General features: G+C 50.8%; 1 protein-coding gene across 1 annotated transcript; it reads right to left on the minus strand.

Annotated features, from left to right (window-relative positions):
• Window positions 22,199-44,915, minus strand: GPR157 (G protein-coupled receptor 157). Its single transcript, XM_021095284.1, has 4 exons — window positions 44,424-44,915; window positions 28,233-28,445; window positions 23,226-23,420; window positions 22,199-22,819 (listed from the first exon to the last, which is right to left on the minus strand). Exons 1-4 carry the CDS (start codon window positions 44,808-44,810, stop codon window positions 22,604-22,606), a joined length of 1,011 nt encoding a protein of 336 aa, XP_020950943.1. The 5' UTR covers window positions 44,811-44,915; the 3' UTR covers window positions 22,199-22,603.

Below are 71,342 nucleotides of genomic sequence, written 5' to 3' on the forward strand. Positions count from 1 at the left end.
AACGCCTCAATGGCCCCGGAGCGCAGCGCGGGGGTTGGGGGTTGAGAACGCGGGGAGGCTGCCACCCGCGCGGGGCCGCGGAGCCTGGGCGCCCGGCTGCTGGATGCTCGGCCGCCGCGGGGCCGCCCAGGCGTCCGTGCCAGGTCCCCCTCCCCTCTGCCCTGCACCTCCTCAGCCCAGGACCGTCGAGCCCTGCGGCGGGCGGAGCGGCACCGGTCCCTGCCTCGGCGGCCTGGCTGGGCAGCTAGGGCTCCGGTGGGCCTGGAACAGTCGGGAATGGGCCCAGAGGCTCGGGGACTAACCCCTACCCAGGTCCTCTGCGTCCCCTGCCAGGTCCTTCGCAGCCCGGGGCCCGGGGCCCCGGGCACAGCAGCCTCTGGGTCTCAAGCTGCCATCAGTCCCGATGGGGTTGGGGGGAGGGAGTCCTTTGAGCGCCCATAGATCTCTGGACTCAGAATGGAGAATGGCCGCTGGTGGGAGGCAGGGACTGTCCCTGCTGGGGGTCCTTCAGGAACCTAGCCTGGGCTTGCCCACTGCAGGGGTCTTTTCCTGATCTTTCCATGTGTATATATCACCCATGGGAGCTGAAAACCCGGGGCAGGGGTGGGGTCTCATTGCAGGGGTGGAGTCTCATTGCAGGGGTGGGGTCTCATTGCAGGGGTGGAGTCTCATTGCAGGGGTGGGGTCTCATTGCTGTCCCGGGGCCCTCGCCCTCCTTCCCGCCCTGCCCGCGTCTTTGTCTCCTCTGGACTGAGGGAACCTGCCATTTGAAACCTGTTTTCACCATGGGGTTTAAAGGGACAATAATAAACAACACTGATTAACCCAAGGACATTTTGGCTAATTACACTCAGCAGGCCAAGGCGTGTCCCAGGACCGCGTACCACTGTTTCCAAGAAACTGACCTGTGTTTGAAACTACCTCTGATGCAAGCCAAAGAATCACTTTTAAAGGGAAAGGACAGCGGCCAGACCCAGGTTCTCCCAGCACTCCCCTGATTCCATTTCCCCTCCTCGCATACAGTTTGATTCGTGACAGGGAAATTATATTAGAATTTTGTCATTGAGGGAGAAGAGGCCCTGAAGCCAGTTTGCCTCATTTGCGGAGGGCTGTGCATTAGGCCCCTCTAACCTCTCCAATGGGAAAAGCTCTTGCTAAGAACCCGTGCTTGCCCAGGATTCTGACAGGAGGATTTGGGTCCCAGAACTCGACTCCCAAACTGTTAATGTTGGCATAAAATGTAAGTGCATTAGCCCACAATTTTTTTAATTAAAAAATTTTATTAAAGTATAGTTGAGTTACAACATCGCACCAATCTCTGCTGTACAACACACTAACTCAGTCCTACATGTGTGTGTCCCCTTTCTATGTTATCTTCTATCAGGTTCTATCCCAAGAGACTGGATAGAGTTCCCTGTGCTACACAGCACGACCTCATTGCTTATCCATGCTAAATGTCATTGCCTGCATCTATTAACCCCAAACTCCCAGTGTATCCAGCTCCCTCCCGCTTCTTCCTTGGCAACCACAAGTCTGTTCTCCATGTCTGTGAGTCTGAAGTTTCTGTTCTGTAGATAGGTTCATTTGTGTCATATTGTAGATTCCACATATAAGTGATATCATAGGGTATTTGTCTTTCTCTTTCTGACTTATTTCACTCAGTATGAGAAACTCTGGTTGCATCCATGTTGCTGCAAATGGCATTATTTTGTTTTTTTATGGCTGAATAGTATTCCATTTGTTAGCACACAATTTTTGAAGATTTATCAGAATCTGAAAACAGTGGGTTTTTTTTCCTAGGGTGTGAGATTATGAATGATTTTAATCCTAGCATATATTTACCCTTCCATTTACTGAGTCTACTACTGTACTAGAGGGGGAATACAACAGGGTGCAAAAATAAAAGTTGTCTGGTCCTCATGCGGCTTAGGCTCTAGTTGAGAAAGCAGACTTTAGTCAGATAAATGCATTGAAGGATATATAACTATTAAAGGGATTCTAAAGAAGGGGGGCTGGGGACTGGTCAGGGAAGTTTTCCTTAAAAAAAAGTGAACTTGAGCTGAGATGGGAAGGATGACTAGAGCTTACCTTAAAAGGGGGGGTGGGTAGGTGGGCGGGTAGTGGAGAAAGTCTTCCACAGGGAACAGTATGTGCCAGGGCCCTGTGGTAGAAGAAAAAGTGCCAGTCGGGGCAGCTGAAGAACACAAAGCAGAGAGGAACAGCGGATGGAGAAGCTGGGGTGGGTGGGCAGGACCAGGCTATGTTTAGTGCTTGTGGACCATGTCAAAGAGCTTGACTTTGGTTCTAGGTGCAGAGAGAGGCATTAAGGGTCTTGGAGAATGACCAGATTTGTGTTTTTATTTTTATTTTTTTTTAATTTTTTTTTATTATTATTTTTTGTTGTTGTTGTTGTTGTTGTTGCTATTTCTTGGGCCGCTCCCGCAGCATATGGAGGTTCCCAGGCTAGGGGTTGAATCGGAGCTGTAGCCACCGGCCAATGCCAGAGCCACAGCAACATGGGATCCGAGCCGCCGCGTCTGCAACCTACACCACAGCTCACGGCAACGCCGGATCGTTAACCCACTGAGCAAGGGCAGGGACCAAACCCGCAACCTCATGGTTCCTAGTCGGATTCGTTAACCACTGCGCCACGACAGGAACTCCAGATTTGTGTTTTTAAAAGTTCACTGTGGCTGCCTAGAGGGGATCAGATGAGGGACAAGAGACCAGTGGATTTGGGGGAGAGCAGAGTTCTTGGTCGCAAATCAGGTGAGGAATGATGATGACCTGGACTAGTGCCGTGGAAGAGACTAGAGAAATCCAGGGGTGTGAGAGATACTTAGGTTGCAAAATTGACACAACTTGGTGATTGACACCAAGGAGCATTCATAGTTTGTTTTTGTTTTTTGTTTTTCTATTAGTGGTGTAATAAAACAAAACAAAAATGGTCTCTCTGAAAGAGACGTTTTTCAGAATTAAAAGGAAAAGTTGATATAGGAAAAATTAACCAGGATGTAAGATGTTGAATTAGCATCACAAAGCAGGCTGGCAAGTCCCTGGGCTGATCTGAGACCAAAGATACCAAGACTTCAGGTCACTGCTGGTTTCGTCGCTACTAGGAATGTTCTGGAAGGTTAAAGCTTTGTGGTGGGCCTCTATCTACAGACCGTAGTGGCTCCACTGACCCCTTTCCCATTTGACCAGTCCCTCTTCAACGGTAATAGAGTTGGGGGCGGGACTTGCGGCTGCACAAAGGAAAGACTCCCTTTCCCATCAGCCTTGCAGTTGGCATGGGCTTACAACAAATTCCTTCTAACAGAATGTACTTGAAGGGGTCCTGGGCTGGCTTCTCAGAACCCTGCTGTCTCCTTTGTCCCTTTTGATGTCCCGCTGCCTGGAATACAGGTGCCGTCAGCTTGGACCATGACATTGAGGCTACACAGGACAGTGCACAGAGATAGAAGGAGCTTGGCACCCTTACCCGGTGGAGTGCCGTCCAGCCCAGACCATTGCCTGGACTGTCCATGAAAAAAAAACTCTCCTCTTTTTCGTGTTCTGTCACTTACAGCTGAACCTAATCCCTCACTGATATAACCCTCAGACATTTGTCTGAAGTTCTGCTAGGACAGAAAACGGGAAGGGATTGAAGAAGCTGTGAAGACATTTTCATATAAGACATTTTCATATATGTCTTTGTTTTTAGGGCTGAACTTGCAGTATATGGAAGTTCCCAGGCTAGGGGTCTAATGGGAGTTACAGCTGCTGGCCTACATCAGCAGCAACACCAGATACAAGCCGAGTCTGCAACTTACACCGCAGCTTTCGGCAATGCTGGATCCTTAACCTACTGAGCAAGGTCAGGGATCGAACCCACATCCTCTTGGATACTAGTCAGGTTCATTACCACTGAGCCACAACGGGAACTTCTGTTTGTTTTAATTGATGATAGCCTAAATCATATTTTATTAAAAATTTTTAAATGTTGAAGTATAGTTGATTTACAATGTGTTAATTTTTGCTGTATAGCAAAGTGACTTCAGTTATATGTGTGTGTGTGTGTGTGTATATATATATATATATATATATATAAAACTTTTAAAAATATTCTTTTCCATTATGGTTTATCATAGCGATGTTGGAAAGATGTTACCGGAATCCAGGTTCTTGTTCATATAGCCAAAAAATGAAGTTCACGAACACACAGGCAGCGAGCAAGAAAAGTTTTTATTACAGGAAGGCAAATAGCTCCCAGGGCAGCTGGGAGGGGGGAGAAAAGGGCCCCCCCCATTGTCTTATAGGGATTTTTATCCCTTAAAGATGGGGGGGTACCAACCTGGGGTCCAGAGAGATGTGGTTTTCTCCCATGGTCCTTGCCTAGTTACCTATATCAGTCCTTGTCCAATAGGGGGTCTTTGGGGTGGAAATGTCCCATAAATCTCATGGTTTCTTTGCCCTTTTCTTCCTGTAAACTGAGTCACGGGGGCCTAGAGATTAATGTCCATCTGGGCATAGGTATACTTCCTAGAGAAAACTAGGCCTGTGGGGATGTAACTCCCTGATGCCCTTAAGCCACAAATGCTAATCAATGGCCACATCAAAGACTGCATCAAGCCCGGCTCCTATACTGACTACCTGAGTAATTATTCTGTTTCAATCGGATATTTGTTGACTAAAAAAACACACCACCTGAAAGTTGAGAGTTATGTTTTATTTGGGGCAAAATGAGGACTTCAGCCCAGGAGACAGATCGCAGGTAGCCCTGAGAAACTGCTCAAGGCGCTGAGCTAGGATATGTTGGAGTTTTTGCAACAAACATCAGGGAGCAGGAACAAAAGAGGCCTGGGCTCCCTGAGACCATTCCTTTGAAATGCACCTCCGCTATTGGGGCCAGGATCCTTAGTTCTCACAGCCTGCGGGACGCATCAGCTCTCACCCTTGGAGACATTCTTTATCCTTAACTACAGGCAGCGAGGCTGAAATACCACCCAAGGAGGAGAAGGGGGGACATCAGGATAGGATAAAGGTGAGGGGGAGGGGGAGGCAGCATGCACACATTTCACAAAAGTTTGTTGCTGGTTTCCCGAAGGTTACTACCGGTCACAAGGAGCAGACATCACCAGCAAGGATTTTAGCACTTTTTTAGATATGAAGAGATGCATGCATTGAGCCCATAAAATCTCCTAAAAACATCTATCTGAAAACCCGTTCTTCCAGTTTTCCCAGAGCCCAGAGCGCCTCCCTGTGGATGTCTACCCTAAGCTCTGCTCAGGGGATGCTGCGGGTGTGTAGCTGCTGTGGCTCATGTTTTACTCCACGTAGAGGCGGATGGCAAGTGCCAAACTTCAGTTCACACATTGAATACAGTTCTTTGTGGGATATAGTGGGACCTTGTGGCTTATCCTCTCTGTGGACAATAGCTTATGTCTGCTAACTCCAACCTCCTGCTCCATCCCTTCTCCAACCCTTTTTCCCCCGTGGCAACCACAATTAGGGTCTCTATAATTGTGATTCTGTTTCTGTTTCATAGACAGGTTCATTTGTATAATTTTTCTTTTTTTGTTTTGGCCTTTTTAGGGCAGCACCCGAGGCACATGGACGTTCCCAGGCTAGGGGTTGAATCGGAACTACAGCTGCCAGCCTATACCACAGCCACAGTCAGGCTAAGATCTGACCTGCATCTGCAATCTACACCACAGCTCCAGGCAACACAGGATCCTTGACCCACTGAGTGAGGCCAGGGATCAAACCCAAAACCTCATGGTTCTGCTGCACCATGAAGGGAACTTCAAGCCCTGTTTTTTCTTGATGTGCCACGTGATAGAATGTGGGGTTCTTTAGGAACGCATGTGGCATTAGAGCAAAAGCACTGGCATGTACCTCAGAGGGCACAGAGGCTGCAGCCGGGAGCCGCGTGTGTGCGGATGGCTTGATTGGAGGGAGGAGGGCAGGAGGGTGGGAAAGCACTGGGTCATCCCTATTTTAGGTTTAGATAAGGAAGGGGTAATTAGCAGGTCTCTGGCATGCATCCAACTATCCACACAGGCAGCACGCCTGGGGCGGGGATCCCATAGGTTGACCCAAGACTACTACCCAAGCCCAGTGCCCAGAGGGGCCACCCCCCCACCTGACCGAGGCCTGGTGACTTCCAGCCACAGGAACCCAGCTCTGCCACGTGAAGGAGGAAGGAGAGAACATGCTTGATCCAGGCTAAGTTTCTTGCTCCATGGGCTAGTTCTAGACTCATTATTGAATCAGGCCTAAGATTTTATCAGATGCTTTCAAGGCAGAAAGGCTACTGATCATGCTGACACGCCTGGTGAGTAAACTTGGGAGACGATACAAGGTCCCTATGTTTTCTTTGCAAGAACAGAATTTGACCTCACCTATCAGTGCAATCAGGGGAGTGACCCTTGAGAATCACGGACAGAATGCATGAAAGCCAGGGGGTCACAAGCCTCCTGGGGATCCAGGTGGCTTCTGTTGGTTACACATTACTCTGGGGAGACACCTCTTTTTTTTTTTTTTTTTTTTTTTTTTTTTTTTTAAAGCTGGTAAAAAACGTATAACAAAATGAACCATTTTTAGGTGTACAGTTCAGTGGTGCTGAGACTATCCACTGTTGTACAACCAATCTCCAGAACGTTCTCCTCTTGCCAAACTAGGCCCTGTATCCATCAAGGAACAACTCCCCTCCAGCTCTGGCAACGTCTGTTCTACTTTGAACTGGACTGCTTTATTACCGTGTTTTCTTTTTTTTGGCCACGTCCACAGCACATGGAAGTTTCTGGGCCAGGGGTTGAAACTATGTCACGGCTGCAGCCCAAGCTACAAAAGTGCCAATGCCGGATCCTTAACCTGCTGCACCGCAAGGGAACTCCCTTTTATTTTTTAAAGAGATTTATTGGAGTGTAATTGATTTGCAACATTGTGTTAGTTTCAGGTATACAGCAAAGTGACTCAGCCATCGACAGATACACAGCCACTCTTTTCTAGATTCTTTCCCCATCTGGGTTATTACAGAATATTGAGCAGAGATCCCTGTGCTACACAGGAGATCCTTGTTAGTTTTCTGTTCTATATACAGCGGTGTGTGTGTCAATCCCAAACTCCCCAAGCAGCCTTTCCCTTGCAACTGTAAGTTTGACTTGGAGATCTGTGAGTCTGTTTCTGTTCTGTAAATAAGTTCGTTTGTATCTTTGTGTGTGTGTGAACTTGACTATTTTAGTTGTTTCATTATAAGAGGAATCATAGAGTGTTTGTCTTATTTCACCTGGCATAATGTCCTCAAGATTCGTTCATGTCTTGAGCAAGGACGTGGAGACATTGGAACCCACGTGGTCTCCGGGTGGCGATGGAAAATGGGGCAGCTGCTGTGGAAAAGTTTGGTGGTTCCTCAAGAAGTTAAACATAGAATTACCATATGACTCAGCAATTCTATTCCTAGATTTTTTTTTTTTTTTTGGCGGCACTCTTGGCATATGGTAGTTCCCGGGCCAGGGACTGAACCCTCACCTCGAAGCAACCTCCTCCCCAACTAGAGACAATGCCAGATCCTTAACCTGCTGCATAGCAGGAACGCCTAGGTGTGTTTTAATTCCCAAAGATTTAAAAACCAGCAAGCAAATATATGTATAGAGTATTCATAGCAATACTACTCACAATAGCCAGAAGGTGGAAACAACGCAGGCATCCACCAGTGGAGAAACAAACTGTGATATACACACACAACGGATGGGGCAGCTGTAGAGAGAAATGCAGGGCTGATACAGCTACATGAGCCAGGAAAGCCTTAGGCTAAGGGAAAGAAGCCAGGCACAAAAAAGTCACATAGTGTATGATTCTATTTATACGAGAAATCCAGAAAAGGGAAATCCGTGAAGACAGAAGGCAGACGGTGGTCGCCAAGGGCTGGGGGCAGATTGGAGTGGGGAGTGACTGCCTCGGTGGGTGTGGGCTTTCCTTTGTGGGGGGATGAAAATGCTTTGCAACTAGATAGAGTGGTGACTATACAACACTGTGAATGTACTAAACGCCACTGAACTGTACATTTTAAAAAAGTTATTTGTTTGTTTGTTTGTTTTTTTAGGGCCACACCTGCATCATACGGAAGTTCCCAGGCTAGGGGTCCAATCAGAGCTGTAGCTGCCAGGCTACACCACAGCCACAGCAACGCGGGATCCGAGCCCCATCTGTGACCTACACCATAGCTTGCGGCAACGTTGGATCCTTCACCTGCTGAGGGAGGCCAAGGCATCGAACCTGCGTCCTCGTGGATGCTAGGTGGGTTCGTTAACCGCTGAGCCACGAGGGGAACTCCAAAAGTTTCACTTTACATTATGTTTATTTCTCCTTAATTCACAGAAAACAGTTAATTAACACGACACTGAACACACAGCATTAGCAAGAGACTAAACGCTGCCTTACTCCATAATTGTATGGACGAGCCCATCTGTTTCTGCCTCCATGGTTAGTGGTTTCATGTCAACAGTGTTAAAGAATAATTTTCCCAAAAAGGTAAAAATTAGGACTCTTTTTTTCCTTTCAGTTTTGATGAGATGTAGCTGACACAGAGCACATAAACTCATAGAATAGGAGTTTCAGGGCTGCAGGATCATGATTTCGCTTCACATACATCACGAAACGGTCACCACCAGAAGTTTAGTGAACATCCATCATCTCCCATCGTTTCCTTGTGATGAGACCTCTTAGGATTTGCGCTCAACCACTTTCATATATAACACACAGTGTTAATTATATTTATTATGTTGTACATCCCATCCCTAGGACTTATTTCTTTGTTATATATTTTAATGATTTTTGTTTTTCCCATTATAGCTGGTTTACAGTGTTCTGTCCACTTTCTACTGCACAGCAAGGTGACCCAGTCACACATACATATACACATTCTTCTTCTCACATTATCCTCCGTCCTGCTCCAGCACAACTGACTAGATATAGTTTCCAGTGCTATACAGCAGGATCTCATGGCTGATCCATTCCAAAGGCAATAGTTTTGCATCTCTTCACCCCAGATTCCCCTTCCATCCCACTCCCTCCCCCTTGGCAACCACAAGTCTGTTCTCCAAGTCCATGAGTTTCTTTTCTGTGGGTAGGTTTATTTACGCCATGTATTAGATTCCAGATATAAATGCTATCGTATGGTATTTGTCTTTCTCTTTCTGACTGACTTCACTTAGTATGAGTGTCTCTGGTTCTGTCCATGTTGCTGCAAATGGCGTTCGTTTTTTCTGGCTGAGACGCATTCCTAGTACTTATTTCTTTTATAATTGGAAGTGTGGCCTTTTTGGTTGCCTTCCTCCTGTTCCCCCTCCTCCTGCCTCTGGTAGCATAAATCCGATCTCTCTGTCTACCAGTTCGTCCGTCTGTTGTTTTTGAAGTATAATTGACCTGCAACACTATGTGAGCTCCTAGTACACAACGCAGCGATTCCATGTCTGTACACTTCAACACGATCCCCATAATTCGTTACCCTATGCCATCACACAAGCCTATTACACAGTTTTGGCTATTTTCCCCATACTCAACATTTCACGCCTGTGACTCATTTATTTTGTAACCTGAAGTTTGTACCTCTTAATTTCCCTCACCTATTTCCCTCCTCCTCCCACTCCTCTCCCCTCTGGCAGCCACCTGTTTGCTGTCTGTATCTATGACTCTGATTTTCTTCTACTATGTTTGTTCTTTTCTTTCTTTCTCTTTTGGCCGCCCCGTAGCATATGGAGTTCCCAGGCCAGGGATCAGAACTGAGCCACGTTATGACTTAGGCTGCAGCTGAGACAGTGCCAGATCCTTTAACCCCATATCCCCAGCTGGGGATCGAACCTGCACCCTGGTGCTGCAGAGACATCACCCATCTTCTTGCACCACAGTGGGAACTCCTATTTTGTCTTTTAGATTCCACATATAAGTGAAATTATAGAGTATTTGACTTTTTCTATCTGACTTATTCTACTTAGCATTAATACCCTCTAGTTCTATCCATGGTATTGAAAATGGCAAGAGTTCAGGAGTTCCTATTGTGGCTTGACAATAATGAACCCAACTGGTATCCGAGAGGTTGTGGGTTCAATCCCTGGCCCCACTCAGTAGGTTAAGAATCCCACATTGCCATGAGGTGTGGTGTAGGTCAAAGACGAGGCTCAGATTTGGCCTTGCTGTGGCTGTGGCATAGGCCAGCAGCTGAAGCTCTGATGTGACCCCTAGCCTGGAAACCTCCATACGCACGAGTTCAGCCCTAAATTTAGAAAGAAAAAAAAAAAAAAAAAGACTTCATTCTTTTTTTTTTTTTTCTTTTTAGGGCTGTACCTGTGGCATATGGAAGTTCTCAGGCTAGGGGTTGAATCAGAGCTGTAGCTGCCAGCCTACACCACAGCCATAGCAACATGGGATCCAAGCCGCCTCTGTGACCTACACCACAGCTCACGGCAATGCCAGATCATTAACCCACTGAGCGAGGCCAGGGATTGAACTTGCATCCTCATGGATACTAGTCAGGTTCATTTCCACTGAGCCACGATGGGAGCTTTCAAGATTTCATTCTTTTTAATGGCTGAGTAGTATTCCATTGTGTGTGTGGGGGGGGTGTGCCACTTCTTTATCTATTTATATATATCATGGTTGCTTTCATATCTTGGCTATTGTAAATAATGCTGCAATGAACACAGGATGCAAATGTCTTTTCAAATTAATACGTTCAGTTTCTTTGGATAAACAACCAGGAGTGGGATTGCTGGATCATATGACAGTTAATTTTTTGTTTGTTTGTTTTGCTTTTTAGGGCCGCACTGAGTGTGGCCAGAGATCGAACCCACGTTGTCATGGATCCTAGTCAGGTTTGTTAACGGCTAAGCCATGAAGGGAACTCCAGTTAATTTTTCAAAGAAACTTCCATACTGTTTTCCATATGGCTCCACCAATTTACGGTTTCACCCGACTGTGCAAGAGTTCCCTTTTCCCCACATCCTCAGCCACATTTATGTCTCGTCTTTTTGATAATCTCTGAAAGATGTGAGATGACAGCTTGTGTTGGTCTCGATCTGCACTTTCCTGGTGATTCGTAATGGCACCTATCTTTTCCTGGGCCTGCTAGCCATCTGCATGTCTGTTGAAAAGTGTCTATTCATGTCCTCTGCCCTTTTAATTATTTATTTATTTATTTATTTATTTGTCTTTTTGCCATTTATTGGGCCACTCCCGCAGCATATGGAGGTTCCCAAGCTAGGGGTCGAATCGGAGCTGTAGCCTCCAGCCTATGCCAGAGCCACAGCAATGCAGGATCCGAGCCGCGTCTTCAACCTACACCACAGCTCACGGCAACGCCAGATCAGACCGTTAACCCACTGAGCAAGGGCAGGGACCGAACCCGCAACCTCATGGTTCCTAGTCAGATTTGTTAACCATTGCGCCACAACGGGAACTCCAAAGCCCTTTTTTTAATTGGGATTTTGGGGGGTTGCTTTGTTGAATTATATGAGTTCCAACATCGGTTACCTATGACTTACAGAACTGCAAGCTCACAGAGAGTACAAAGGCAGAGCCCTGAACCAGCAAGAAGGAGGCCATAAGCAAATGCACGACTTTCCACTGAAGCACACATATTATTTCCCTGCGGCTGTTTGAAAATTTGGCTTTCGTGGGAGCATCACAGGTATCAGCAAATGCTGTGAATCAATGCCACCCACCCTAGTCTGGTCGGTCATTGAACACCTACAGTGCCCCACAGAACATAGCTCCACCTGATGCCCCAGGACCAGATCTTGCATGTCCAACCTGGGGTCCTTTTTTTTTCTGCCATGCCCTCAACATGTGAAAGTTCCCCTGCCAGAGATGGAACCCATGCCACAGCAGTGACCCAAGCCATTGAGGGACAATGTCATGTCCTTAACCCACTGTGCCACCAGGGAACTCCTCCAACCAGGAATCTCAAGGAGCATGTTATGGAAGTCATCAGCCACATGGGTGCCGTCCAGCCACTCAAGTTTGCCTCAAAGCCAAACCATGGAAGCTACAGCCCGCACTCTTGAAGCCCCCAGAACCAGAGTTCCCCCAAGCCTCGCTGATCTGTGGACCAACAGCAGTCACCTCACTTGGGACTTGTTACAAATGCAGGCTCTTGGACTCCGCCCCAGACCTGCTCACTCAGAACCCCAGGTGGTCTGGCTCTCATGAAAGTCAGAAGCACTGCTCTGTGCTTCTCCTGAATGTGGCACCAAGGCTTTCTCCCTTGACACCCAGCGCCAAGGTCTCCAGGATCTGTGCCCAGCCAGGCCAGACTTACCCCGTAGGCTGACACGGTGTCCGAAGCACTTTCATAGTCATCCATCTGGGTGATGGTCAGCTAACTTCCCACGGCACCTGCTCTCCGACTCTCCACACTCCCCGTCTGCTTTTCCTCCTGGGGCGGCGGGGCAGAGACAGGAAAGAAGACGGGCTGCTGGTGTTGGAGAAGCTCTCCCAGATGCAACAGGCTCAGGCAAATCCAAGGATTCACGGTGTGCTGCAGAGGGCAGACGTTACCAAAAAGCTTTGAGGACAGAAGGGTCTGCTCCCAAGACTGAGACAATGGTCCTGAGAAATTCCCCACATGTGTGTTCAATAGGGGCTGCCCAACAGGAGTGTGAGACTTTTCCCTCCCAAGGGCCATCTGGAGCTGGGCCTGGGGCACTAGAAACAGAGGGGAGGGAGCGGCTGTGGGGGTGGGGCCGGGAGTCCTAAGGCTTCAGTAACAGAAGCACGGCTACCTGATCGTAATCCCAGCTGGGGCCTGTAAGAGCTTTTCTCTGGCTCAGTCATTGTACTAAGCACTGGGTCTTGTTTCAGTCTCATTATTATCTCCATTTTAGATGAAATCGAGACTAAGAGAGGTCACAACTCTTTACCCAGAGCAATTAGGCACGGCCCAGCCATGGTTAACCCAGTTTCTCTCCTTCCAGAACGTCATTGTTTTTGTTTGTTTTTGTCTTTTGTCTTTTTTTTAGGGCCGCTCCTGCGGCATATGGAGGTCCCCAGGCTAGGGGTCAAATCGGAGCTGTAGCCACCGGCCTACCCCACAGCAACGCCAGATCCGAGCTGCGTCTGCAGCCTACACCACAGCTCATGGCAACGCCGGATCCTTAACCCATGGAGGGAGGCCAGGGATCGAACCCGCAACCCTCATGCTTCCTAGTCAGATTCGTTTCCACTGCGCCACATTGGGAACTCCCCAGAATTTCCCTGTTCACACGACAGGTGGTTGGGCTCCCCTGTCTCCTCTGACCCCCTTCTTTGGACCACGGCTTATCTGCCAAGACATGGTTGGGTAAAGACAGGGCTGCCTTTACCAGCATCACTTTACCCCTCTGAGGAGAGGGGCCCAGAAAGATATAAGTTGCAAGTGTCTACCGGAAAAAAAAAACCCACAATGTAAGTGCTGTGAGTTGAGTTTTATTCAGAGTCTTACTGAGGACTGTGGCCCGGGACACAGCCCTTCAGAGAGCTCTGAGAAACTGTTCCAAAGAGGTCTTGGAGCAGCTAGTATGTATATGATGGGTTTTTTGGGTTTTTTTTGGACTGGGAAATACATGTAGTCAAGCATACAGCTTAGTAAGAGATTACTGCTAATCACAAAAACCAGATATCTCCAGTTAGTGATTTTAGTGCTTTGCTATTTAGAGGAAGGTGCAAGAAAATCTGGGGTCATCAAAATTCTTCCTTAGATAAGCATCTTAACCCCCTGGGGCTGCGGTAGAATGCTTCTTCCTGAATTCCTTTCAGGCTGCACTACATATAGGTCAGGGGCCAGTGACAGCATCCTGTCGGAACTGGATAGTGGACAACCTTGTTTTGTTTCTACAAGTCACTTCGAGATCTTGCCAAGAACTTCCAAGAAACGCTCAACATTCTTCCACAGAAAGCGTCAAGTAACAGCTCACGCCCAAAACTCTTTCAGTCCTTCACCTCTGGATCCTCATTTCACTGTGCTTAACAAACCCAAAACTGTGATATCATGGTCCCTGCTCAATCCCGAGGACGCTGAAAGACACGCCTTAAACCAGACTTCAAAAATGCCACCAAGCTTCCCACTAAACGCCCCTCCCCACTGAGGCCCAACGAAGGCCCTGTTGGCAGCACTTTTCTAACCCTGCAGGCAACACCCGGCTTTGTCTAATCCACAGGCAGGGCCGGGAACCCAGGCAGTCACTTGGGGCTCTGCTGAGAAGGGCGACGTCATCTGACCCCAAATGTAGTAAAGAGCTCAGGAACTATTAGCCGTGAGCTACTAACAGCCACCTGTCCCCTGTTAGCAACTAACACCAGACAAGCCTTTTCTTCATGGATTCGGCTCCAATAGGTGATTCTGAGGTTGTTGGTTTTTGGGTTTTTTTTGCGATCCACATGCTTCCTTCAGAAAGTGGTTCACCTCTTCGCCCAAACTTGTAAGTTTTTGAAGGTGAAAGCCTTAAATCCCAGGTGTGTTCTCGCCTGGTCCTGAGAGGGTCTAACTTTGTGCCCAGAACCAGGCAGGCTCTGGGGGAACTGGTCCTGTAGAGTGGTCCCTGAAATTCCTGGTTTCTGGGAAGACTGGGGTGTCCTGGGGTTCTGCTTATAAGGCCATGGAGCTGAGGGAGGTGCCCTTCGGGGTGTCTGCTGGTTAAAGGTAGAAGTAGGAAGCCAAGCAAGAACAGGAAATGAATCGACTGGGAACCATGAGGTTGTAGGTTTGATCCCTGGCTTCATTCAGTGGGTTAAGGATCTGGCATTGCTGTGGTGTAGGCGGGCAGCTGTACCTCTGATTAGACCTCTAGCCTGGGAACCTCCATATGCCACGTGGCTAAAAAAAAAGGCAAAAAAAAACAAGGGGGGGAAAGGAAGGAATTTCCAGGGAGAGGGAACAGCATGGGACAGTATGGAACAGCATTGTGATTTGCGACTTTTTTTTTTTGGCTTTTTGCTATTTCTTTGGGCCGCTCCCGTGGCATATGGAGGTCCCAGGCTAGGGGTCAAATCGGAGCTGTAGCCACCGGCCTACGCCAGAGCCACAGCAATGCAGGATCCGAGCCGCATCTGCAACCTACACCACAGCTCACGGCAACGCCGGATCATTAACCCACTGAGCAAGGCCAGGGATCAAACCCGCAACCTCATGGTTCCTAGTCGGATTCGTTAACCACTGTGCCACGACAGGAACTCCTGATTTGCGATTTATAACAAGAAACATATGTTTGGTTTTCATCCATTCTCAGCACACAGATCCTAAAATACTTAGAATTTCCTTAGCTTTGAGAATGTCTTTGTTACGTCAATGAGGTGACTTTTGGAAAAACCCTTGGTGAGCAAAGGCTGGGGCTAGTTGCCAGGGGACCAACCCTGTGATTAAGGGGTTGGAACTACTAGTCCCATCCCACCAACCTCCTGGGTGGAGAGAGGAGCTGGAGGTTGAATCAGTCACCAGTGGCCATGGTTCCACCAGTCATACAATAAAGATGTCTTAAAAAGGACAGGACAGTAGTTCCCATTGTGGCTCAGCGGATTAAGACTCCAACTATAATCCATGAGGATGCGGGTTCAATCCCTGGCCTCTCTCAGTCGGTTAAGGACCTGGCATTGCTGTGAGCTGTGGTGCAGATCACAAACGAAGCTCAGATCTGGCATTACTGTGGCCGTGGTGCAGGCCGGCGGCTGCAGCTCCAATTCAGCCTCTAGCCTGGGAACTTTCATATGCCACAGGTGTGGCCCTGAAAAAAAAGAACAGGACAATGCAGAGGTTTGGGGGGAGTAGGACTTGGAGGGCCTGGAAGCTCTGAGTCCTGTCCCCATACCTGTGTGCCTCTGCCATCAGGCTCTTCGTGAATTGCATCCTTTGTAACCACCAGTGATCATAACTGTTTCCCTGAGTTTTATGAGCCAATCGAGTGAATTCATTGAACCCAAAGAGGGAGTGGTGGGGACCTCCACTCTGCAGAGTGTTGCTCAGAAGCGTGGGACCACCGGACAACCTGGACTTTCCATGGGTATCTGAAGAGGGGGCGGTCTTTTGTAAGACTGAGCCCTTCACCCTTCACCTGTGGGGTCGGATGCCATCTCCAGGTAGAGAGAGTCAGAACTGAACTGGAGGATGCCCAGCTGGCCCTACAGCTATTGGGTTTGGGAAACAGCACACATATCACCAGCACAGAAGGGCGTGCTTCTTGCCGGGGAGAAGAGGGTGGAGGGGGTCTCCCGAGGAGAGGGCAGGCTCAGGTCAGTGGGGGTCTGAGGGCTTGGATTATTCCCTGCAGCTTCCAGAATTCTTCAGGCTGGTCACCTGCAGCCTGGGTGGTGCACGGGGCCTCCCCAAGCAGAACGGAGAGGCTGCTGGGAAGGTCAGGGAAGAGGTGAGGAAAGGTCACGGAGGGGCGAGGGGATAGACCAGGGAGAGGCACAAAGGACCCTGTGGGGGACGGAGGCTGCCGGGAAGGCCTCTCAGCACCAGCCGGGCAAGGCTTTAGTTGTTTTCTTTTTTTTTTTGTCTTTTTGCTATTTCTTTGGGCCGCTCCCGCGGCATATGGACGTTCCCAGGCTAGGGGTCCAATCGGAGCTGTAGCCACTGGCCTACGCCAGAGCCACAGCAACTCGGGATCCGAGCCGTGTCTGCAACCTACACCACAGCTCACGGCAACGCCGGATCGCTAACCCACTGAGCAAGGGCAGGGACTGAACTGGCAACCTCATGGTTCCTAGTTGGATTTATTAACCACTGCGCCACGACGGGAACTCCCAGTTGTTTTCTCACAGATGCACACATCGCATCTGGGTCAGAGAGAGTAGCCAAAATACCGCCAAAGTGGTCACCTGAAGAAGTGAGACCGGGCACGGCTGATTTTGTGCTGTTTAAGTTTGTGCATATCACATCCTAATAACAAAATTAATATAAAAGATGCAAGTCACTCCTAGGGGCTCGTCAATGTATTTTACTTACTTAATTATTTTTTTTTTTCTTTTTCAGCTGCACTTGCAGCTCATGGAAGTTCCCACGCCAAGGAGAGCTGCAGCTGCGGCAACCCCAGGTCCTTAACCCATGGCACCACAGCAGGAACTCCATCAATTTTTTTTTTTTTTAGGGCCACAGGTGCGGCATCTGGAAGTTCCCGGGCTAGGGGTCAAATTGGTGCTGCAGCTGCCAACCTATACCGCAGCCACAGTAATGCAAATCCAAGCTGGGTCTTCGACCTACACAGCAGCTCGAAGCAATGCTGGATCCTTAACCCACTGAGCGAGGCCAGGGATCGAACCCGCATCCTCATGGATACCAGTCAGGTTGATTTCCCCTGAGCCACAATGGGAACACCAAAGTATTTTTAAATTAAATAATTACATTAAGACTTTCTTATGGTCTCTATGAGAAAAGAATCTGAAAATGAATGGATGTGTGTATATGTATAACTGAATTCCTTTGTTGTATAGCAGAAATTATCACAACATTGTAAATGAAGTATACTTTGACAAAATAAAAAAAAAAACTTCAGCCCAGAAATTTTTTAAAAAGACAATTTTTCTAAAGAGCAGTTTAAGGTTTACAGCAAAATCTGGGGGAGATACAGGGATTTCCCATGTACCTCCTGCTCCCACATGTACCCCCTCCATTATCCACACCTCCCATCAGATGGCACACTTGTCAGCAGGGATAAACTTGCACGGACACATCACGATCACCAAAGTCCATCGTTTACATCAGGTTCACGCTGGGTGTTGGACATTCTGTGCACGTGGACAAATGTATTGATAAGCATCCAGCACCGCAGTGTCACACGGAACAGTTTCACCGCCTAAAAATCCCCTGTGCTCTGCCTCCCTCCCCGCAACCCCTGACCTTTTTAGTGTCTCCCTAGTTTTGCCTTTTCCATAGAGTTGAAATCACATAGCATGAAGTCTTTTCAGATCGGCTTCTTTCACTGAGGAAGGCGTTTAGGTTTCCTGCCTTTCTTTTCACGGCTCAATAGCTCGTTTCTTTTTAGTGCTGACCATCTGGATGGACCACACTTTATTTGTCCATTCTCCTACTGAGGGACGTCTTTTTTTTTTTTTTTTTTTTGTCTTTTTGTCTTTTTAGGGCCTCACCCTCAGCATATGGAGGTTCCCAGGCTGGGAGTCGAATCGGAGCTACAGCTGCCGGCCTACACCACAGCCACAGCAACACGAGATCAAGCCGAGTCTGTGATCTACACCACAGCTCATGGCAACGCCGGATTCTTAACCCACTGAACGAGGCCAGGGATTGAACCTGCAACCTTATGGTTCCCAGTTGGATTCATTTTCACTGTGCCACAAGGGGAACTCTAGTAATCGTCCTACTTCAGGGAGTTCCCATTGTGGCACAGCGGAAACGAATCCGATTAGTATCCATGAGGATTCGGGTTTGATCCCCGGGCTCACTCAGTGGGTTAAGGATCTGGCGTTGCCATGAGCTGTGGTGTAGGTCGCAGATGACGCCTGGATCCTGCATTGCTGTGGCTGTGGTATAGCGTGGCAACTGCCACTCTGATTCAACCCCTGGACTTGGAACTTCCATATGCTGGGGGTGCAGTCCTTAAAAAAAAGGCCAAAAAAAAAAAAAAAAAAAGAGCCCTTTATCAGATAAAGACCGCCCCTCACCCCAGTTTCACTGAGAAATAATTGACACATATCGCTGTGTAAGATTAAAGAGGACAGCATATGATGATTCACAGATATTGTGAAATGATTACATCCTGGGAGTTCCCTGGTGCTCTAGTGGTCAGGACTTGATATATCAAACCAATTCATGCCACAGCCAAAAAAAAAAAAAAAAAAAAGACTAACATCCACTGTTTCATATAGATACACAGATGTGTCTTTTGCAAATATTTTCTTCCAGTCTTTGGCTTGTCTTCTCATTCTCTTGATAGTTCATATAGTTTTCTTTTCTTTGTAGGGCTATACCTGCAGCATAGGAAGTTCCCGGGCTAGGGGTTGAATTGCAAATGCAGCTGCCAGCCAACACTGCAGCCACAGCAATACTGGATCCCAGCCATATCTGCAACCTATGAGGATTCACAGAGACAGCATCAGGTCTTCAACCTGCTGAGCCCCAACAGGAACTCCAGTGGATATATTTTTAACTTTACGCAATCCAGAAAGTGGAACAAAGAAACAAACAGCCCTTTGGGGAGCAAAGGTCCCAAGATGTTGCCAGTTAAAAAAAATAAAAGGACTTGAAGGCGAGGCTCTGAAGGTCTGCACAGCCAGCAGCTCTACTGGCTGATGTGGGGACGCCGTTTCCTTCTGACAAGAGCAGCCCTTGGCCACCAGGGAGCCTTAGCTGCCTCTGCCATGGGCACCAGGTGCTGTGATCAGATCGTGCAGGGAGTGAGACATGGTTGGTGGCTCAGTGCTGGTGTGTCTCATGAGAATTTTGCCCCAAGCTGTGGGTTCCTGGATTTGGGGACCCTCATGAGGGCTGGGGACCTGGGAATATGTATTCTAAACACCACCCCAGCATTCCCCCCTCCCCAACACCCGTGATTCTATGAGGCAGACTCAGGAGAAGCTGGCTATGCCAGTCGGGTGGCTGCCCCTTGACTGCATTTGCCCACAGAGAAGGAGCCAGAGGTTGTGTCCAGGACCTGACTCTGGATCTGCACAGGCCTGTCTGGATCGCCCTGTCCACCGCTCTTTCCCTCCAGCCACATACATCATGGGCAGTTTATCAAACTCACAAAAGAACAATAATTATTTTATTTAATTTAAAACAGCAAGACTTTGGTCTTGATCCAGATGGTGGGTCAATTTCGTACGGGCAAAAAACCCTCCCTCGATGACATTATGCCACCATGGCATGTCTGCAAAAATTGTTTTTCTTTTCGTGGACACATGGAGAGCTCTGTCTGCATCCTCAGCCCAGGCCACATGATAATCTTTATTAAAAAACAAAAACAGGGAGTTCCCGGTGTGATTCAGCAGTAACGAACCAAACTAGTATACATGAGGATGCGGGTTAGATCCCTGGCCTTGCTCAGTGAGTTAAGAATCCGGTGTTGCTGTGGCTGTGGTGTAGGCCGGCAGATGCAGCTCTGATTCCACCCCTAGCCTGGGAACTTTGATATACCGCAGGTGCGGCCTTAAAAAACCAAAGCAAAATAAACAACCAGACACAACTCAGAGGCACAAAGAGGCAGAATGTGCTTAGCCTGAGGAAAAGGCCAAGGTTCAAAAGCGCCTGAGAAGAGCGGGACTCAGGGCGGAGAACGCACCGTAACAAGAGATGGCAGGACCTGCTCAGGCTGAGGTCACACATCTGTGACAGGGATGAGGGTGGAGAAATTTTAACTACATACAGAGGAGGGAGAACCCTGAGGCTGAGCCCGGTGAAAAGGGAACGCACTTTTGTTCTGCTCGGATCCGAGGCAAGAGCCCTTCCGGGGCCTTAAGGATGGGACATCATTCCCACGCATCCTTCAGCTCTGCGCTCCACTCACCCAGCTGGACTGATCTGAGATGCTGCCCTTGGTAAAGTTCTGGCACCGGGATGAGCCCCTTCCCCATCCGCAGTCACATATCACACATGCACCTGTCTGTAAGGGCCACCGGGGAGAAGGAAGCAGGGTGGGGAGCAGAGGGAGGGGAATGGAAATACCCGGGGCAACTCTGGGGCAGTGTGTACACCCGAGGCATCACACAGATGCAGGGAGACCTGGACAAGGCCGGGACGGGCGGAGAGATAGTCTTCTTTGAGCCCCGCCTCCTTCCCGGCTGCAGCCAATCGGGGGAAAGATGCGTCCCAGCCCCGCCCAGCTGAGGCCACGCCCAGCGGGCTCCTTCGAGCCAAGGCCTCTGGGGCCCAGTTCAGAGCGGGTTTTCTTCCAACATCATTCTCCGCCCCCACCTCCTCCTCCCCTGTGGCCCCTACTCTAACTCAACCGTGAAGCATTTTCTTTTTCCTTTTTTTTTTTGGTCTTTTTGCCTTTTTCTTGAGCCGCTCCACCCGGCATATGGAGGTTCCCAGGCTAGGGGTCGAATCGGAGCTGTAGCCACCAGCCTGTGCCAGAGCCAGAGCAACGCGGGATCCAAGCCGCGTCTGCGACCTACACCACAGCTCACGGCAACGCCAGATCCTTAACCCACTGAGCAAGGCCTGGGATCAAACCCACAACCTCATGGTTCCTAGTTGGAGTCGTTAACCACTGTGTCACGACGGGAATTCCGCATTTTCTTTTTTGCAGCAAGCAACGTCTTGAATTTCTGCTCCTCTCTAGAAGCTAAGGTGAGGGTCTTTACCAGCTAGGTGCCGGTGGTTTGCTGCAACTTCTTTAGGGGAACCCCTGACGCCCCTCACATGGGCAGTTTCTGTAAGGAGACTGCCCTACCGACAAGGAGCTTTCTGTAGGGCAGACTGGAGCTTTCTTGGAATCCTAAGAGGATGTTCACTTCTTGTTATCCTAAGAGGATGTTCACTTCTTGTTGATTCTCATAAAAACTTTTTTTTTTTTTTTTGGCTTTTTAGGGCTATACCCTCAGCATATGGACGTCCCAGGCTAGGGGTCAAATTGGAGCTACAGCTGCCAGCCTACACCACAGCCACAGCAATGCAGGATCCAAGTCGTGTTTGTGACCTACACTACAGCTCACAGCAATGCCAGATCCTCAACCCACCGAGCGAGAACAGGGATTGAACCTGCATCCTCAGGGATACAAGTAGGATTCACTTCTGCTGCGCCACAACAGGAACTACTCATAACAACCTTTTAAAGAAGGACACCTAGGAAGTTCCTTGTGACACAGTGGATTAAGGATCTGGTGTTGTCACTGCTGTGGCTCATGTTCAGTCTCTGGCCTGGGAACTTCTGCTTGGGTGCAGTCCTCCACCCCAAAAAAGAACAAACCCGAGTGACAGTCAGGTGTCACTGCACCGTTCCAACCCTGGAACTGGAGGAGGGACCCTTATTTTAAGTGCCTGGTGGAGGCGGGAGACTGGATCCCAGCCTGTGCTTGAAATTAACGCAATCTACATCAAGGGCTGACAGCCCCAGAATTTGGGAGGCTCCGAGGGGACCAGCTGCCCTGAGCAGCTGTGCGGGGCTGTGCTCACGGCGGTCACCTCCTGGTCAAAGCTACTGCCCTTTTGTTGACCAGCAAAGCTATCCAAGAAAAGCCAGGCTCGAGGGAGAATCTCAACGCTCTGACAAACCAGGAATCTGCTCCGTGATACCTTGGTGGGGGCCGCATCTCTGGTAGCCCCTGGCATTTTATTGAGGACGGGTATACAGTGAGCATGTCTCTTTGTGCTTTTCCCACAGGTGTGGGTCCCTCCACCTGTAAACGAGGCCGATGATCCGCTGGCCACAAGGCAGCGTGGCCGTGATCCCACACCACTGGTTTCCCTGAATGTCAGTGCCAGCCCTCATGCACACGAACTCCCCCCAGTGCAGCAGGGTGTGAGGGGTCGTGCCTGAGGGTCAAGGAGGTAGACAAGCTGAGTTCGCGCTGCTCCCCCACGGGGGTCAAAAGTTCCAACTGCCAACAGTCACAGCACAGCCCCCCCACAGAGGGGACTCTGAGCCACCTGGCCCCAGGTGGCAGCACCTACGCACAGAGCTAGGGAGCGGGGAGCTCAGGTGCTCAGTTGTTGGTCTGGGGCCCAGCTGGGGCCCTGAGACTTGCCCGCCTTGATGGGTGCGGAGGCGGCGGGAGGGCCCTCCTGGGTCTCGGTGGTGGGAGACTGAGAGGAGCAGCAGCAGCAGACTTGCAGGAGCCGAGTCCGGACCGCCTGGGTGCAGAGGGCGAACATGATGCAATTGGCGCCTCCCTGAAACGTGTTCCCGACACCCTGGTGGGGAGAAAGGGAGAGGTGTGAGTGCCAGGGCTGGAGCCGGTCCTCATGGCGCAGGCTGGGAGGCTGGGAGGTGCTGGGGACCCGGGGATCTGGTCCCCTCCGCCTTGAGGCTGGTCTGGGGGACCCTGGCCACGAAGGCCTTTGGCAGAGCATCGGGCAAGCCTGAACCTGCAGGCCACGGACAGCAGCTCAGCGCCCTGGGGCTGCCCCCGGCCACCCTGATCTTCCCCCCTTCTCTGGTCAAGGATCCCCGTCGGGCAGGGGGAAGCCTCGATGGAGCAGAGCCCTCAGCTGGCCAGTGTCGGTCGGCACGTTGGGACGAGCCTGCTCTGCTGGAAGCGGGAGTGTGACCTTAGAGCAGCGAGGACAGGGCAGGGCCGGGGAGGGTGGACCTACGTACATGCAGAACGACCAACACCGGCACCTGCACGGCCGGGGAGCCGCAGAGGGTCAGGACGAAGCGCACGGTGCTCCAGACCCGGAGGCAGATGAAGATGAGCGGGATGAGGACCAGCTTCTTGTCAGCCACGGAGGAGCGGCCCCGAAGCTGGTGGGTCTCGGAGATGGTGGGCCGGTACTCGGAGAGCGCCTCGTGCTGGGCAGGGAAGGCGGGGGGCAGAGTGAGCCAGACACACACTGCCCCCCACCCCGGGCCGCCCTCCTCCCAGCGCGGAGACTGGCTGGAGGAGGGGGACAGGAGGCATGCAGTGCCTTTTCCACCCGACGTGGTGGCCAGGTTCCCATCTCTGGCCTGGTCTGGATTTTTTTTTTTTTTCTTTTTAGGGCTGCACCCGAGGCATATGGAGATTCCAGGCTAGGGGTCGAATCGGAGCTGTAGCTGCTGGCCTACACCACAGCCACAGTAGGGATCCGAGCCATGTCTGCAACCTACACCGCAGTTCATGGCAACGCTGGATCCTTAACCCACTGAGTGAGGCCAGGGATTGAACCCGCGTCCTCATGGATGCAAGTTGGGTTCATTTCTGCTGAGCCATGATGGGAACTCCTGGATCTTTCTCCTGAATACCTGTCTCCTTGGTCCTCCGCCTGCTCTGTGCCCCGACGTGGGAACCTAAGTCCATGGGAAACTTTTCACGTCCAAAATGGACACCTGCTCCTGATCCCCAAGGCTACTGTGTCCATCCATGGAAAACAGACCCTGACCTGGATGTTCTGTCCACTGCCTGGTCCTAGCACCACCACCCTCAAGACAGCTGCCACCGTTTCTTCTTCTTTTATTCTTTTTCTTTCTTTCTTTCTTTCTTTTTTTTTTTTTTTTTTTTTTTTTTTTTTTTTTTTTGTGGCTGTGCCCAAGGCATGTGAAAGTTCCTGGGGCCAGGGATCAAACCCGCGCCGCAGTCGTACCACTGCCTCTTAACTGGTCTCCCTTCATCATCCTGACCCCGCCCCCGCCCCCCCGCCCTCCAGTCTTACTCTCAGCCCAGAAGCAGGGCAGTTCCCGGAAAAGCCGTCAGATCAGGCCAGTCCTCCATCACAGCTCCCAGTGGCTCCCTGTCTCACACGTTCCTCGCAGTGTCCCCACCCCTGGCCTAGCTCTGACCTCATTTCTGCTGCTTCCCCCCCCACCCCCGGCCCTGGACACACCGGCCTCCTCCTCCCCAAACCTGCCAGGCACGCCCCACCCCAGGACCTTTGCACAAGCCGCTCCCTCCCTCTACTTGGCTCACTCCCTCGGTCTTTGGTCCAGTGTCGCCTTCTGGATAAGGGCTAGCCTGTCAACCTGATGTATTGATTTATTTTTTAAATGATTTTCATTGTTTTCCATGAAGGGTGGTTTACAAGTCAACCCAATTTAAACTGCAAAGGCATTTCCCCCCGGGGGTGGGTGGGTGCTGTGTCCACCTCCAGCTCTATTCCCGTCTGCTTTTCATAGGTCTTATCGTCTTCCTTCCTGGACACCAGGCAACCTCATTTATCAGGCCTGTCGTTTGTAATCACCCTCCCCCCCCAGAATGCAAGCCCCCCCACCCCCACCCCCACTGCCCCTGCCGTGTCCCCCACCAGCCTGCCTCAGAGCGGGGCTCTGTCCAAAAGCTGGGGCAGAAGGAAAAGGTAGGCAGGGACCAGCTTTGGCTTCCCTGCTCCTCAGAATGCCCATCCGTGAGACCAAAGGGCTTTCTGGATCACAACCAAACTTGGAAAAAATAGATGAACACAAACAAACTTCTCCAAAAAACCCCAACCCCCAAAAAACGACTCCATTACAAAGATGTGTTTTTGCGCCTGGCCTTCTGTGGGGAACACTGAGGGCCCAGGTGAGAAAAACCACACACCTTGGCCTCTCTGGGCACCCGAGCTGCTGCAGCTCATCTGCTCAGGGCACCTGCCTCACCCCCTGGGGCCTTCAGCAGCACCCAGAGCTGCACGCCCCCACCCTGGAACCACGCGGGTGGGTACAGGAGCTGGGCACTAAGGCTTCTGGCCCACTCTTCAGAGTAAAGCTTGCCCCACCTTATTTTTTTAGCTCTCCTTCCTAGCTGGAGGCAGGAACAACTCCTACATTCTCGCCTTCCTGCCCAGTATTCTTTTTTTTCCTGGAAACACTGGCACAGTAGTAAGAAAGGACCCATTCTCACACATGGGGGTCAGGCTCATGGACAGGGCCCCAGGCTTCCTGCCCAGCTACAGGAAGGGCAGGGCAGAAGACAGACACAGGAAAGGCCGCTTGGGGAGTCGGGGTGGGGTGGTCTGAGGCAGACCCTAGTGGAGCTCCTGGGAGCTCCCTCCGGGGAGCTCAAAACCATCCCAGGGCAGCAGAAAAGAGGAGGTAAGAGAAGCTCCCCCTCCTCGGCCCAGGCAGAAGACCAACTAAAAAGCCCTAAGAAGGAGTTCCCATCGTGGATCTGTGGTAAAGAACCCAACTAGTATCCATGAGGATTCGGGTTTGATCCCTGGCCCCACTCAGTGGGTTAAGGATACAGCATTGCCATGAGCTGTGCTGTAGGTTGCAGACACGGCTCCAGATCCCACATTGCTGTAGCTATAGCACTGGCCAGCAGCTGTAGGTCAGCACTGGCCAGCAGCTGTAGGTCGGATCCAATCCCTAGCCTGGGAACTTGCATATGCCACAGGTGGAGCCCTATAAAGAAAAAAAAGTTAAAAAAATAAAAAGTCCTAAGAAGACAAAGAGGGGGTTCCCGTCGTGGCTCAGCGGTTAACGAACGGGACTTGGATCCATGAGGATGCAGGTTCGATCCCTGGCCTCACTCAGTGGGTTAAGGATCCAGTGTTCCCATGAGCTGTGGTGTAGGTCGCAGATGCAGCTCAGATTCTGTGTTTCTGTGGCTCTGGCATAGGCTGGTGGCTACAGTTCCAATTGGACCCCTATCCTGGGGACCTCCATATGCCACCAGTACGGCCCTAAAAGACAAAAAGACCAAAAAAAAAAAAGACCACAAAGAGGATCTCACACCAATTGGTAAGCCCTGCCAGCATCTCTGTCAACAACTCCAAGCTCAGCCAGAAGAGGGCAGCAGGGAGGAGTGAGAATCAGGTAAATTCCAGAGTAAAAAGAGAACCAGAAGTGTGTGTCCCCTGAGGCACAGCTGGGCATACAGGGTAGGGGTCTGGTGTCACACAGCTACGGGGAGCAGCCTAGACACTTGGCAGTGGCCGCCAAGCCAGCAGCACACCCTGAAAGGACCACTCGCCTACAATTTCAGCCTTGAAAACTCAGACCAAGAGAGAAACACAGGCACCACACCAGCAGGATGAGCTTGAAGTCTGTCACGTAAACCTGTGTTACTGCTCCAGCCACATCCTGGTTTACCTTCCATCGTAATGACACTTCTGCCTCCTCTCGGGCAGGATTTGAGTTCTCATTAGAAACTCGCAAACTTGGAGTTCCCATCACGGCTCAGTGGTTAACGAATCCGACTAGGAACCATGAGGTTGCAGGTTCGATCCCTGGCCTCGCTCAGTGGGTTAAGGATCCAGCGTTGCCGTGAGCTGTAGTGTAGGTCGAAGACGCAGCTCGGATCCTGCATTGCTGTGGCTGTGGCGTGGGCCGGCGGCTACAGCTCCGATTCAACCCCTAGCCTGGGAACCTCCATATGCCAAGGGAGTGGCCCTAGAAAAGCCAAAAAAAAAAAAAAAAAGAAAGAAAAAAAAGAAACGAACAAACTCGAACTGCATAGGAGATGCTCAATTAAAACGCACTAAGGGGAGTTCCCGTCGTGGCGCAGTGGTTAACGAATCCGACTAGGAACCATGAGGTTGAGGGTTCGATCCCTGGCCTTGCTCAGTGGGTTAACGATTCGGCGTTGCCCATGAGCTGTGGTGTAGATTGCAGACTCGGCTCGGATCCTGCGTTGCTGTGGCTCTGGCGTAGGCTGGCAGCTACAGCTCCAATTTGACCCCTAGCCTGGGAACCTCCATATGCCATGGAAGCGGCCCAAGAAATGGCAAAAAAAAAAAGACAAAAAATAAAAAAATAAAAAATAAAAAATAAAACGCACTAAGGATGTTCCCGCGGTGACTCAGCAGGTTAAGAACCCAACTAGTTCCATCCCAGGGCTCTCTCAGTGGGTTAAGGATCTGGCATTGCCATGAGCTGTGGTGTAGGTCACAGATGCGGCTCGGATCCCAAGTTGCTATGGCTGTGGTGTAGGCTGGCAGTTCCAGCTCTGATTGGACCCCTAGCCTGGGAACTTCCATATGCCGTGGGTGCAGCCCTAAAAAGACAAAAGACAAAAAAAATTTTTTTAATTAATTAATTAATGGTGTTAAAAATCAGTGCTCACTATGTGTAAGCTATTATTTTTAACTTCATTTACTTGACATCTTGAACCGGTTGTCCAGAACAAAAAACAATTTGGCCAGATTATCAGAGGAAAACCATCCTCTCCTAGAAGTTCTGGCCAGCCCAAGTTGTTATTAGTTTCCAAGACCACTGGCCAGCCCCGCGTATTGATTTACGAATGCTTGAGAGCCTGAAAAGTCGACCGTGGATAGTTGAACCACCAAAGATAATGAAGTGAGTTATCTGTATCAGTGATTATGAAATTCCATGGCCTCTCCTCCCCGGGACATGCCAGTTCAATTTTTATTTGAATACTGCTCATCTTTCACCTGCATTCCTCTCAGGGTTAAGCGACCACAGCAGTCTGTCCAGGAGGGGGCAGTAGAGCGCTGTGGCTCAGCCTCCAGGATCCCACAGCCGCGCGCATGCAGAGCCGGGCGAGTTGGGGGAGACTGTCACCCTAGCCTTGGTGAACCCCTGCTTCCTCGACCCACACCCGCAGTTACGGCAGGACCCGCCCACCATGCTCCTAATTCAGTGTCACCCTTTGTCACTCTGGCCTGTTCCTCGACCTGGGTGGCTGACCCCGATGCCAGGACCCAGTGGCCACACAGAGCTCTGCACAGGGCCCCGAAGGGTGCCTACCGCTCTGCTGATGTGCTTCCGGACGAGAAGGTAGAGCAGGGGCAGCATGATGTAGGCCAGCATCTCCCACAGCTTCCCGGTCAGTAGCATCCACAGGACGTAGTCCTCCGCCTCCAGGTTGATCCAGCACCAGCCCACCGACACATCCGAGGCATCGTAGCCAATCTTCTTTAGGGCCACAGCTGCCATGGTGATGGCCAGCGGGACCCCCAGCTGAGGAGTAAGGAGCACATGGAGGCGGTGAGGTCAGGCCTGGCTCCGGCACAGCCAGTGAGGGTGAAGTGACCAGGACGCTCTGCCCGCAAGGAGGATGGTCTTCCGGAGCCTGGAGCAGACCGTGTCCCTGGAGAAAAGGTGGGCAGGGGGTCCTGCAGAGCCCAGGGAGGAGGACACAGGGGACGTGCTGACCACCTGTCTGGCCAGACCCTCACCCGACCCCCAAACCCCTCAGAGGCCGGGTTTGCTTCCAGAACTGCCAGGCTCCCTGGAGACTGGTGCTAGGATGCTGTGGCCGGGGTGGCAGCTCCCTCCGGCACCCAGGGGCCTTTGCACCAGCCTGCGTGCGCCAGCCCCCACATGCAAGCCTCATCCACGCACCCCACCAACACTCAGGCCTCCAGGGCCGGCCTGGGTCTGGCGGGGGCACATGCTAGGCTTGCAGTTGTCTGGGTGGGGGATTCCAGGCTCCACGCACCTGCGACAGGAACCAAAAGAGGGAAGAGGGGCTCTGGGCAGACATGTCTCCCCAGTCCTGAGGCCTCCTTGCTCTATGGGGAGGGACAGGCCTTGGCGAGGACCCCAAGGGCCACCAGACCCCCAATCTCAGGCAGTGCCAGGCTGACTTTTCTAGAGGTTACAGCAATAGCAACACAGCTGGGATTAGGGCCATGCCCCCCTCAGTGGTCCCCATACCAGCCTCCTCACCCAGCCCTGCCTTTTAAATTGTCGGGGTGGGTTTAACCACACACACAAGCTACGTGGCCCCTTGGCAGGTGGTTAAGTGCTTGGACTGCAACAAGCCTAGGTCTGGGTCTCGGCCCGCCCCACTTGGCTGCAACACGCCAGTGTCTTCTCCACAATGTGGGGATGATGCCAGGGCCTTGAGGGATATCAGTGGGTTAAGGAGTATCAGTGGGTTAAGTTGCCGTGAGCTGTGGTGTGGGTCACAGACTCGGCTTGGATCCTGTGTTGCTGTGGCTATGGTATAGGCTGGTGGCTACAGCTCCAATTAGACCCCTAGCCTGGGAACCTCCATAGGCTGTGGGTACGGCTCTCAAAAATAAATAAATAAATAAATAAATAAGTAAAAATAAATAAACTCCTCGACATTATACCCAACACAGGGTGTCAGTGTTGACCCTGGGGGGGTCACTGCCACTGTTGTCACTGCGACTTGTCCCCACGTCCCAGAATCTGGGCCCGTGTGCAGGCGCCTGGAGTACACGAGGCCTGTGCGTCTCTGGCCCCAGGAAGATGATACATGGGCCGACGCGCTAGGTCAGCTGCCCAGGGGACAAGCAGTGAGTAAACAGGACAATGTCGTCAGAGAAACGCTGAGTTTGGAAGCTGGTGCTGTCTTGAGGGCTCTGGCAGCAACATGGGCTCCTTGTGAAAGCGGTGGGACAGTGCTGAGGTCACAGGTATACCTGGGCTAAGGTGTACTTAGCACAACGAGGCTGGAAGGGCTGTTTCTAAAACGCTGCAGGGCTGTGGAGGGGGCGGGCGATGAAAGGGAGAAAGTCAGCGCCCTGGGCCCGTGGAGGACAGACCCCCACCCTGTCCCTCACTGGCCTCCAGAGGGGGAGAGTCCCTGGGCAGTGCCCTCAGCTTGGGGCTCTGGGGACAGCTAGGACTGCCGGGAGGCTGGTGCTGCATCTCCTCCTTTGAGTCACAAAGGCACCAAAGGGGCAAAGATCCACACAAATGAAAGGACTTTTCCAAAGGTACCCAGTCACACTTAAAAAGGAATGTGTTCATTTTGAGTGCTTGTTCTATGCAAAATTATTCACCTGGTAAATTAATATATTCCAGTGACAAACTATTTTTTCTTTCTTTCTTCCTTTTTTTTAATGGCTGCACCTGTGCATATGAACGTCCCCAGGCTAGGGGTCAAATTGGAGCCACAGCCACGGCAACACTGGATCCAAGCCGAATCTGCGACCTACACCGCAGCTTGCGGCAACGCAGGATCCTTAACCCGCTGAGGGAGGCCAGGGATCAAACCCGTATCCTCACCGACCCTATTTCAGGTTCTTAACCCACTGAGCCACAACGGGAACTTCTCAGACTATTTTCGTAGTAAAGGGTTACGTTCTAAAACTCATGCCACTGCGGATTTTAGGACAGCGTCGGTCAGCTCTGAGCTCCATGAGGCGAGGGCGGTGTGAGTTCATCTCCCTTGGCATCCACAGCAGTGCCTGGCATGTGGCGGGGACAAAACCGGGACCTGCTGAATGACTGACTGAATGAAGAGTGAGCCGAGTGACTGAGAGAGCGCCCCCCCCAATTTACCCCTTAACTATTCAGAGCACAGATGTCACCAAAAAGAGGGAAAAGCCTTTTAAAAGGGCTGAAACAGAAATCCTGAGGTCATAGTGGTGACAGCACTGTGGGCCGGGACGGTCCCCTAGCAGGACTGGAGCAGAGGGTCCCACTCAGGCGGGAAGAGGGCACAGGTGTGGCCAGAGGAAGGCGCTTCCGTCCTTCCTGGCAGCCCTGGGGCCCCTAAAGGACACCGGGGACCACAGGGTCCCCATGTTTTGCAACTTTAGGTTTGTCATACAAAAGCTACAAAGCAATGCATTTCCAGCCTGAGCCCCTGCGATGTGCCTGGAGCTGATCCGTGCTGGGAAACAGCTGGAGGGAAGACCAGACAGAGGGCTTTGCAAGGGTGGAGGGTGTGCTCGGATCAGTCAGGGCCGGCGTTTGAACTTAAGCTCCGAGGGTGGGCGGCTCTGCCTGGGGAGGTACCTGAGTGGAGGCGGGAAGAGGCACCCAGAGCGGTGGGAATGGAGTGGGAGGGATGTCTAACCACCCTGCCAAGCCGGCTCCGCCAGACTCGTCCATTGTGGGGACAGTCGGCGGTGTGCTGGTGATGTTTTAACGTCAGAAAGATGGATACTTACAGGAGTTCCCATCATGACGCAGCGGAAACAAATCCAACCAGCATCCATGAGGATGCAGGTTCAATCCCTGGCCTTGCTCAGTGGGTTAAGGATCCAGCGTTGCCGTGAGCTGTGGTGTAGGTCGCAGACGCGGCTCAGATCCCACATGGCTCTGGCTCTGGCGTAGGCCAGGGGCTACAGCTCCAATTCAACCCCAAACCTGGGAACTTCCATATGCTGCAGGTGTGGCCCTAAAAAGACCAAAAAAGAAAAAGAAAAAAGAAAGACATATACATACAGGTGTGTGTTTGTGTGGACGTCCACCCACACGTAAACGCGGATTGAATTTTACGGCTATAAAGGATGTAAGGCACACAACTTGCAAATAACAATAAAATACGCAACACTCCTTCCGGTAAATCCCCTACGGCCAGCCGATGCTCCCAGCAGGTTTTTGCTGATTTTTGCCAAACCCCGGAAACGGCAGCCAACCCGTGGTCGCAGCTAGCAAGTGGAGGTGTTCCGTGAGGTGCAGGCGGCTGCCGTCTTCAGTTTCCTTACTGAGCAAGACGGACGTGAAATGAGGAAGAGAGGGCCTCTCCTCGGCTGATGGAACCGGAGCAGCCTCTCTGCGCATCAGGTAATACGCTTCCGACACGAGCAGAGTATTTCTCCTTTCTTCCCACTCTGTGACACGGCCCCTTGTCATCACCTCCCCCTTAAATACCCAGCTTCTCGCCTGACTCGGTGTGGCTGCCACCTTGGCAGAGGTACAGAGATGGTAACAGTTTTCCGGTTCATCTTTACCACTAACGCTTCTCTTCTTTCTTTCTTTTTTTTTGGTCTTTTTGCCATTTCTTGGGCTGCTCCCGTGGCATATGGAGGTTCCCAGGCTAAGGGTCGAATCGGAGCTGTAGCCACCGGCCTACACCAGAGCCACAGCAACGCGGGATCCGAGCTGCGTCTGCAACCTACACCACAGCTCTCGGCAACGCCGGATCCTTAATCCACTGAGCAAGGCCAGGGATCGAACCCGCAACCTCATGGTTCCTAATTGGATTCGTTAACCACTGGGCCACGATGGGAACCCCACTAACATTTTCTCTATCGATTTTTTTTTTCTATTTTGGCCTCACCGGTGGTGTATGGAAGTTTTCGGCCAGGGATTGAATAGGAGCTGCAACCATGAGGTACCTAGCAGCTGTAGCCATGCTGGGCTGGGGAGGGAACAGGCACCTCTGCAGCAACCGGAGCCACTGCAGTCAGGCTCTTTACCCACCACGCCACAGTGGGAACGCCTCTCTTTTTAGGGCCATACCCGCAGCCTATAGAGGTTCCCAGGCGAGAGGTCGAATGGGAGCGGTAGCTGCCGGCCTACGCCACGGCCACAGCAACACGGGATCTGAGCTGAGCTTTTGACCTGCAACAGTTCACAGCAACTCCTGATCCTTCACCCACTGATGGAGGCCAGGGATTGAACCTGCCTCCTCATGGATACTGGTTGGGTTCGATCCTGCTGAGCCATGATGGGAACGCCCACATTTTTGTTTTTTAAGAAGTAGGGCAGGGACTAGTATCCATGAGGAGGCAGGTTTGATCCATGGCTTTAGGCAGTGGGTTACGTTGCACGAGCTGTGGTGTAGGTCGAAAATGTGGCTCAGATCCCGACTTGCTGTGGCTGTGGCGCAGGCCGGCAGCTCTAGCTCCCATTTGACCCCTGGCCTGGGAACCTCCATATGTTGTAGGTGAGGCCCTAAAAGGGCAAAAAAAAAAAAAAAGAAGAGGAAGAAAAAGAAGGTTAGGAGTTCACATCGTGGCTCAGTGGGTTAAGGACATGATGTAGTCTCCATGAGGATGTGGGTTCAATCCCTGGCCTCACCCAGTGGGTTAAGGATACAGTGTTGCTGTGGTTGTGGTGTAGACCTGCAGCTGCAGCTTGGATTCAAGCTCTAGCCTGGGTGCTGTGGGTACAGCCATCAAAAGAAAAAAGAAAAAAAAAAAAAAAAAAGGTAGGTTAGAAGAGATTTATTGAATAAACTGCTAAGGGAAGCAGTGTCTATCACTTTCTTTTCTCTTTTCTTTTTCCTTGTTGTCTTTTGAGGGCCCCACCCACGGCATATGGAGGTTCCCAGGCTAGGGGTTGAATCGGAGCTGTAGCCGCCGGCCTACACCACGCCACAGCAATGCGGAATCCGAGCCAGGCCTACACCACAGCTCACGGCAATGCTGGATCCTTAACCCACTGAGCGAGGCCAGGGCTCAAACCCGAGTCCTCATGGATGCCAGTTGGATTCACTAACCAATGAGCCATGACGGGAACTCTTGTCACTTTCTTAAATGGGCACCATGGGTCCAGCAAACTAGGGCCCTCAGGCCAAATCTGGCCCCATGGTTTGTTTTTTTAAATAGATGTCACCAGAACACAGCTACATTCACTCACTGGTTACATGTCGCCCACGGCTGCTTTTGAGCAGAAAGAGCTGAGCTGAGCAGTTGCACCCAAGATCATTGGCCTGCAGAGCTGAAAATACTCTCGGGTCCTTTACAAGAAAAGTCTGCTGACCTCTGCTGTACAAAATCAGCAAAACAATGACTAGGACCTACGGAGTTTTGAGTATGTATTACTTTGTTTTTAATGTAGTGTATTTAATTGTAAGTTTACATAATTAAAGAAAATTTTTTTTTTTTTTTTTTGGCCATGGCCCACATGTGCAAGTTCCCAGGCCAGGGATTGAACCCGCACCACAGCAGTGACAACGCCAAATCCTTAACCAATAGGCTACCAGGGAACTCCTATATATAATTTAATTTTGAAGAAGTGATTTTTTTTTTTGTGCAGGGCCACCCCATGGCATATGCAGTTTCCCCAGGCCAGGGATCAGATCCGAGCCACAGTCCTGACCTAAATTTCAGCTGTGGCAATGACGGATCCTTAATCCACTGTGCCAGGCCGGGGATTGAACCTGTGGCCCAGCACTGCCAAGACACTGCTGATCTGGTTGCACCACAGTGGGAACTCCTATAATTTAATTTTAGTGATGGTTGTATTTGATCATAAGCCCACAAAACACCCTGAAATTTAACAGTCGGGAATTTCCATATGCCACAGGTGCAGCCTTAAAAAGCAAAGAAAAAAATGAGTTCCCTGGTGGCTCAGCAGGTTAAGGAGCCAGTGCTGTCCCTGCTGTGGCTCAGGTTGCTGCTGTGGCACAGGTTTGATCCCTGGTCCAGGCACTTCCACATGCCATGGGTGTGGCCATCTATCCATCAATCAATCACACAAAAGCAAACAAACAAATCAGAACTAGTAAGATACAGCTTAACAAGAGCACATGTGAAACAGACCAAGGGTTTTAGCTGACTGGGACCCAGAAAACCTCGTGGTTGGAGGGGCTGCCCTGAGGCCCGGACGTGGGTGGTGGCGAACGGCCAGTGAACTGTCCTGCCTCCGTGTGGACACCCAGGAACTACATTCTAAACCTGTGACTGTGAGCCGGGCATGTGAGGACGTGCTGGGCCTGGAGCTGGGTCCTCGAGCGTTTACAGGCTCTTGAGGAGGTCCTGCCGGTGGAGCAGACGGCCAGCAGCAGCAGCAGGAGGGAAGGGCAGGTGTCCTGCTCAGTCCCAAGGCCAGTCCCAAAGTCGAGGGCTGAACGGGGAGCTTCCTCCAGGGAAGGAAGCCACGTGACCATGTGCAGGGGACGAGGTGAAAGGCACTGAGCAGGGATGGTTAAAGCAGGTGGCCACTAAGGCCCCTTCTCTCCAAACCTACGACTCAGGCTGAGAAGCAGCAGGGCTGGGGTCACCAGATGGGAGGACCACACTCTGCCCAGAACCCCCCCCACCCAGAGGTGCCCAGGGGCCCCGGCTCTCATGGTATTTGCTGGACTCCAGGCTGGTTACCCTGCCCAGCCCCGATCCTCGGAAGTGGTTACTGTCTGAGTAACACCCCCAACCTATATTGAAGTCCTACCCCCACCCCCACCCCCAGTACCTCGGGATGTGACTGCATCTGGAGACAGGCTCTGTAAAGAGGTGATTCAGTTAAAATGAGGCCCCGGGTGGACCCTAACCTAACAGGCCGGGGTCCTCGTAAGAAGAGGAGTTGGGAGGCAGACAGTCCCTGAGGGACGGCCGGGTGCGGACAGACAGTGCGGACAGCCATCTGCAAGCCGAGGGGAGAGCTCAGAGGGAGCCAAGCCTGCCTACACCTCAGACTTCCAGACTCCAGGGCTGGGAAAGAATGGGTTTGGGTAGTTTAAGTGCCCCACCCAGTCCGTGGGCTTTGCTGGGCAGCCTGGGCAGGCTGAGGCAGCGGCTCTCCACTAGCTGTGCAGGAGACACCCTCGGGGCAGTGGATGCTAGCCTGGCTCTGGGGACCCTGGTCCTACCACACCCAGAGAGCAGAGCAGAGCTGGGGGGCCCTCGGGGAGCTCAGGGAAGGACCAAACTGACAAAGGCCCTGCAGATGGGTCCTGAGCTTGGCTCCTGGAACCCAGCACCCACGGTGTCCTTCAATCGCCCAGTGAGAAGTGGAACCACGGGATCAGCTGGGTGGCGAGCAGGCCACATCCCGCACCTGGGCTCCCTGGCCTGTGTCAGATGACCACAAGGGCGGGCTGTGCCCACAGAGGCAAGGCTCTGAGTTTCCCTCGGGGTTCCCAGAGAAGTCCCAGAACCTCTCCCAGCAGTCAGGTGGGCCCGCCTGCGGTGACAGAGCCGCTTCCCCCTCCGCCCCAAGAGGATCCGCCAATCCATTGCTGGATTCCTGAACTTTCCCCTCACCCCAAACCCCCTGCCCGCTTCCTGCGGATCATTGGGGGTGGGGTGGCACCCACTGGGGAGGCCACAAGAGGGTCTTCTCCCCCAAACAGCAGAGCCTGGCCCACGTGCCTGTGGCCTATGGAAAGCCTTGACTGTGAACATGACCCCGAAATGCTTTGAGAACAAAACCATCGGGCAACAATGTGTCAATGTCTGAAGCTCCCGGGAGCAGGACTGAGCCAGGCCCTGAGGGACGCAGCTGTTGGGGACAGGGCCTGGGGACAGGACCTGGGGAAAGGAATCCGAGTACTGCCGCCTGGAGGTTTCTGCCCAGACAATGGGCTCTGATTGTTAAGCATGGGGCAGAGGCTGGCGGCGGGAGTTCCGGGAGTCAGCCCCTGGCCAGGCCGCCACCAGGTCACTCTGCTGCTCTGGCCACAGAGACAGGAAGGGACTCCCAAAGGAACTTGTACATGCCCAGAGCCTGGGGCCGCCCTCCACAGCCCTGGTTCTGCCAGAGACGCCTTCCTGCCTGCCAGGGCCTGGGGGAGGGCGGGTGGAGTCTGACTTTGCCTTGGAAGGGTCAAGGGCAGCCTCTGGGCCCGCAGTGCAGCCCTGCAGCGAGCGGGCTTCCAGCAAACACACAGGCAGTGCAGACACCTCACTGCAGCAGGGGCCTCAGGAAACACAGCCAGTTCAATCGCTTTCTTCAGGGGAGCACAGACTTAGGCGGTATGCATCCACCCCCACTCAGGCACTGCCCGCTTGGGGCCTCATCCCGGGGCCCCTCGGTGAGCCGGTGTCTGATTAGAGAGCTCTCGGACTCTCCCCTTTCAGGGCCCTCGGTTCCCCTTTTCTCTGCACTGGAACTTCCCACTCCCCACAGCAGTGGTTTTTACAGTGAACCGGAGGTGCCACAGGCTCTCTCTTCCTGAAGAACCCTAGCAAATGCCAGAGAGCACATGGGCACGTGGGCCAGGGTCGTACCCACACACTTACCCAGAAGAACTCCTAAGACTTCTCAAGGTGGCCGACTCGGCCTGGTCCTCACTTCTCTCTGGGTACATCCCCAGCCCGACGTCCCCTGCCCCCGCAGGAGACAGGTGGATGCCTGGCGTGCAGGTGGGTGGACCGTTAATGACCTGCCAGCTGGATTCAGAAGGAGTCCACCTCATAGTGGGAAAAAAGGGATGAGGACAGCTTTTGAAAGGACAGATGGTTTCAGGCTCATCTTATCGGAAGGGAAATGACCCCACCCACGGGCCACTGCAGGCTGAGCCACCCAGCACTTTCTTAGGTGAGTATTGCAAACAGACAGCCACAGATGTTTATCTACTTGCATATATCAAATATGGGCACAGACCTAGGAAACAAAATCATGGTTACCTAAGGGGAAAGGGGGTGGCGGATAATAGGAGAAGGGATTAAGATAGGCACACTACTACATATAAAATAGATAACCAGAAAGGACCTACAATAGCACAGGGAAATATACTCAATTATTTTATAGTAAACTATAAGGGAAAAGAAAGAAATATATATACACACATACATACTCTCTCCATATACACACACATATATATTCGTCTATATATATTCTCCTATATATATGTTCTATATATATTCTCTCTGTATATATACATATATATACATATGTGTGTATATATTGGTTTTTTTTTTTTTTTTGGTCTTTTTGTCTGTTTAGGTTCACACCCACAGCATATGGAGGTTCCCAAGCTATGGGTCTAATCAGAGCTGCAGCCGCCAGACTACACCACAGCCACAGTAACACCAGATCCAAGCTGCATCTGTGACCTACACAACAGCTCACGGCAATGCTGGATCCTTAACCCACTGAGCGAGGCCAGGGATCGAACCCTCAACCCCACGGTTCCTAGTCAGATTCGTTTCTGCTGCGCCACGACGGGAGCTCCCATTCTTCATATATTTAGGAATATATATACGTACAGACAACTGCATCACTGTGTGGTACACTTGAAGCTGACCTTGTGAATCAACTGTACTTCAATAAATGAATAAGAAAAATATGGAGCATCAACATCATGCTGCCTCCGCAGCAAAAATACAGCAGAAAAGAGACGGTACGGGGCTCTCCCTTGAACACGAATATTCTCACACCTTAAAAATGCAGCGAGTCCCATATAGGATAAACCCAAGGAAAACACATCGAGACACATATGAATCAAACTGACAAAAGTTAAATACAAAGAAAAAATGTTAACGGCCACAAGGGAAAGCAACAAATAACATACAAGGGAACCCTCCCCCCAGTAAGGTCACCAGCTGATTTTTTTTTGCCATTTCTTGGGCCGCTCCCACGGCATATGGAGGTTCCCAGGCTAGGGGTCGAATTGGAGCTGTAGCCACTGGCCTACGCCAGAGCCACAGCAACGCAGGATCCAAGCCGCACCTGTGACCTACACCACAGCTCACGGCAACGCCGGATCGTTAACCTACTGAGCAATGCCAGGGACCGAACCCGCAACCTCATGGTTCCTAGTGGGATTCGTTAACCACTGAGCCACGACGGGAACTCCTCATCAGCTGATTTTTCAGCAGAAACTCTATAGGCCAGAAGGGAGTGGTGATGTATATTTAAAGGGATGGAAGGGAAAAACCTTCGACTAAGAATCCTGACTCAGGATGGCTCTCATTCAGATTCAACAGAGAAATCAAAAGCTTTACAGGAGCTCCTGTTGTGGCTCAGTGGGTTAAGAACCTGACATAGTGTCCATGAGGATGTAGGTGCCATCCTTGGCCTCGCTCCGTGGGTTACGAATTCGGCATTGCCATGGCTGTGGTGCAGGTTGCAGACACGGCGTGATCTGGCATTGCCGTGGCTGTGGCGGAGGCCGGCAGCGGCAGCTCCAACTAGACCCCTGGTGCAGGAACTTCCATGTGCTGTGGATGTGGCCCTAGAAGGAAGCAAAAAAAGCAAAAGCTAAAAGACAAGCACAAGCTAAAAGAATGCAGCATCGCCAAACCAACGTCACGACACATGCTAAAAGAACCTCTCTAGGTTGAAAAGGAAAAAAGGCCACAACTAGAAACAAGAAAATTATAAGTGGAAAGCTCACCAGGAAAGGCAAACATAAGAGGAGGTCATTGTCCACAGCCAAACACGACATGGAAACCAGCAATCGTGAGAAGAGAGAATGAATACAAATGCAGCAAAGAACCAGGAGAGTCTTGGCAGCATGCCGCTGGAGTCAATGGACGTGACCCCGCGGGGCGAACGTTTGCAGGGTTCCAGGAGGTTTATCTTAACAAAATCCTTACTCACCCCCAAAGGAAAAAGAGTAACTGTGGTAAAGAAGTGGCTGATAGCACCTTGACCATGTGACCAAAGGGCACATCACCAGGAAAGGAATGAGTCCAAGCTGCCGGCCACCACCAGGTCGGAAGGGGGCACAGGTTTCTGTGAGATTCCAGCTCGAAGTGCAGGACCCACATCCACTAGAGGAAGCATCAGGGGACCCGGGATGGGGTGGGGGGTGGGGGGGGTACATTCTGCAACATGACGGGCCTGGACTCTTCAAAAAGACCAGTTGCGAACCGCCAAGGAAAATGGAAGAATTGTTTCTGATTGAGGAGGATAAAGAGACGTGAGAGTGACGTCAGCACATAAGCCAAGACCTTCCTTATCAGACGACCGGCAAAACCTCAATAAACCCACAGTCAATATCCTGGTACTGCTCCGTGCCGATCTCCTGCTTTGGGGAGGTGTGTGGTTCACGAGAGAGCCCTTGCCTTCTGGAAAGAAATATACGATGAAGGATTTAGGAGTTGGGGGGCATCAGGTCTGCAACTTTTTTTTTTTTGGCTGCAGTTTGACGTGGGATCTCAGTTCCCAGGCCAGGCACCAAACCTGGACCACAGTGGCGAAAGCACCAAGTCCTAACCACTAGGTCAGCAGGGAGCTCCCTGCAACTTACTCTTTTTCTATTGACTTATTTTAATCTTTTCAGGGCCGCACCCCAGGGCATATGGAAGTTTCCAGTCTAGGAAGTGAATCAGAGCTGTAGCTGCCGGCCTGCGGCACAGACACAGAAACTTGGGAATCTGAGCGAGTCTTCCACCTACATCACAGCTCATGGTAACTGAGCAAGGCCAGGGTCAAACCCAAGTCCTCATGGATACCAGTCAGGTTTGTTACCACTGAGGCACGAGGGGAACTAATTAGTTAATTAATTTTGGGGGGCGGGGCTGCACCGATGGTATATGGAGGTTCCCAGGCTAGGGGTCGAATCAGAACTACTGCTGCCGGCCTACACCACAGCCACAGCACAGCAACATCAGATCCGAGCCGCGTCTGCGACCTACACCACAGCTCACGGCAATGCCAGATCCTTAACCCACTGGGCGAGGTCAGGGATCAAACCTGAAACCTCATGGATTCGTTTCCACTGAGGCACGAGGGGAACTTCCCTGCAACTTACTCTTTTTTTTTTTTTAATTTAGTTAATTAATTTTGGGGGGCGGGGCTGCACCGATGGTATATGGAGGTTCCCAGGCGAGGGGTCGAATCGGAGCTATAGCCACCGGCTTACGCCAGAGCCACAGCAACGTGGGATCCGAGCCGCATCTGCAACCTACACCACAGCTCACAGCAACGCCGGATCGTTAACCCACTGAGCAAGGGCAGGGACCGAACCCGCAACCTCATGGTTCCTAGTCAGGTTCGTTAACCACTGCGTCACGACGGGAACTCCTGCAGCTTACTCTTAAATGGCACCAGATAATCAGGATAAATAATGCTCAGGTGGCAATCTGGAAAGTTACATTATCGTCAAATTATCTCAGTTTGAAAAAGGATTGTCAAGGCCAAGAAACAAGTTGTAATCCTGAAAGGAGCCCTGACCTTGAAGTTCTAACCCTACCCTCATGCACCTGCCCCCCAGGCCCCCAGCCTCCGAGCTAACAGCTCTGTGGCCTCCAGCACGTCTCATCAGCTGTGGCTGGTGGGGGATCCTCCGGAGTCCCCTGCATTACAGAGGCTCAGGGAGCTAAGGAATGGGACAGCATTTCACAAGATCTTAGAAGCCTGATGCAGCTCGTGATGACAGGCAGGTTCCCTCAGGATAAAGTCTAAGCTTCCCTCTTGCCCAGTGAGATTAAAAAAAAAAAGTCTGTAAAGGAAATTCTCAGGCATCATGATGGGGCCCAGAGGGGCCATGCAGGCACTTTCTGGGAACGTGCACTCGCTGGCAGGCATGCACATGCACAGTTCTCTCCAGCCTCCTGCTGTGCATGGCTGCGTTCGGCTCTACAGATGGCTCTTTCCCACGTAGCACTGTATCATGCCATTTAAAAAATGTATGATTTACAGAGTTCTCGGCCAGTTTTTAAAGGCAGCATGACACTTCTGGGTGGGGTGTAGCCTGTAACTTACTGATCCCCTATTTTTTCGGACATTTAGGTTGCTTTCAACTTCTCATCATGCTAACAGTGCCACACAAACCCCTTGGTAATTCCAGCTTGGCAGGTAATTTGGGTTATATCTCCTTAGACTAGGTCCCTGGAAATAGGATTACTGGGACCAAGGGGTATGAACCAAATACTTTCGACATGGATTATTCCATGTATTGTCATATCATGTATTCTCTCCTAACAGAAAGAGAAAATGGTACATCATTGTTATAACTTGTATTCAGTACTCCTACTTGTGCTATTTTGTTGGAATGTCTTTTGTCCATTTGGCAGGATATTTTAAAAAAATCAACTCATAAAAACTCTTTACAGAACAGAGAGATCAACCTTTTGTGTTGTCATAGTTAAAAATATTTCCCAAGACTGGAAGGTGGGCAGAGGACTGATTTCCAGTCATTTGAAGTGGTTATTTAGCAAGTGGGTGATGGTGCAGCCTGTCTGAAGATGAAATTTCCCATCACAAGAGGTCCTTTGAGCAGCAAGAAACGCATCCTCCAAAGGAAGATACTGAAGAGTCCTTAGCAACCCTGTCTAGGAGAATCTAGGTTTGTACACAAAGCTGTTGGACGGGTTTTACTTATCCTTTGATAGGCAAAGTGGGAGTGCTAACTTCTGAAAGAGAATAAACTGTCGAAGTCCCTTTCTAGGATGGATACAGGTAATTTTTTTCCCTTTTTCTTCCTTTTTTTTTTTTTTTGCTTTTTAGGGCTGTACCGGAGGCACATGGAGATTCCCAGGCTAGGCGTTGAATCAGAACGGTAGCCGTTGGCTTATGCCACAGCCCCAGACATGCAGGATCTGAGCTACATCTGTGACTCAGACGCTCACGGCAAGTCACGGCAACGCCGGAACCTTAACCCACTGAGCAAGGCCAGGGATCAAATCTGTAACCTCATGGATACTAGTCGGGTTCGTTACCGCTGAGCCACAACAAGAACTCCTAATTTTTTTTCTTTTAGAAGCAGGTGGAGTTCCTTTGTGGCTCAGCGGAAACGAATCTGACTAGGGTCCATGAGGACGCAGGCTTGATCCCTGGCCTCGTTCAGTGGGTTGCCGTGAGCTGTGGCGTAGGTCACAGACAAGACTGGCAACTCCAGCTCCAATTCGACTCCTAGCCTGGGAACCTCCATATGCCGGCCCTAAAAGACAAAAAAAAGGAAGAAGCAGGTGGATCACACTCAACAGACAAGATGAACAATTTGCTTCCTTTTTACGGCCTGAGAAGGATACACAAGCTTTCTTAGGAGGTTTTCCCTAAGCATCACAGAAAACATTCCTAGGAGGGAGAAGAAAAGGTCCTTAGGAAATGTGTCTTTTACAAGGAACTGCCTCATTTCTCTTTATCACTTTGAAAGTACTCAGTATTATTATTATTATTATCATCATCATCATTATTAGGCATGGCATTCAGCAGCTTGATGTGGAACCTCAGTTCCCAGATCAGGGAATGAACCTGGACTGCTGCATTGAAAGTGCCAAATCCTAACCCCTAGACACCAGGGAACTCCCTATATTCAGTATTTTAAAAAAGAAGCGGGGAAAGAGAAGAGGAGCTTGCAAAGAAGGTCTTGGGGCTCTTTCCAAGTACATGTGAGCTCCACGATGCCCACACCTAACCAGCCTGCCAAGCACTGGTTGGTCTCCAAAACAGACGCAGAGATCAGGCGGGACACAGAGGGAGGAAGAGCAGCCCTGTTCTCTGGGGGTCTCTGCGGCACCTGAGGCAGGTCTGAATGCCTGGTTGCACAAACTCCGACTTGAACGGCTGAGAAGCAGGCCTTTGGTTTCCCAAGGACCAGCTGGCCTCCATCCAACAGCTCTGAGACCTGCAGGTCAAGTGACTCTTACAGACTTGTGACCTCACTGTTGTGACACCCAGGTGACCTGTCTCTACCAAAGTGCTGACTGTCCTCAGTCCCTTGGAAAGAACTCAAGTATTCAACAGAGAAGACCTATAATTAGGGCAGCATTTGGTGCTCTTATCTAGAGGAGGGAGAAGAGGCAGGAAGCTCTATAAATTCCTGCCTTGGGTTCAGCACAGGACACCTCCAGATGTTTGAATCCTGAGATTACACCAGGAAGGGGCAACCTTCTCCCATAGGTGAAGGTAACTTGGGCAGACACTTCCGTGGCAGGGCAGGACCAGGCCTTGATTTTCTCTGCTCTCAGAGACTGCAGGCAGCTGGCAGCTCTCCTTCCAGACCAGCCTCTGCCACTGACCCTCAACTTCAGAGCTGCTGAACTCCAGAAAGAAAGTCAAGATCTAGAACCGAGATAATGAGGGATTGGGGCCTGAGGTTTCGAGATGAGCAAAGATAAGAATAAACAGGACTGTTCTTCCTAAATTTTACAGCCGAAGCTCTGCGCACGGCTGGCACAGAGCTGGGTGGAGGGAAGCCTGGGAGTTGCTGAGTGGACCACACTCATGGCCCAGCCTGGTTCCCAGGTGCTGCTCCTCAGCCCCGCCCACAGCAGAGATGGCCAGGATGCAGCTAAGCAGGAGGCCAAGGGCCCAGCTGAGGTGCTTCCAAGTTACCAGAAGTGCTCTGAGGGCCAGCTCTGGGCCCCTGCCCTCCAGGGGCTGCTCTGAGGCGCTTACCTCATTGGGAGGCTCAAGCTGGGGCCACCTCAAAGGGGTACCCCTGGCGGCGATGTTCAGAACAAGCTCATCTTCTCGGCAAGCCTAGCATCACTCCGCTGGCCCCGAGCTGCCCCGGGGCAGGAGCAGACACCAGACCCTGCCAGCCGGGGGCCTGGCCAGGGGTCCGACCAAGAAGCGGGGACCAGAGGGGGGCGAGAGTCACAGGGGCAGCAGAAAAGGCCCAGGAGGGTGTCAGGGGACCAGAGGGAAAGCTGCGACCGCCGCTGCCACCCACCTGACGATGTGGAAAGCCCAGAACAGGCGACTGGCCCCCTGCCCACGTACAGTGCGGACGATGCTGAGATACAGGTAGAGGGCGATGGCCACCGTCCAGAAGAAGGAGCTGGTGTTGGCGAAGGTGGACAGCGCGCCCTGAAGCACGCAGTCCCAGGAGGGGCCCTCGAAGTCCCGCAGCACCCCGTAGAAGTAGGAGGTGGCCGAGAGCAGGTCAGCCAGCGACAGGAAGAGCAGTAGGCGCCGCGCCCTGCTGCGCAGGTCGGGCCACAGGGCGTGCGTGGCCACCAGCAGGCCCGAGCCGAGCGCGGACAGCACGCACGAGAGCAACACCACGATGCGCTCCGACGGCATCAGCTCGGTGGGCGGCGCGGGAGGAGACATGGCCGGGCGCGGAGCGGGCCGGGGCGCCGCCAGGACAGAGGCCCGGCCCCGCGTCCGGCAGACGCCGTCTGGGCACCGACCCACGAGCCGCTAGCGCCCCAGCGCCCGCCCCGCCCGAGTCCCTGCCCCTCCCGGCCCTCCCGGCCCACCCTGGGCCCCGCGCCCGCGCCCCGCCCCGCCCCTGCTCCTAGGCCCCGCCCCGCCCCTGCTCCCAGGCCCCGCCCCCGCCCCACGCCACGCCCCCGCGCCCTCCGCGCTCCACCCGGTGGCGCCCAAGTCCGCCCCGCCCTCGCGCCCCACCCCCGCCCTCGAACCACGCCCCTGCGTGTCCACGCTCCACCCCGTGGCCCCCACGTCCCGACTGTGGCCCCGCGCGGGGCTCTGAGCCTTTCCCTGCCCAGCGCCCCAGACCCCAGGCAAACCCCCAGCTCCCCAGCACCATCCCTAAGCCCCGCCCCTGCCCCCCGGTTCCTTTCATGCCCGTGGTCCATTCCTCAGCGCTGCACTACCCCCCCTCCCCACAGAGCCTCTGGCTCTGGCCAGACAGCTAGGACGTCCAGTTCTGGGGAGGGATGGACTGGCATTTTTAGGGCTAATATTACCTTCTTTCGTTAGAGCCAGGCTCTGTGTGTGTGTGTGTGTACACAAGTTTGTGCAACCATCATCTTTATCTAATTCCACGTGTTCATTCCCTCGAAAAGAAACACAGTAGTGTCAAGGGGTGATGGGTCCAAAATGGAATCACTTGTGCTAAGCTCACATCACCAAACCGAAATTTAATACTTAATGTAATTGTAGTTTCAACCTCTCCCAGGAATGTAACCTTAACCAGTCAATCTGGAATTTCCTGCTCAGCACTAGTGAAGCAACCCATCAGAGAGACCCCTGCCATGTGCCTAAAGAAGGGAGTCTTGCCTGAAATAATCAGCTCTTTGCTAGAATCCGTCCCTTGTCCCATCTCTTGTCTATGAAACCCTTCCACTTCGTACAGCCCTTCAGAGTGATGCTGCATGATTCATGATTGGTGAATAAAGCCAATAAGATCTTTAGGATTCACTCAGTTGAATTTCATATTTTACCTGTAGTCATTCTGCATCGCTCTCTCCCCTCCAGTTCCTGGCAACTACTAATCCAACTTCTGTGGATTTACCTTTCTGGAAATTTCACAGAGATGGGATCAAATAATAGGTGGTCTTTTGTGACTGGCTTCTTTCACTTTGTCTTCAAGTTTCATCCACATTATAGCATGTACAGGGCTTCATTCCTTTTTGTGGCTGAGTAATGTTCCATTGTACAGATATCCCACATTTGTTTTTCCGCCTATTAATTGATAACCACATTTGGCTATTATAAATAAAATTGCTATGAATGTTCATATACTTTTTTTTTTTTTTTTTTTTTGTCTTTTTAAGGCTAAACCTGAGGCATATAGAAGTTCCTGGGCTAGGGGTTGAATCAGAGCTACCATTGGTGGCCTACACTACAGCCACAGCATCACAGGATCTGAGCCTTGTCTGCGACCTACACCACAGCTCGCAGCAACACCGGATCCTTAACCCACTGAGAGAGGCCAGGGATCAAACCCGCATCCTCATGGATACTAGTTGGGTTCGTTACTGCTGACTCATGATGGGAACTCCTCATATCCAAGTTTTTGTGTGGACATAGATTTTCAGTTCTCTTGGGTGCATACCCAGGAGTAGAATTGCTGGGTCATATGGTTACTCCATTTTTAACTTTTTTGAGGAACTGCCAGACTGTTTCCCAAAGTGGCTGCACCGCTTTATATTCCTGCAGCTCTAACTTCTCCACATTCTAACACTTTTGATTATCTGCTTTTGGATTCTACTAGTGTGAAGTGGTGTTTCATTGTGGTTTTGATTTACATTTCTCTAACAGTGATGTAAATAATTTCATAAGCTTATTGTTCATTTGCATACCCTCTTTAGAGAAATGTGTGTTAGGATCTCTTGCCTATTATTTATTTATTTATTAGCTTGCTTTTTAGGGCCACACCTGTGGCCTATGGAAGTTCACAGCTAAGGGCTGAATCAGAGCTGTAGATGCCAGCCTACACCACAGCCATAGTCACGTGGGATCTGACCTCATCTCTAACCTACACCACAGCTCACAGCAACGCTGGATCCTTAAGCCTTAATTGAGCGACGCCAGGGATCGAACCTGCATCCTCATGGATCCTAGTCGGGTTTGTTTCCACCGAGCCACAATGGGAACTCCTCTTGCCTATGTTTTTGAAATTTTTTTTTTATTTTTAATTTTTTTCCTCTTGCCCACTTTTTAATTGAGTTGTATTTTTGTTATTGAGCGGGAAGTGTATATTCTGGATACTAGACTCAGCAGATTCATGCTTGAGGAAAGTTTTCTCCCATTCTGTGCGCTGCCTTTTCATTTTCTTGGTAGTGTTACTAGGAAGCATGAAAGGTTGTATTTTGATGATGTCCTATGTTGTTTCCACTGCGCCAGGACGGGAACTCCCAATCTACCTATTTTTATTTTTATTTTATTTTTTTACCTATTTAAAAAATCTTTTATTATCATTTTCTTTTTTTGACTGTACCGCTTGTGGAAGTTCTTGGGCTAGGGATCAAACCTACGCTATAGCAGCGATTCCAGCCATAGCAGGGACAATGCCAAATCCTTAACCCACTGAGCCACCAGGGAGCTCACAATTTACCTATATTTCCCCCCTCTGGTTGCTGTGCTTTTGGTGTATTATCTTTGGTGTCATATCTAAGAAGCCAGTGCCTGCTCCAAGCTCACAAAGACTTACACCTGTTTTCTTTCTTCCCGTGTGACACAGCTTTGGTTACTGTAGCCTTGCCGTAAGTTTTGAAATGGGGAAGTGTGAGTCCTCCCACGGTGTGTTTCTTTTTCAGTATTATTTTGACCCTTGGGTGCCCCTTGCAGTCCTGTATCAATTTCAGAATCAGCTTTTCCATTTCCGATTAAAAAAAAAATCCACCTGGGATTTTGGTAGGGATTACATTGAATCTGCATATAAATTGGGGGGAATTATGCTATCTTAATACTATTAAATGTTCTTACTGATGTTCAGGGGATGTCTTTCCATTTATTTAGGGCATCTTTAATTTCTTTCAGTGATGTTTTGTCACTTTCACTTTACATTAGATTTGATTTTACATGTGACTCATAAAAGGCAGAGATGGTCATCTATGGAGATTATCTTTTTGTATCTAACTTTTAAAAACATTGTATTATGGAGTTCCCGTCATGGCTCAGTGGTTAACGAATCCGAGTAGGAACCATGAGGTTGCAGGTTCAATCCCTGGCCTTGCCCAGTGGGTTGGGGAGCCGGCATTGCCAGGAGCTGTGGTGTAGGTCACAGACGCGGCTCGGATCCCGTGTTGCTGTGCCTCTGACATAGGCTGGTGGCTGCAGCTCCGATTGGACCCCTAGCCTGGGAACCTCCATGTGTCGCAGGAGCGGCCCAAGAAATGGCAAAAAGACGAAAAACAAAACAAAACAAAACACTGTATTATGAAATATGCAACTAAGTACCTGAAACACAAATGTACAATGTAATAAATAATTATAAAGCAAACATCCATCCAGAGCAAGAAATATAGCATTATCTGCACACCAGAAACCCCCCCTCAGGCCTCTTTCTTCCCTCATCAGTCATTTCCTTGCTTTAAAAAAATCAGTCATGTATGTAACCCTAAACAAAATAGTATAATTTTGTCATTGAACTTTAGGCAAATGGAATCACTCCCTGTGTCCCTTTTATGTCTTCTGGCTTTTGCTTAACGTTATTTTTGTGAGATTCATCCACGTTCTCATGCCAAGCTGCAGTTCTTTCCTTTTCATTGCCACATAGTGTTCCATCACACAAATAAAATATTTATTCCTTCCACTGTTTTTGGACATGTTGGGTTGTTGGACAAGCAATGCTGAGATGAGCATATATTCTTCTTCTTCTTCTTCTTTTTTTTTTTTTTTTTTTTTTTGGCATGCCAACGGCATACAGAAGTTCTGGGGCCAGGGACTGAACCCATGCCACAGTAGCAGCCTGAGCCACTGAATGCTGGTGCTGGATCCTTAACCCACTGTGCCACAAGGGAACTCCACATATTCTTTTTTAATCAGGAAAGAAGTTACTAAGAACAATTCTCAGCTGTTTCAGCCAGTCCATTTATGGGCTTCACAGAGGCTGGAGAGCAGCTGCTTTCCTTCTGAGTCACTTAGGAAGCCCCTGACCTCCTCCTGAGGGGACCCCAGACCGTGAATGGACGCCGGCTGTCAAAGAATCTTTCTACTGGCATAAATAGATTTAAGCTTGGATTGTGCAACCAGCCTTGGCTTTGGCACATGGCCACACAACAGCCTGGAATGGATGCCCTGTCTCCCCCCACGCAACTCCCAGATCATAATTATTTCATCCTCTGGCATTTGGAGGAGAACAGGGAAGAGGGAGGGTCTCCTGGCCAGCATCTCTGTCACAGATCAAGCCGTACGCCATCTTTTCTGCTTTATCGAGGTGAAAGCCCTGTGCCCACTTCTCCAGGGGAGCAGTTGGTTATGTCACAAACAAGTTTGATCAGGAGAACGCCTGCCGTTGCACAGGAAAACAACATTTAAGGAATGTTCATATTTCCCATCGTAGGGGAAAAAATGGGAAAGACATGCCATGCTAGAGCTTCAGATCACCTAGGTTTAAGCTTGAGGTGAATTTTCCACATTCTGTTCACACTGATGTGGCCTGGATGGGTCCAGGGACTAAGCAGAAGTTGGGAATCCTGATTCCGAAGTTGCTGGGTGATCTTAAACCACCTAGTGTGATCTCAAAGGGAGCCAGTGACTCCTGATGCCCTGCCTCTCAAAACAGAGTTCCTGGGCTCTGCTTCTCCCATCCCATGGTGCTGGTCCTCCAGGAGGCCATGGCCCAGAGAAACCCCAGGCTCCAGGCTTCCTCTGATGGTTCCCATCCCATATGGAATGCCATGTCCTGTTAGCCACATGTTAATTTAATTTAATTTGATTTTTGGCAGCACCCTTGGCATTGGGAAGTTGTGGGGCCAGAGACTGAACCTGCACCACAGCAATGACCAGAGCCATAGCAGTGACAATGCTGGATCTTTGACTTGCTGAGCCACCAGGGATCTCCTGCATCAGCCGCATTTTACATTATTGTCAGTCCTCCCTCTCCCTCCTCTTCCGGGGGTGAGGGAGGGGTGGAATTGGTAAGAAACCCAGATGGATGCTTCTTTTGACCCTGAGTCATCTCTCAAGCATCTGCGCCAAGCCAGCCGGCAGTTGTCTGCTGCTCCATGTCCAGCGTCCAGTGGGGCCATGTCTAAAGGTCCTGGCACATCCTGACAGCCTTTCTTCCCCTGCAGTTGTCTGGCTACAGAACTAGGGGCCCAGACCCAGAGAGGCCCCACGGCCATGGCCAGTGGCCCATGAGTGGCTTGGCGTGGATTTGCTTCACCCCATCTTCCCACCCCAGGAACTGGCACAATATTCTTCTCCTCTGACAATGACCAAAGGGGTGACATTTGGGCATCTCCAGATTAGAGGAGCCCTGAATGATTCTCTTTCTTTCTTTCTTTCTTTTTTTTTTTTTTTTGATAGGCAAGAAATAGATTTATGAAGATAGGATGCTTGTGAGAGATGCAGGCAGGCCAGCAAAGTGGCTCTGCCGGAGGAGCCCCATATGATTTTCTGAGTTCAATTCCAACTTAAGTAACAAGCCATGGACATGATTCTTAAAACTAGAACAGAAGAGGGACTTTTCCTTGTGCTGCTGGTAGAAATGTGGGCTGGCCCCTTTCTCATTTCCCTCTTTGAAGGTGAATATGGTGCATCTTGCCCTTTTCTACGCAGGTACCAAAGGGAGCAGTGGCGGTGGAAGAGGAACCTGGTTCGCGTGGGCCCCTCTCCATCCTCCCCCACTCCCAGCACCCCTAAAGGGGTAGTGCAGGCCCTGGCATGCTCATGTGACCCTTGGGCCACAGAGATGGAGGATCAGGACAATCTGACCAGCCACGTTCGTGCAGTTAGGGGCTTCTTCTTCTTCCTCTTCTTTTTTTTTTTTTGGCTGCGCCTCGGCATGTGGCGTTCCTAGGCTGTGAATCAGATCCGAGCTGCCGTTGCAACTTACACCGCAGCTGTGGCAACACCAGATCCTTTAACCCACTGTGCCAGGCCGGGGATCGAACCTGTGTCCTGGCGCTGCAAAAATGCTGCCGATCCCACCGCACCACAGTGGGAACTCCTAGGGGCCCTCTTCTTTATGGGGCACAGGTGATCCAGGTTGGTCTGATCCCTTTACAAGCAGAAAGTTTCTTTGGCTGCAGCAGAAGAGGAAGTCAGAGAGAAGTGAGGGAGATTCCATACGAGGGGGATTCAGCGTGAGGACCCAGATGCCAGCAGTGATGTTTTGAGAGGGCCTGTGAAATGCTGCTGGGGAATGAGGGAGACTGGAACCCTGCCAACCACCCAAAGGGGCTGGGGACACAATGCCTGAGTGTGGGACGCTGGGCAGAAGACCCAGTTGAATCATGACAGAACTTGGATCTGCAGGACCTGTGAGATAATAACTGGAGGCTATTTTATTTTATTTATTTATTTATTTATTTATGTCTTTTGTCCTTTTAGGGCCACACCCGTGGCACATGGAGGTTCCCAGGCTAGGGGTCTAATCGGAACTGCAACTGCCAGTCTACACCACAGCCATAGTAAAGCCAGATCCGAGCTGTGCCTTGTGACCTACACCACAGTTCACGGCAACACCTGATCCTTAAGCCACTGAGCGAGGCCAGGGATTGAACCTGCAACCTCTGGGTCCTAGTTGGATTCGTTTCCACTGCACCATGATGGGAACTCCTATTTTATTTATTTATTTATTTATTTATTTATTATATTTTTAGGGCTGTACCCACGGCATATGGAGGTTCCCAGGCTAGGGGTCCAATCAGAGCTGTAGCTGCCAGCCTGCGCCACAGCCACAGAAATGCCAGACCCGAGCTGTGTCTGTGACCCACACCACAGCTCGTGGCAACACTGGATGCTTAACCCACTGAATGAGACCAGGGATCGAACCTGCGTCCTCATGGATACTAGTCAGATTCATTTCTGCTGAACCGTGACAAGAACTCCTGGAGGCTGCTTTAGGAGCCGCCAAGTTTGTTACACAGAAATAGCAAACAAAAACATCACCTGACCTGAAAGAGCCACGTACCCTTTCTAAGCCTCCTCGTGGCCTCATCCAGAAAATAAGGACAGAAAATCCATAGGGTGGCTGCCAAGAGGGGACTTTGGGGTTTGTAGACAGAACCCTAGATGTGGGGCCAGAGGGCTAAAATGTGTTAGTTGTGTCACTTTGAGCAAGTTACGTAACCTCACCTAGTCTCAGTTTCCTCACCTCTAAAATGGAGCCAAGAGCAGCTATTTCTTTCGTAACTTGAGTAGTAAGGAGCTGGGCACATACCACCCAGCCAGAGACTACATTTCCCAGAACCCCTTGCAAGTGGGTGCGGTCACCTGACCAAGGCCTCACCAGTGAAAGTGAGGGAGGCCTGTGGGCTGTTCCTAGGGTGGACTTGAAAACTTGGCACCTGCCCTCCAGCTCCTGCCTCCACCTTAGACTGGAATACTGAGATGCCAGCCACACAGCTTCAACAAGCAGACAAGGAATATGACCTCCAGGATGGTGGAGAGAGAAGATGGAAAGAACCTAGGTCTCTGAATGAGGGGGGTGCTGAGTCATACCCTCACCTGGCATGTGAGAGAGAAATAAGCATCCCTTTCCTTGAAGCCACTGGCTACTGGGGCCCTCTTTTGACAGCCTGGTCTCTACCTTAACCAACTCGAGCAACTAATACAGGGCAAACAGGTCCAAGTGTGGCCGTGAAGAATTGGGGATGCCTTGTAAGCATTCACTAGCCCAGAGCTCCCTTTTCACCCTGGATTTTGTTTTGTAAACTTAAAACCGAGCAGAGTCTTAGGGGGCTCCTGGGCACAAAAGCCTTTTTGGGTCCCCCATTTCTTACTTTTAGGAAGTGGGCTTCATTCGGCCTCCACGGCCTTCCCTGAATTCCAAGGGGCAGGTTCAGACACTTGCTGATGGGGAAGGGAGGGGATGCAGAGACAAGGGAGGAACAGTGAGGAAACAATAGTACAGCCTTGGGGCAGGATCCTGGTTCTCTCTCAAGGGATACACATAATGATACGTAGGCATTTTATACACCTAAGAGAAGAGGTGTATTTCTTAGGCTCCTTTTAGAAAAGAATAGCTTAGCGATGAAGAGTTGAAAATTGAATAGCTCGGAGCCCTTCCTGGTGCTTCTCCCCAAATACAATCACCTTTATGAGCTGAAGCTTAGGCACCCTGAACAGTAACCCTGCCTGTGGGTGAAAGAGGTGGAGCTCAGGACGTTTTTTCAGGAACTTTTCTCGTTTGTTCTAATCTCTGATCAATATGCCCTTTCACAAGTACGGTTATTCTAGGAAAAGTCAAGATGCCGTAACCCAGACACCCACCACCAGGATCACGCCGAGGTGTCCGGACGCCAGCTTCGACGATGACAATTCCCAGAAATAAGAGCGCATGTTTGCCCCAATCCTGATTCTTATCTGAAACCCAGTTTTTCTCCTTTTAGATGATAAAATTCCCTGCAATTCTTCCCCAAAGGAGAGCACAGTCGTTAAGGCATTAGACTGCAGTGGCCTCCTTGTCTTGGCAAAGCAATAAAAGCTATTTTTTTTCTCCTTCGCTCAAACCTGTCTCCATATCTGTATTCGGCACCGGTGGACAGAGGCCGAGTTTCTGCAACAAAGTGGACTATTATCCAAACTCAAGTGATTTGTTAATGCTTATAAATATTATTTGGTTCAAGGATCCAGCTCTGTCACTGATGGGGCACGGGTTGGATCCCTGGCCTGGGAAGTTCCACATGCCAGGAGCACGGCCAAAAACAAGAGAGGTTTAAATCTTCGTGTTTACTTTAAGAACACTCATGAAAGTGCCCAGGCCATTAAGGGTGTACATATTCAAAACACCACGAAGTATCTCAAGGATGTCACTTTACACAAGCAATGTGTGCCGTTCTGTCATTACAATGCTGGAGTGGGTAGGTGTGGCCAGGCCAAACAGTGGGGTTGGTGGCCCAACAATTAGGCTGCATTTTTAGTGTTTGGTTTGGTTTGGTTGGTTGGTTGTTTTGTTTTGTTTTGTTTTGTTTGCTTTTTAGGACCAAACTCGAGGCATATGGAAATTCCCAGGCTAGAGGTGGAATTGGAGCTGTAGCTGCTGGCCTCTGCCACAGCTACAGCAACGTGGGATCTGAGCCACATACCCTGGATCTGAGCCGCATCTGCGACTCACACCACAGCTCAAGGCAATGCTGGATCCTTAACCCACTGAGCAAGGCCAGGGATTGAACCCGAGTCTTCATGAATACCAGTTACTGCTGAGCCACAAAGGGAACTCGTAGTGCACAGTTTTTATTGCAAACATGTGGAGTAAGGCTGAATTTAAGGACTTAGATATGATTTCTCTGGTCAGCAAGCAACCCAGGTCAAAAAGGCCCCAAGATGCGGTGCAGGACTGACAGAGCTCATGGTCGGATCAACCCTAACAAGAGGTCTCCCTGCCACACTGAGATGATTCTCACTGAAAAAAGGGAGAGTGTTCTTACACCAGAGGAAGGCTGCACAGAAGAAACAGACCCCAGAAGAAACTGAACACACAAACATGTTCAGCCCAGGAATAAATTCAGCAAAAAATAAACGCAGATATGAGTTTCCATTGTGGCTTAGCGGGTTAAGAACCGGACACAGTGTCCATGAGGATGAGGGTTCAATCCCTGACCTTGCTCAGTGGGTTAAGGATCTAGCATTGCTGCAAGCTACCGAATATGTCGCAGATGCAGCTCGGACCGGGCGTTGTTGTGGCTGTGGTGTAGGCCAGCAGCTGCAGCTCTGATATGACCCCTCGCCTGGGAATTTCCATGTGCCGCAAGGGGCGGCCATTAAAAAAAAAGGAAAAAAAAATGCAGATAAAAGTTTTAAAAAAAAGAAAGAAAGAATAAAGGCTAGCTTTGAGGCTACTGTATCATCTAGGTGAGGGATGATGGAGGCAGAGGTCATGGCTGTGCTCTAGGTGTAGAGATGACAGCATTGACGGAGGCGTCAGCTATGCGTGTGAGCAAAGGAGGAATCCAGGAAGAGTCTAGACTTCCAAGACGAAAGGACAGAGTTGCTTTTCCCTGGAGGGAGCTGGTTGGTGGAGGAGGCAACAGCAGGAGCTTACTTCTGGACACCTTAGATTCCTATTGGACAAGCACGTAGGGAGCGGAGCTTGGGGGAGGTTCTGCCTGGAGATGGAAATTTGGAGGCAATCAGCCCTAAGATGATGGTTTAGCTCTGAGACCTGAGAGCTCCCAGGGGCCAAGGGTGGAGAGAGACTTCTGAGAGGCAGTGCCGGCCCCTGCTGTGACTAGGGATCAGGCAGAAGATTCAGGGTAAACAGTCTTTTTTTGTGTGTGTGTGTCTTTTCCAGGACCACATCTGTAGCATATGGAAGTTCTCAGGCTAGGGGTCTAATCGGAGCTGTAGCCGCCGGCCTACACCACAGCCACAGCAAAGCGGGATTCAAGCCGCCTCTGCGACCTACATCACAGCTCACGGCAAGCCAGATCCTTAAGCCACTGAGCGAGGCCAGGGATCGAACCCGCAACCTCATGGTTCCTAGTCGGATTCGTTAACCACTGAACCACAACGGGAACTCCCTAAACAGTCTTTAAGCAGTTTAAATTTTTTTTTTTTCTTTTTTGGCTGCCCCACGGCATATGGAGTTCTCAAGACAGGGATCAGATCCAAGCCTCAGTTATGACCTACCCTGCAGCTGTGGCAATGCCAGATCCTTAACACACTGGGCTGGGCTGGAGACCGAACCTTTGTCCCAGCTATCCAGAGAAGCCACCCATTCCTTTGCACCACAGTGGGGACTCTGAGCAGTGATTTCTTTTATTGTGGCAAAATATATGTCTTAAAGATGACCACTGTAACTGTGTTTAAGTATAAAATTCAGGGGCTTTGATGGCCTTTACAAGCTTATGTAACCATCACCACTCTTTCCAAAATTTATCGTCACCCCAAACAGAAAATTTGGACCTCTCTGTCGCTACCTCTCCATTCCCTCTTCTCCCCAGCCCTGGCCACAGCTTTGTCTCTACGAATTTTCCTTTTCTGGACATTTCACATTGAGAACTCAGACAATAGGTGGTCTTACATACATGGCTTCTTTCACTTACCGTATCTTCCAGGTCTACCCATGTTGTAGCAGGTGGCACTTCGTGTTCTTTTATGGCCAGATGATGGTCCACTGGGTGGATATTTTGCTGATCCACTCATCTGCTGATGAACACTTGTGTTGTTTCCGCCTTTTGGCTACGGCCAATAACGCTGCTGGAATAAGCAGTGACTTTTTTTTTCGTGGCTATTGTGACTAGTGCTGCTATGAACATTGGGGTGCATGTATCTTTTTTTAATGTTAAATTTTATTGAAGTGTAGTTGATTTAAAATGTTCTGTTCATTTCTGCTAGGCAGCAATGTAATTCAGATATATATATATTATATATATATACACATATTCTTTTTCCGTATGGTTTATCACAGGATACCAAATGTAGCTCCCTGTATTCAGTAGGTGGTATTCCAGGTGCTATACAATAAGACCTTGTTGGTGGCAGTGACTCTTAATATGGGTTTAGGGAAGAGATAAAATGTATGAGCATCTTTCCTTCCCAGAAGCCCTTCAGAATCTTCCAGAGGATAAAAGATTTTTTTTTTTTTTTTAACTGACAGTGGCGTGTAGCAGCTTGATGTGGGATCTCAGTTCCCAGACCCAGGGATTGAACCTGGGCCCCAGTGGTGAAAGTGCCAAATCCTGGAGTTCCCATCATGGCTCAGCAGTAACAAACCCAACTTGTATCCATGAGATTGCTGTTCAATCTCTGGCCTCCCTCAGTGGGTTAAGGATCTAGCATTTCTGTGAGCTGTGGTGTAGGCTGCAGCCATGCCTTGGATCCCGAGTTGCTGTGAGTGTGTGTGTAGACTGGCAGCTACAGCTCTGATTCAACCCTTAACCTGGGAACCTTCATATGCTGTGGGTGTGGCCCTAAAAAGACCCACACACAAAAAACCCTAACCACTAGACCACCACCAGGAAACTCCCAGATTTCTTTTGCTCTATAAAAAAGATTGAGAACTTGGCTTTAAAGGAAGTGGAAATAAAAGAAAACTTTCAGGAGTTCCCTAGTGGCTCAGTGGGTTAAGGATTGGGTGTCACCACTGCTGTGGCTCTGGTTACTTCTGTGGTATGGGACTTATTATGCATGCCCAAAAGAAAAAAGAAAAAAAAGAAAGAGGAGTTCCTGTTGTGGCCCAGCAGTAACAAAACTGACTAGTATCCAGGAGGATATGGGTTCGATCCCTGGCCTCACTCAGTGGGTTAAGAATCCAGCATTGCCATGAACTGTGGTGTAGGTTGCAGATGGGGCTCGGATCCTGCATGGCTGTGGGTGTGGTGTAGGCCAGCAGCTGCAGCTCTGATTAGACCCCTAGCCTGGGAACCTCCATATACCATGGGTGCGGCCCTAAGAAGAAAAAAGAAAAACAGAACAGAAACAATAGAAATCACAAATATTTTCATATCATCTTGCAGCTTTCTCAAAATACGCCCATGCTCATCACGACTTTTAAATGACGGTCCTTATTAGACCAGCTGCTGATGGATCTTATTTAATGCACTAAAAATGGTCATGGACCACTCTAACAAATTGGCTTTATCAAGTATTTGATAATTATATTGCACTATAATTATTCTGTTTTACAAAATATTATTCCACGGTTTTTTTTTTTTTTTTTTTTTTGTCTTTCTCTTTGGATCTATAGGCATTGGGAAATGGGAAGAGGAGTCCATGGTGAAGCCAAGGTTAAAAGTCCGCTCTGACGGCTTGCCTTGCTTCCTCTGTCCCTGGGCCAGCCAGGATCCAGGTTCACACCCAGGCTGCTAGTGCCACCTCTTGCCACCAGGAGGCGCTGCTTCCCTCACGTCAGCAGCAGTTTCAGGGCTTTCTCCTCCTAACCAGGGCTGGCCTCAGAATCTCCTGGCAGCGTCTTCTCCTATTCCATTCTCTCTTCCCCCAAGCCCCTCTGCCTCCCCCTCTCCATGTCCGCTCTCTCTTAAATTTTTTTGTTGTTGTTATGGAAAATTTCAAAAGGTACGACAGTGTAGGAACTTCCACGGAGCCATCAGCCAACTTCGGCATTCACAGCCTCACCACCAATCTTGTTTCCCCTACATCCTTCCTGGGGAAGTTTCTAAGATGCCCGGGCCCTGCCCAAGATGGGGGAATCAGCGTCTTAGGGCTCACAACGCTTCCAGGCCCGGGGGAAGAAGCGAAGCAACAAACCTGGTCCACCCTCCAGGACGCCCCCCTGTGACTGGGGCGGGTCTCGGAGCCCGGCCTCTAACTTGTCCCTCCCCCTCCGACGTCTTTCCTGGCTCTGCCCTGAATCCTCCAGCTCACACTCATTGCTCTTGCTCAGGCCCCACGGGACTCGGGCACAGCTGGGCCCCGTCCTCTGTACGGTCACTCTTCCTGTGTCATTCTGAAAGCCAGAATTAAGTAACCACGTCTCACACCCTTGAGCAACCTCCCGCGGCCACATTCTGCTGGCTGCTGCTTCTTTCGCTGCCTCTTCCTGTGGAAGGAGAACAGATGGACCCCGGAGTCCATCATTTCCTGGTTGGAAAGATATTGTTAAGCTATTAAAACCTGATTTGGGAAGTTCGTGTCTTGGCACAGTGGAAGCGACTCCAACTCAGGTTCATGAGGATGCAGCTTGGATCCCTGGCCTTGCTCAATGGGTCAGCAATCTAGCGTTGCTGTGGCTGTGGTGTAGGCCGGCAGCTGCCGTTCTGATTCAGCTCCCAGCCTGTGACCTGCCACCGGTGTGGCCCTAAAAAGCCAAAAAAACCACTTGGTTTTGAAGTGTCTAGAAAAACCCCAGGGCTGGGCTGGGCTGTGTCCCACACTGGGATCCATAGGTTGAACTCCTAAACCCCACGACCTCAGAATGTGACTGAGTTTGGAAATAGGGTCTTTAGAGAGTTAATTAAGTCACAATGAGGTCCTAGGGTGGGTTCTAACCCAATGACTGGTGTCGGTATAAAAGATGGGTGGGAGTTCCCTGGTGGCCTGGCAGTTAGAGGACCTGGCATTGACACTGCTGTGGTGCGGTTCCATCCCTGACCTGGGAACATCTGCATGTCATGGGAGTGGCTAAAAACATAGAAATAAAATAAAATTAAAAAGGGTCATGCAGACACAGATGGGTGCAGAGGGGAGACCATGCGAGGACAAAGGAAGAGGACAGCCATCCACGAGCCAAGGAGCGAGGGCTCAGAGGAGACAGCCCTGCTGTCACCTTGATCTCGGACTTCCAGCCCACAGAAGGGTGAGAGGACAAATTTTTGTTGTTCAAGCCCCCTGGTCTTCGGCCCTTTGTCAGGGCAGCCCTCGCAGACTGATACCATACCCGGTGGATCCTGTTCACAAAAGCAACAAAATTCCTCACTTAATTCTAATGAACTTGAGGCAGCCCCGAGCACAAGGCTCCCATTCTCTACTTGGGCTCAGAGGGAGGGAAGAGTCTGGTCTCACCCAGACCCACTCGCCCCAACCCCAGGGGTGAGTCAAGCTTCATCTTTGGCTGCAGGGCCTACTGTGCATGAGGCCCTCTTGGGAGTGGGCACTGGGTTAGGATTTCGACGTGGGATGTGGAGTCCTTGTGACCTGCAGCCTGTGGAAGCTTTCGGGCTGAGTGCAGGGTCCTGTGTGACTTTACAGGCTACATGCCCAGGAAGCTGGCTCTGTGGTGGGGGAGTAGCAAAAGGAGGAGAGAGAAGGCCAGTGTCCAGGGAAGAGCGATGTCACTGGAGCCACTGGCTTATCACAAGGCCCTCGATTCAGCGCCTGCCCCTTGGATCTGAGCATCATGGAAGCTTCCAGTCTATGACCTGGGGAGGCACCTCTCTGCCACTCCTCCAGTGTTCAGTTTCATTCCCTCCCCTCTCCAGGTTCCATGTTTTAGGAGTGACTTTAGGTAGAAAGACAGACTGTCCCACCATGGCAGAGTGGGTTAAGAATTCGACAGCTGGGAGTTCCTGTCATGGCTGAGTAGGATCCATGAGGACATGGATTTGATCCCTGGCCTCCCCAGTGGGTTAAGGAGCTGGTGTTGCCATGAGCTGTGGTGTAGGTCACAGTTGCGGCTCAGATCCTGCATTGCTATGGCTGTGGTGTAGGCTGGTGGCTGCAGCTCTGATTCAACTCCCAGCCTGGACACTTCCATATGCTGTGGGTGCGGCCCTGAAATTAAAAAAAAAAAAAAAAGAATTCAACTGCAGTGGCTTGGGTCCCTGGGGAGTTTCAGGTTTGAGCCCCAGCCCGGGGGGGGGGGGGAGGTTAGAGGATCCAGCATTGCTGCAGGTGCAGTATAGGTCGCAGCTTTGGCTAGGACTCAGTCCCCGAACTGGGAAATTCCATATGCTGTGGGTGTGGCCATAAAAGTAAAAAAAAAAAAAAAAAAAAAGACAATCCTCAAATTTAGCTATTTGGAGTCAGGATAATCTGATTTCCATGTGATATGGAAATTAGACTAAGGTCTGATGTTTTTGTCCCCCCCACCCCGCAGAATATGGAAGTTCCCAGGCCAGGGATCCCATCTGAGCCACAGCTGTGGCAACACCATATCCTTAACCCCACTGTTTCAGGACAGGGATCGAACCTGCCTCCCAGCGCTCCAGGGAGGCTGCCGATCCTGTTGCACCACAGCAGGAACTCCCGGCCTGATGTCTTGCTGTGGAGGATGCTTCAAGGATCCTGGGATTGCGGAGATGGTACCAGCCTCAACAGTCACTGCAGAATTACTTCAGAGTGTCTCTTTGCTGAACACCACAAGGGCCTTCACGTTTGTCAGTTTACTGGGCATTTGAGGTTCCAACAGAGAAGGATGGAGAGGTTTGTCCAAAGTGGTCCCAGGTCATGTCCAGTGAGAGATGCCCCCCCATGTCAGCGTGTGGCTTAGAGTTGTTGAGTTTCCCACAAGAGATGGGACTCCAGTGAATATGCACGTCTGATGGAAAAGAAGGCAGCCCCCAAGATGATGGAAGGAACAGGACAGGACAAGGAAGCTTGGGGACCCAGGTGGCCAGAGTAACAGGATCCTCCTTTGAAGGTGTGCTGTGGGGGCAGGGAACTGCAAGCATGTCTCATCTACAACGTGGTGAGCTCATGACAACTCACCCTGGCCTCGGGGGGCAGGGTTCGGGGTCCTGGACTGCATCCAGCGGGGTGACCGTTTTTTCCCAAAGTCCAGGCAGGTGCTACCAGGAGAGGATGCTGGGCAGCAAAACCCCCCAAACGCTAGTCCTTGGGCATCCCGGCAGCACCCTGCCAAGGGTAGGGCATGGACCAGGTGCTGAATTTATGCTTCCATTCTGACCGTATTCCCAACTATACCCATTCATTTTAACGCTGATCCTGGGGAGAGCCCTGGAAAAGAGGGGCAAAGGTCATTTCCTTTTTCCCCCTTAAATGTATAACAGCTGGTGTCTAGATAATTGTGTATGTTTGCAAGCACAAGCGTGGAAAATAGAAAAATAAGAATTTCATTTCATTCTGGGAAATCGCAATCTAAATTACATCCGTTCTTGTCTGTGCCTATTTCTGATCTGGACAATGGGACTGTATTATAACGAACTCTCCCAGATGTGTGACTCAGAGAAGGGAGAATTCGGGGTTCCTATTGGGTTTTAACAGCCCTGTAGGGTCCCTCTGGTCATGCAGACAAATTAGGGAGCAAAAGGACCTTGAAGGTCATTTGCCAAAGGGCCTTTAATCACTGACCCAGCTCAGAGGAACCATCTGAAACCTCCTCTAAACAAAGTGTGTTTTTATGAGTTCCCGTCGTGGTGCAGTGGTTAACGAATCCGACTAGGAACCATGAGGTTGTGGGTTCAATCCCTGGCCTTGCTCAGTGGGTTACGAATCCAGCGTTGCTGTGAGCTGTGGTGTAGGTTGCCAGACGTGGCTCGGATCTGGCATTTCTGTGGCTCTGGCGTAGGCCAGCAGCTGCAGCTCTGATTAGACCCCTAGCCTGGGAACCTCCATATGCCATGGGTGCGGCCCCAGAAAAGACCCCCAAAAAAGTGTTTTTAACAGGACTGTGTGCCTAGATAGATTTGAATATAAATGTAATACATAAGTATAGATACATAGAAACACATTTGTTTTTAATCAACTTTTTATTTTGGAGTAATTAAAAAAAATGTTTTTTTCTTTTTGGTCTTTTTAGGGCTACACCTGCAGCATATATGGAGGTTCCCAGGCTAGGGGTCGAATCAGAACTACAGCTGCCGGCCTCCACCGCAACGCCAAATCCTAAACCACTGAGCAAGGGCAGGAATCAAACCCACATCCTCATGGATATTTGTCGGGTTCATTACCACTGAGCCACAACAGGAACTCCTGGGGTAATTTTAGATTTATAGAAAAGTTGCAAAGGATAGCAGAGAAAATTCCCTCGTATTCTTCACCCAGTTTCTTTCAGTGCCAATGTTTTACACAACCATGGTACAGCTGTCAAAGCCAAGAAATTAGTGTCGGTAGGGTGAAAGGTCTTTCTTGCGTGTTATCAGTTTTTCTACTCATGTTCTGGTCCAGGTCACCACACAGCATTAGCCAAATACAAATACATGTTGTAACATTTTATTTTCAAATAATCACGGATTTATAGAAAATTGCCCTCCCCCAAATGTACAGAGATCCCCTGTACCTTTTAGCCAGTAACTCCCAGAGGTAACACCTTATGTGATTATAGAACAATACTGAAGCCAGGAAATTGATTAGTACGATCCATAAAGCTTATTAAATGTCTATGCATATATATCATAATCCAAAGTACATAACTCCCACTTTGCTTCACAGTCCAGAAGATCAAATACTTTCCTCCTAAACATAAAAGTTGCATCTAACTCCACCTGCCTCCAAACTCAAGTTCAACCATGAAATCCCCCCCCCCTTTTTTGTCTTTTTAGGGCCTCGCCTGCGGCATATCGAAGTTCCCAGGCTAGGGGCTGAATCAGAGCTGTAGCCGCCAGCCTATGCCAGAGCCACAAGCAACGCAGGATCCAAGCCGCATCTGCGACCTACACCACAGCTCACGGCAACGCCAGATCCTTAACCCACTGAGTGGGGTCAGGGATCGATCCCGCATCCTCATGGATACTAGTCAGGCTTGTTACCTCTGAGCCAAGGTGGGAACTCTCCAATCACAAAATCCTTGCTCCCTCTCCAACCCACGAGCTAAGAACTACCATCTGCCCCTCCGTTCCCCAGAGTGGGATCTGGACCTTGCTTCCTCACGCACCTCTCCAGGAGTTCTAGAAAGATAAAGAGCTAGATGTATATCCAAGCGTATTTTCTCTCCTACAATCAGAAGTAAAGATGGGAGTTCCCGTCGTGGCACAGTGGTTAACGAATCCGACTAGGAACCACGAGGTTGCGGGTTCGATCCCTGGCCTTGCTCAGTGGGTTAAGGATCCGGCGTTGCTGTGAGCTATGGTGTAGCTTGCAGACGTGGCTCGATCCTGTGTTGCTGTGGCTCTGGTGTAGGCTGGTGGCTGCAGCGCCGATTAGATCCCTAGCCTGGAAACCTCCATATGCCACAGGAGCGGCCCTAGAAAAGGCAAAAAGACAAAAAAAAAAAAAAAAAAAAAAAAAGTAAAGATGACAGAATATATCCTATCTGCTCTAAAGACCGTAGAAGTAAATTCAATTGCTACAGACATCACTTTTATCCAAGACCTGAATGGAAGCAGACTGCCTGCTGTTTCTACTCCATTATTGATATCCAGGATGGTCTACAGGTAAACTATCTGAGAAAGGCCCTTTTGCTTTTTTTTTTTCCCTGTCTTTTTAGGGCTGCACTCAAGACATATGGAGGTTCCCAGGCTAGGGGTCCAATCAGAGCTGTAGCTGCCGACCTACACCACAGTTGTAGCAACTTGGGATCCGAGCTGTGTCTTCGACCTACACCACAGCTCACAGCAATGCCAGATCCTTAACCCACCGAGTGAGGCCAGGGATCGAACCCATGTCCTCATGGATGCTAGTCGGGTTTACTAACCGCTGGGTCATGACGGGAACTCTGAAAGCCCCCCTTTCTTGTTTCTGTGTTGACATAACTAAAAGCAAAGCTAGATGGGAAGAGAGATTACTTGCCAATGATTCTGCCTGCACTCAATTGGCTGGTTAGATCATAACCCAGGAGCATGGTCCCTTTGATTGAGAAGTTCAACCAAAAACAAAAACAAAAACAAAAAAAAAAAAGAAGAAAAGGAGTTCCCGTCGTGGCGCAGGGGTTAACAAATCTGACTAGGAACCGTGAGGTTGCAGGTTTGGTCCCTGCCCTTGCTCAGTGGGTTAACGATCTGGCATTGCCGTGAGCTGTGGTGTAGGTTGCAGACGCAGCTCAGATCCTGTGTTGCTGTGGCTCTGGCGTAGGCTGGTGGCTACGGCTCCGATTAGACCCCTAGCCTGGGAACCTCCATATGCCACAGGAGCGGCCCAAGAAATAGCAAAAAAAGACAAAAAAAGAGAGAGAAGTTCAAGTCCCTGAATCAACTGGTGGTTGGGAGAAAGCAGGCATTCTTTGGCCTAAAACTGGGAAAAATGTAAAGACTTCAGTGAGAAGCGATCCTGGGCTCCTGAAGGGCCTGAGTGCACTCTGTCACCGCAGCTGGCATCCCAGGCATTCTGTGTCCTCACTTCAGCCCACGCTCGGCCTGGGGAGCAGAGGGAATTGTGGTCAGGCAGCCATGGGTGGGGTCACCCCAGCGTGCGTGACAAAGGGACCTTCTTGGAAGCCGGCCCTCCCTGCAATGCCCACAGGAGTGCGAGTTGGCTGCTTGCTCTGTTCTCCGACAATAAGAGAAAGAGGACTGGCTTAGAATGGTGGACGGACCTATCGGATGGAATTAGGCCAAGGCCAAGATCGAGTCCAAACCCCAGAAAACCGCTCTGAGGGCTTCTGACTCTCGTAAAGCAGTCGGAGTGGAAACAGGCTCCTGTCCTCCCCAGCGTTAGGAGCAGCAGACAGGCAAGACGGAGTCAAGAGATGGGGTCCGGGGGTGGGCACGAGTGGGGGAGGTGCCCTGGACAGCGGCTGGAAGGGGAATGGGGTGCGGAGGGACATGCGGAGGCTGGGGGTCACAGCAGGTGCTGGCCTGGGTCTGCAGCAAAGGTCCCCATCGCCTCAGGGACCCTGGAGGCTTGTCTTAGTCGGGTCAGAGGAGTCAGTCCTGGCATGTGACTTCCCCTCTGGGACTCGGGTGACTTCCTATAAGCACTAGATTGGAGACCAATGGAGATACTCAGTGGGGCAGAGAACCGCCCCTGTCACAGCTCCCTGTCACCAAGCACAGACACCAAGGGCAGAAAGGCAAGGACCCAAGGCTGCTTTAGCAGACTCGGGGGAAGCACGGGGCGCGATGATGGATTATCCCCGGCTCCTCGCTGGAGGCCACGGGCATGTCGCATGGTCCAAGGCCTCAAAAAGCCACCCCTGAGTCTTTGCTCTCCATCCCCTGGTGGCTTGGGTCCAGTTCCTGTTGCCATGGCAATCCAGCTAGTCTCACAGTCCACTGGACCCAGGGGTGGCATCTGTAGGTGGAGCTGGTAGGACCTGGAGAATGGAACTCTCGGCTCAGCTGAGCTCCCTTGGAGGAAACTTTTCTCATCAGCCATCAGAGCAGAAAATACCACTGGCTTCTCATCGCCATCAACTTCCTGGGCTTCAGAGTTCCTGTCATGGCACAGTGGTAAACGAATCTGACTAAAAACCATGAGGTTGCGGGTTCGATCCCTGGCCTGGCTCAGTGGGTTAAGGATCTGGCATTGCCATGAGCTGCGGTGTGGGTCACAGACTCGACTTGGATCCCGAGTTGCTATGGCTCTGGCGGAGGCCAGTGGCTACAGCTCTGATTAGACCCCTAGCCTGAGAACCTCCATATGCCGCAGAAGCGGCTCAAGAAAAGGCAAAAAGACATAAATAAATAAATAAATAAATAAATAAATAAATAAAATAAAATAAAATAAAAACTTCCTGGGCTTCGATGAAAAGAAAAACTCCCCCCAAGGCAGACACATCTCCTGATGCCCACACAGGCACATTCTCCAAAGCGTATGATTGCATTTGAAATTTGCCTCATGCAGGGCAGGGGGAGTAAAGGATATTCTCGTTCACATCATTCAGCAAAGTAGGTCCGCAGGGCAGTGGTACCACCCCGGGGCCCATTGCTAAGGATCCGAGCCCGCGATTAAAGAGCACAAAGTATCAGCCAGATCGCAAGGCCCCCTTTCTATCAACTGCATCTTTAGTTTTTTATTTTTTCCTTTTAACGGCCACACCTGCAGCATATGGAGGCTCCCAGGCTAGGGACTGAACAGGAAACACTGCATCCAACCCGCATCTGTGACTTATGTGAAAGATCACAGCAACTCAGGATACGTAACCCACTGAGTGAGGCCAGAGATCGAACCCGCATCCTCACAGAGGCAAGTTGGTTCTTAACCCGCTGAGCCACAATGGGAGCTCCCTGCATCCTTTGTGCTCTTGGGATTTTGGTTTTCTTAGGATAATAGACTCTTGCTTCTGAGATAACAAATTTAGGATGCTTAGGACAGGGCTTCATTCACAGTCAGTGCTCCACGAACACCAGCTCTATCATTCCCGCATGCAAACTGCTCCCAGCCAGGAACCACCCACACGAGGCCCCACCCTGTGTCCTTTGCCTTCGACACCCAAGCGCAGGCCAACGTCTAGCGGCCCCAGAGCTCTGCTTCCCCAGCAGCCGACACTGCCAAGCAGAGCCTCCGAGACCTTGTGCTGGCATCTCCCGTGGCCCGAGTCTCTCGCCGGTTCTTCCCTCCGGGGCCCAACAACGTGCAGCACTTCTAGGGCAGGATGCTTGCTGATTGCTTCCTTTGCTATTACTCACAACAACCAGCTAAGACACTGCCAAAGAAACACTCACAGCTGGCCCTGCCGGCGACTCCCCAAGACCTGCGGATAAAGAGGTGGGACGAAAGACCAGATGCAGCAAAGAGCTGAGAGCAGCCCCAGATCCCAACAGGGCTGGCCCTCGGTCCAATGACCGGGAGACAAAAGCCAGCCAGCACTTCCCTGGAAGAGAAAAAGTCAGAAATGGACAGTTGCTTAAACTCCCACAAGCAACAGAATAAAGCAGCACCGATGGCTCCTTGATCCTGGACAGGGTTCTGGCAAAGGAGATACTGGATAAGAGATTTACGGCAAGGAGTGTGCTCACGTGACTGCAGGGCCCAGAAGGCCAGGCTGAAATCTGTGCGGGCTGGAAATGCTGGTGCTGCTGTCCACATGGGGAGTTTCCTCTTCCTCGAGGGTGCCCCCACCCCCGCTGGCTGTGCTTTTAAGGCCTTCCACTGATTAGACGAGGCCCACCCACATTCGCAGAGATGATCTCTGCTCAGAGGCAACTGCTGGTACAAGTCCACTGTCTGCAAAACGCCTCACAGCAGCACTTAGCTTAGGGTTTGGATTCCCGGGTTCTACAGCCTGCCAGGGGGACACCTCAAACTGGCCATCAGAGAGGCAGCCCGAAATCTCATTAGATGCAGCACCTGCGGGACAGTTCCTCTCCCATGTGGGTGACCTCTACGCCAGTGTGGAAGGTCCCAGAAACCTGGGTTCCAGGTTGGGGGGTGCAGATGAAAGCAGCTCCCGAGCCAGCACAATCTCTGCGCAATGGGAGAAAGCCCCCTCCCCCTGCCCCCGGGGTGTTCCTCCCACGCCACAGGATGCAGGGCCCAGGCGCATCCTTTTTTGGCTACAAAATATCCAGTGAGGCTGATGGGAGGGCCCTCTTACCTTAGTGCTCTGCCCCCAGACAGGTGACCACATAGTGCCCTGTTTAAAAAGCAGGCCAGGAGGTCCCGTGGTGACTCAGTGGAAAAGAACCTGACTGGTATCCATAAGGATGCAGGTTTGATCTCTGGCCTGGTTCCATGGGTTAAGGATCCAACATTGCCGGAGCTGTTGTGTAGGTTGCAGACACGGCTCGGATCCTGTGTTGCTGTGGCTGTGGTGTAGGCTGGCAACTGTAGCTCTGATTCAACCTCTAGCCTGGGAAATGCCATATGCCATGAGTGTGGCCCTAAAAAGCAAAAAAAAAAACAAAAACAAAAACAAAAAAACAAAACGCAAGCCAGGCCAGACCTTAACTATTACCTTTTAGTGTGACAAAAAGTGCCCCCTTGTGTCCAACTTTCCCCCCGAAGGTGAGTTCTGCAAGCACCTTTATCAGGTTAGCGCCAGCTCTCAGCTTTCCTTTGCCCAGGGTCACCTGGGAGCTGGTAAAGGTGCAGATCCCCGGCTCCACAGCAGGGCTCTGGGTCCAGCAGGCCTGGGGAGGGGCCAAAGGCACCTTCTGCCATGACCATGTCAAGTAGCCCAGGATCGAGAGGGGTCCAGTCAAAGATGCCCCTCCCCCGACACCCAGCCTAGGCCAGCCCAGGAGGAGGACCCGGAGGACTGAACAGAGGCAGGCCTGGCCTCAGTGGCCACTCTCCCGCTGGAAACCCGAGTGCGGCGTTGTTCCTGTAGGGGTGGGAGGCTTCCCGTCCACAGGCCCACTCTGAACCCAGCAGAGGTCTCCAGCAGGCATAACGGAGGGGGGCAAGGATGCAGACAAGGGCCCTGCCATGTACGGGTCCAGCCCAGCCTTGGCTCAGAAACACAAGGCGGGGGGCTGGGGGCATCCAGGCCAAACCAGATGCACCTTCTGCAGCTAGCAGCCCCTGTCCCTGTAATCCACGTGGGACCCCATTTTCTGACCTGGATGAAGGGTCTGCCTGGCGAGGCCGCCCCCCCAACTCCTCCCCAACTGGCACCAGGGCTGATGAGCCAGGGCCGATCAGCCAGGGCCCTCAGATGGAAAGGACAATCTCCCAGCCAGAGCGAGGAGGCCGGGACTTCAGGAACAATCTTTTCAGCCAGAAAGAGGAGGCTGGAGTGAATAACCAGTCAATGCACAAAATCTGACTGTGTTCCACGAGCTACGAAACACACCGCGTCAGCAGTTTTCACCAGATCAGACTTTCCTGGAAAGTCACCATCCGAGGTCAGAGTGAACATACTTGAGTGTGTACTTTCCTTTCCACTGAAAGGCCTTTGGTCCAGTTACCAGGCGAGCGTCTGCTGCATAGACACAGGATGTTTAAGAGGCCCAGAGGTTAGTTCAGAGCCCTGACATTGTCGTCTCTTCTTTCCTCCTTACAGGGCCCTTTTGAGCCCCAGGCCCAACACATCGTTGCTGCAGAGCCAGGGAACCGGGAAAAATACAAGAAAACCAGAAATCTTTTTTGTTTGTTTGTTTTTGTTTGGGCTGTGCCTATGGCATATAAAAGCTCTGGGCCAGAAATCAAACCCGTGCTGCCACAGCAGTGACCTGAAATGCTGCACTGACAATGCTGGATCCTTAACCCACTGTGCCACAAAGGAACGCCTAAGTTCCTAGCACTTAAGTTTTAAGCATTAAAGAAACAGTGGATTCTGAGGAGTTCCCACTGTGGTGCAGTGGGTTAAGAACCTGACTGCAGGAGTGTGCTTGAGGTACAACAGGTTAAGGCTCCAGCATGGTCACCAGTTAAGGGTCACTGCTGTGGCATGGGTTTGATTCCTGGCCTGGGAACCTCGACAGGCCGCAGAAAAAGAAAAAAAAGAAAAAAAGAACCCAATTGCCATGGCTTGGGTCACTGTGGAGGCATGGGTTCGATCCCTGGCCCGGCACAGGGGATGAAAGGTCTAGTGTTGCTGCAGCTGTGACTGAAGCCACGGCTGCAGCTCAGATTCAGTCCCTGATGCAGGAACTCCCTTGTACCCTGGGTGTGGCCATTAAAAAAAAAAAAAGAAAGAAAAAGTGGATTCTGGTGACAAGGTTCTTGGATGTCACAATTCTGAGAAAGGAGGACCCCTCTCCATCCTTGGAGATGTGGAAATTCACTCAGGAAGCCGTCCCAGGTCCACACAGCATCCTTCAGAAAGCAGGCACGTACCCTTCATGCACCTGTCACATACTGACTTGAGCACCTGTGATAGGCTGGGTGCTGAGGTCTCGACGGGGAGAGTAAGGCAGGAAATCACAGACACATACAATCACGACTGGGAGCAGCTCTGAACTACAGGAACAAGTGCTTCTGAAGTGCCTTTCCTGCTGGAAGAAGCGAAATACTCAGAAGAAGTCGTGGTTTTGCATCTCACGCTCCTGCACAAGGATTTGAAAGGCATCCATGGATGCCTAGGACCAGCCCTAAGTGTCCTCTTGCATTTCACAGCACTGTCAGAAGTTGCAAGGTCAACTAGAGATTCTCATACTAAGTGGAGTAAGTCAGAAAGAGAAAGACAAATACCATACGATATCGCTTATCTGTGGAATCTAAAATATGGCACAAATGAACCTACCTACAGAACAGACACAGACACGGAAAACAGACTTGTCACTGCCAAGGGGGAGCGGGAGGGAGGGGGATGGACTGGGAGTTTGGGTTAGGAGGTGCAAACTATTACATTTAGAAGGGATGAGCAATGAGAGTGTGCTGTATAGCACAGGGAACTATATCCAATCACTTATAATAGGAACATTATAGAATTAACATAAGAAAAAGAATATAAGAAACGAACTCATGGACTTGGAGAACAAACTTGGGGTGCCGAGCTCAGGGTAGTGGGACAGACTTGGGATTTGGGGTTAGTAGATGCAAACTATTGCATTTGGAGTAGATAAGCAATGAGAACCTGCTGTTTAGCACAGGGAACTATATCTAATCACTTGTGATGGAACATGATGGAGGATAATGTGAGAAAAAGAATGTGTATCTATGTATGACTGGGTCACTTTGCTGTACAGCAGAAATGACAGAGCATTGTCAATCAGCTATAATTTAAAACCTTTTTTTAAAAAAAGTAAGATTTTTTTGGATCAGTGGAAACAAATCCACCTAGGATCCGTAAGGATGTGGGTTTGACCCCTGGCCTCACTCAGTGGGTCAGGGATCTGGCGTTGCCAGAAGCTGTGGTAAAGGTTGCAGACGTGGCTCGGATCCTGTGTTGCTGTGGCTGTGGTGTAGGCCAGCAGCTGTGGCTCCAATTTGACCCCTAGCCTGGAACTTTCATATGCCATGGATGTGGGCCTAAAAAAGCTAAAAATAAAATACAAAAATAAAAAAGTAAAAATAGTTAAGATTTTTAAAAAAACGCTTGGAAGGCATTTTTCTGTCCTTGCAAGATCTCATCCAGAAAACCTGATCCAGGGGCAGGAAGGTGATGTGGCGCCGAGGAGAACCAAAGATTTGGCCAGATCTACAGGTCACTTTGGCCAA

This window comes from Sus scrofa, chromosome 6, assembly GCF_000003025.6.
Source record: "Sus scrofa isolate TJ Tabasco breed Duroc chromosome 6, Sscrofa11.1, whole genome shotgun sequence".
Lineage (NCBI taxonomy): Eukaryota > Metazoa > Chordata > Mammalia > Artiodactyla > Suidae > Sus > Sus scrofa.

Bases quoted from the DNA above. Each gene is read 5' to 3' on its own strand.
- GPR157 (XM_021095284.1), bottom strand. From the start codon at position 44,810: ATGTCTCCTCCCGCGCCGCCCACCGAGCTGATGCCGTCGGAGCGCATC. The intron at 28,446-44,423 runs GTGGCAGCGGCG...CTTACTCCTCAG, and splicing joins CTTTCCACATCGTCAGGTGG to CTGGGGGTCCCGCTGGCCAT. The intron at 22,820-23,225 runs GTACGTAGGTCC...TCTCCCCACCAG, and splicing joins CGGTGTTGGTCGTTCTGCAT to GGTGTCGGGAACACGTTTCA.